Source organism: Electrona antarctica (genome assembly GCF_951216825.1).
Source record: "Electrona antarctica genome assembly, chromosome: 16".
NCBI lineage: Eukaryota > Metazoa > Chordata > Actinopteri > Myctophiformes > Myctophidae > Electrona > Electrona antarctica.
In genome coordinates, this window is record NC_136797.1 from 26,169,965 (window position 1) to 26,242,053 (window position 72,089).

Genomic DNA, 72,089 nt, shown 5'->3' on the forward strand with positions numbered 1-72,089 from the left:
CCGTCGGGATCGGGAGTCGAACCCGCGGCACACTGCCAGACTGGATCACCAGCCAAGGTGCCTGGACCACTGAGCCATGGCCCAGGCCTTAGGTGATGGTTTAGCTAGAACAGTACTTCTAGATGGGGAGTGCCCATAGAGTTATAAAGGATAGAGGGCGGACCGGGAGCGACAGCCCCGCCTGCTATTCATTTCAATGGCAGTTGCTCAGTGGCGTTTTGAAGCAACCGGAAGAACGCTCTACTTACGCATTTCTTCAAGGAAGGAAGTGCTCAAACGAGCGCTCAACGTTAAACCCCAGCTGCACAGGGTTTACTCAAGCCCCCAGAACGACTAGGGAAACATTGAAGCCACCGACGGTAGTGTTCAAAACTAATTTACGTCATATTTAGCGGAATTATCAGCTCTTATCATCATACGTACATCATCAGCCTGTGATTGGTTAGCTGATTTGCTCGTTTACATATGACGTACATTTTCCCTTCAATGTCAATGGCGTTTAATGGCAAATATTGAGACGTGTGCAGGGGACAAGATTTAGCGGACATTTGACCTGAATTCCCCTTTCATTGTCAATGGCAAATCTTGAGACTTGTGGGGACAAAAGCTGTTTATAGAAGGGGCTAGCGCCCCTTAAAATAGAAATTTGCGCTAGAGTGACGGCACTCCTGTAAACAGTTGTCACTACTCACTAAAGACAGACAGACCGACAGCTATCTATGAAGCAAAAAAAATCACACCCGTGTGAACAGAGTGGTGCAGTGACGTCACACACTAACCATAGCAACCATGCTCACACGTACAGGTACCACACACGGGTACACGTACAGGTACACGGGTACAGACAAAGCTGGTTGTTGGAGTGGTTTGCACCACTCAACAAAGCTGGTTGTTGGAGTGGTTTGCACCACTCCAAAAAAGGAGGATTGTGGCGAAAAGAATGGTTGGTTGGCCTCACACCACAGACCAACCGATGGACATAATATCAGACTAAGAAGCTCATCTGAGACCATGTACTGTACATTGTGTACAACCCTATTTAAGCAATTTGTGTCACCAAGTACTGGTGTGGGCAGTGGGCCAAGTACTTATTATCAGACAGGTACAGTTTGTCCGTTTACTATAGAACTTACAGGGAGGGTTCTCTAACAACCAATCACACATTTGGGAGGAGGGCTAGCGGTAACTGTATATATATGGCATGTGATGAAACGTATAGCGTGTACAGGTTAAAGACCGTACAGGTTGTCTGGGCCAGCCAACATGACGACGTTGGGGAGTCTAATCGTTCTTGCCCTGTTTGTGGGCACAGCCTCTGCAACATCTGTGAGTCTACAGTAATATGTGCTGACTGTACCTTTTATTAATACATGTCACGTGTGTATGAAGTATATAACCCTCTTTTAATGTGATACACATGGAGTTTACTTTGGATGAAATGTACAAGTCAATAAAATAGTATAGAATTGACTGTGTGACAGTTGACAGCTGTGTAAGCGTAGAAGATAGCTGTCTGCCCGAAGATACCATGTTTTAGACATACTGTACAGTACATCAGTGAGAGCGGAACATTTACAAAGCAATGCTATTCTAGACATCATGATAAATAACATATTGAGGAAACGTTAGACATACTTGAAGTGGAGCATTCAGAATGTGTAGAAAGGCTTTTATAATAACATGTTAATTGAATGTGTAGCTAGGGACGGTGTACACAGAATCAGGTGCCGTGAGAGGGGATAACATTTTCCTTGGAATTGGTCGTCGTATGGACGTCTTCAAGGGAATTCCCTTCGCTGACATCCCTGGGAGGTTTGAGAAGCCTAGGCGTCACCCTGGCTGGGATGGTGAGAAACCAACATGAATGTCATGTCATTCCACACCATTTGTGGCTGCATTCTTTTATTATTCTATTATTTTATTTACCTCAAAGTGAAATCCCATATAGAAGATCTGATCCACAGTGACATGATGAAAGTGAAAGATAAGCGGCAGAATTCATTAGGAGTTTTGAAAGATTGTATGATTCCGTGTTGGTTGTTTGCCGTCACAGAATTAGATTTACTTGAGTTGGTAAAACATGTTTGTCTCCTGACCTCAGGCGTGATGAGGGCCATGGACTACAAGCCCAGATGTATGCAGTTGAATATGTTTCAGAGTGATACCCGTGGCAGCGAAGACTGTCTTTACCTGAACATCTGGGTTCCTCATGGCCGTAAAGGTATAACCTCTGTGGTTTTAACCCATTTTGACATGAGGACGAATGCCTTCTATTCTAATTCCTGACAGTTTTCTGAAAAACCCATGTTTCTGTGTCAGTCGTTTTCAAACATTTTCATGTCAAAGACCCCCAAAACTAGATGTATTTGGCCGTCGACCCCCATCTGAAAATATGTTGTTCCAGAGACCCCTCAGAAGCAAAGATTTGAGTTAAAACTCGCTCTGAAAGAATATATATTCAAAGATTTCAGGCACATTTTCACGAATTTTCAAAAATAGCAGACCTACAAGCTCGTAAGTGGCGCGCTATGAGCTTGTAGATCTGCTATTTTTCAATAGCTAAATTATAACATAATGTTTAAAACACCAAAAAAAAGGGGGGATAAAATTAAAAAACAGATAAAATAACAGATTATTATCGACAAACGATGCAGTCATACGATAAAGTTTAAGTTAAGGTTTTAGCAGTATAAATATAAACTCTACCTGAGTTCCCCTGACGTGCATCGCTCAAACACACATTCTCCTTCAGTTAGAATGTTCCCATTTGAATTGTCACTCCATGTGGAAATATTGCATTCCCTCTCTAAATGTTTTGTTCAAATGCTTTTGTCTTTAGTGTCCATTAACCTTCCAGTCATGGTCTGGATCTTTGGAGGAGGTTTTCTGGTTGGAGGTTCAATGGGGGCCAACATCCTGGACAACTATCTGTATGATGGAAAGGAGCTTGCAGACCGGGGAGAAGTTATCGTTGTGACCCTGGGATACCGTGTCGGAGCCCTGGGTTTCCTCAGCACCGGAGATGCAAGCATGCCAGGCAAGTATAATTAGCAAAGACATTATTGGCTGTAAAGGGTAAAAGGACTGCATTTATATAAAATATAAAGCATCTCTCCTCTTTCTAACTACTTCACAATGTATTTTACATTAACGCATTCACGCATTCACGCACCAACAGTGGGGGGGGGGGGGGGGGGGGGAATCCAAGCAAGGCAAAAGCCTGCTCATAGGGAGCAATTAGTGTCTTGCTCAAGGACACTTTGACACTCAGCCAGGGATCGAACCAAGAACCCTCAGATTCCAAGAGGGCCGCTCTACCTCTGCCATCACTGTATGTAAAAAAAAAAAATAGGTTATTATTGGTAACCAATTAAGTTGCGTTCTTGACAGGAAACTATGGTCTTTGGGACCAGCATGCTGCCATCTCCTGGGTAAAACGGAACATCCGCACCTTTGGTGGAAACCCTGACAACATCACCATTTTTGGAGAGTCTGCTGGAGGAGCGAGTGTGAGCTTCCAGGTACTGTAAGTGGCCGGTAATGTTGGCTTAACCACATGAACCCTCCTAGCCAGTGGTGGACAAAGCACTCAACCCCAGTACTTGAGTCAAAGTATAGACTTCCTCAGCACTCCTGACGATTGGGCTACAGAGGCCGAAACGTTGGGTATTTAATAAATAAATATTATGCCTGACTGTGTGTGTGTGTGTGTGTGTGTGTGTGTGTGTGTGTGTGTGTGTGTGTGTGTGTGTGTGTGTGTGCGTGTGCGTGTGCGTGTGCGTGCGTGTGCGTGTGCGTGCGTGCGTGCGTGCGTGCGTGCGTGCGTGCAACAGACTCTCTCCCCCCACAACAAAGGGTTATTCAAGAGAGCCATCTCCCAGAGTGGGACTGCTCTGTGCCCCTGGGCGCTCAACAGGAACCCTCGGGAGCTAGCAGAGGAGGTAACGTGTTGGATGATGAAATATACTGTATATTTAAAAAATCACACCCGTGTGAAGTGAGGGGTGCTCTTATCATCGTACATCGTCTCATTCCGGCCAATGAGAATTTGCGTCCTCATAATGTTTGTGTTTACACGGACACTCAAAATTGTCCATTCATTGTCAATGGGATTTAATGTTTGTGTAGGACAAAGTTTGTGTTGGCTAATACACCATAATGTGGACACGGGAGGGGCTATCGCCCGTCAAAACATTTATTAACATTAAGCCTACCATTAACCCTGCTTTTTGTCGTAGACATTTAAGGGCTCCATTTTCGTCACCGCTAAACCCCTTATCACTAAACTTCTTTGCCTTTTTTTTACTATTTTGAAAAACATTTTTGAACAGTTCAACTAGCCAATCTACATTGACACGTTGTGAGCTTGTAGACTGGCCATTTTAACTATTCAAAAATGTTTTGAAAAATAGTAAAAAAGGGCAAAGAAGTTTAGGGATAAGGGGTTTAGCGGTGACGAAAGTGGAGCCCTTAGTAAGTAGTAAGTATATAGAAAATGTCTGCACCTCCTTTTACTTTAACTTCTTCAGTGCCACCTGGTGGACACCAGTTTTGGTCCTGGGTGCCACTGTTCCCATTATAAATAAAAGAAAGAAAATGGAATTCTATTGTGTATGTAATGTGCATGTCATCACCTGCACACCAGATTAGAGGAATTTTCAAAATATGGATAAAAAAAAAGAATAATAAAAAATAAAAATAAAAAATCTCGACTTCTCGTCCCTGGCAATCAGTGCATGATTAGATTAATCTCGTCTTCTCGTTCCTGGCACTTAAACACCTTCAACTTCACTCTCCAGGTTGCTAGGAAGGTCAAGTGCCCCACTGACGATCAAATGGTAGCCTGTCTGAAAATGACAGACCCTGCGCTGCTTACACTGGCCGGTTCCATAGAGATGACTGGATCTCCTCAGAGTGAGTATTCCATCAAATTGCATCACATCTCTTTGCTATATCTGTAGGGAATTAGGATTCTATGCTGACTAGAATCCCATTTAAAACCCATTCTGGGCGGGAACCCCTTTTGGGGTTTTAACTAAGCATTACGTTATACTTTAGCTATTGAAAAATAGCAGATCTACAAGCTCATAGCGCGCCACCGAGTGGCGCGCTACGAGCTTGTAGGCCTGCTATTTTTGAAAAATCGTGAAAATGCGGCACAAATCTTTAAATATATATTCTTTCAGAAGACTTCCCGATGTCAGGCCTAAATGGGTTAACACTATGGTTAAATGCTGCATGCACTTCTGTCTTCAAAACAAATATGGTTCAGTGTGGAGCAACGTTGTTTCGTGTTACCTTCGTTCATCCTAAACAACAACATTCAATACAACAATATCGTTGTTATATCGAATATTGACATTGTTTGAGTGGTTTTTATGCAGTGCATACCTGTTATGACAGATCGCTGATTAGCTGCCTTTGATGTGTGTGTGTGTGTGTGTGTGTGTGTGTGTGTGTGTGTGTGTGTGTGTGTTCACCTTGTATGTACCTTGGAGGTGATGACTATTGGCTATCATGAATACATTACTAACTTTTGGATAGAAAAGGTCCATAACTTGAGAACAGATGTCCAGACATTCATTGGACCTTGTGGGATCAATAGGCTATGGCTAAGATACTGTACATGTACTGTACATGAACTAAGTCTTCAGAAGAAGATCCAGTAGGAACAAAATGTTGAAGCAATAAACAAGTGGAGCTGAGAAATAACTAGAGTTGCGGACTTCCTTTTCTAATGATTAATAGTCCCTCAAAGAGATGATTACATCGTGGATCTAAAAGGACAATACACAATGTAGACTGTAGAGCGTAAAACAAGAGATGTTGGTGCAGGCAGGGTTTGCTCTCCGGGATTTGTTTAATTTTAGGATGTTAATTTTAAGGTGTAAAAACGGTCATGGTTGTATTTACCTCCTCCAGACCCCCTTGTTTATAATCTGAAATTGACTCCTGTGATTGATGGGGACTTCATTCCTGATGAGCCTGAGAATCTTTTCGCCAACGCTGCTGACATCGACTACATGGCTGGTGCCAACGACATGGACGGACACGTCTTTACCGGCATCGACATCCCCGACATTAACAGTCACTTGGTTGAGACCAAACTGTGAGTATCAATGGCAGTATCAAAGACAGTTTGGCTTAAAGCTGCAATCAATACATTTTCATTTCTTAGCTGGGACTCAAACCTTGCATGGTCCTCCGCGAGTGCCAAGATGTCAATATCAAATGGCAATTTCTGAGCAAGTTTCTGCCCTGCTTGCTCAGGGAGAAATAGAATTCGGACCTTCAGGCAGTACCACTTGAAGGATCTAAATGTCTCAATAGTGATCTTAAAGGATGGATTGATGTCATTCCACATTTTGGGAAACGGTGATGGGAATGGTCTAGGCTAGTTGGAGTGGTGGTCAGCATATAGCAACCCGCGAGTAGCCGATTACAGTGTGCTAAATTGGGTTGGATCATATCCTGCAGATGCCATGCCCTTTGGCTGCCTGTAAGTCATCAGGGGGACAATGCAATGGATGCAAGCAGCAAGCAACCCAGGGTCAATGATGTGAGCGAAGACGTGGGGCATAGCGTGTGTAGCATGGCATTCTGGATCAGTTGATGGGGTATGATGAGAGAGCATGTGACAATTGCAGGCAGACCCGACCAGCATGGATCTGCCTGCAATTGTCAAACCTGGATTAGATATAACTGAGGCCTGCACAAGGAGATGAGCAGACTCCTCCTTGAAGGGACTGATCCTTCAGATTTTGTACGGTTACGGTACGTTTTCTTTCTTTCTTTTATTTGTCACATTGCAGGGAGGATGTGCAAAATCTCATTGCTTCTTATACCAAACAAGGGGGTAGGGCCGCCCAAGATGCAGCTTTTAATCTCTATACTTCCGCCTGGGGATCAAATCCTTCTAAGGAGACAGTCAAGAAAACCGCTGTGGCCATTGGAACTGACTACATCTTCCTGGTTCCTACCCAGGCTGCACTCTACTTGCATGCTGCCAACGCCAAGTGAGAGATTTATTGTATACTTAAATAATGTCTGCGCAGTAAAGTGTGTGTTCATTTAATTCTGGGAGAGTACAACTGCAAGGTCTGTTTGTTTGCATGTGTACACTCTCTGAGTACAAATGGATGAATTGACACTAATAAATGTACTGTGTAGTTAAGATTTATGTGCATGCGTTGTAAATGTCTAACCTTTTAGGCATGTTATTGTGCATAATAAACGATTGATTAATTACTGTACCAACTGCAAACATAATGTCAGGTCCACCAAAGGATATTAACTTCAGTATTTAATTTCAATGGAAGTTGCTCAGTGGCGTTTGAAGGACCCGGAACAACGCTTTACTTTTGCATTTTCTACTTTTGCATTTTCTTCTTTCTTGCATTTCCCCCACCAAAGTTTGGTGTCCAAAAAATTTCAAAAAATGTCAATGGACATGCCACCTTCTGGAAACCTGGGACTACAGTTATGCAGAGCCTATTGACCAGAAGCGTTAAGATCTCCGGTATTTCCTCTCGTAATGGAATAGGAAAATATTATAGTACGATTATAAAAATAAATAAAAATGTTGGACCTCCCTGACACCCTGTCTATATGGCCTGGTAGTATGAAGTATAAACTAGCCTCTAGTGCCTCTAGAACTTGCCTAACCACATTATTTTTTTAGCATGTTTTTGGTAAAGTGATAACTATATCCTTATTTACTTCTTGTCCCATCAAAGACGCGGTCTTACCTACTCCTACCTGTTCTCTGAGCCTAACCGCCTGGGTGGTCTGATTAAGCCCTTCCCAAGCTGGATGGGTGCGGACCATGCTGATGACCTGCAGTATGTGTTTGGAAAGCCTTTTAGCAGTCCCCTGGGCTACCGGCCCAGCCACCGTGATGTCTCTGGATACATCATCGCTTACTGGACCAACTTCGCCAAAACTGGGTATATCTACGACCACAGACATACAGTAGCCTACACACACTTTATGATCATCATTATAAAAGACTGGCTAATGACAGGTAACATCAACATTTACCTCCGGGGATCAACACAAGTATCTTATCTTAAACCAGTATCGTCATTTAGAGATAACACATTTAAGCTAGACATTCTTAGATTATGATAAAATTGTTCATTTATGGATATTGCAATTGCCATTTTAGCTTTTGTTACATCACACCAAATCTGACCGGATTCACGTCATCGTACACTTGTTCTCTTTACAATTCCAAACAAAACAGATTTTGAATGTATATTGAGAAAGTAGAAATGTAATCCATCAAATCCGTAATGCATTTGATTCATACGGTAGTATCGGAGCAGAGACGTCCGCTCTCTGAGCAAGCATACACGCCACGGCGTCCGCTCCCGAGACTACTCCCCCACCCTGAGTCTTCCCCATCCAATACTCATCCTCCCCTTTTTGTTCAATAAAAAAACGTTAAACTTTGAGCAGAAGGTGTGGTCTCTTACTAGTGAAATGACAGCTATATTCTCATGGGGGTATTTCTTCTTTGTTTTAGGGAACCCAACCATGGAGGGTCCAAGGTTCCTATCAGCTGGCCTCCATTCGACAACACTTACCATCAGTATGTGGAAATCAACTCCAGGATGAACCATAACTCAGTGAAACAGCTGCAGAGACTTCCTTATGTGCAATTCTGGGCCGATGAATTTCCCGACATGACGTCAACCTCTGAATAAGGAACGTATCTGCCTCGTTAACCCATTTAGGCCTGACCTCAAAATTAAAAAAAATCTTCTAAATCCTCCAGTTTTCTTTTTTTTGTCTAGATATTTTTTTTGCGGCTTACGCCTTTTATTGGTTTTTGAAGGGACAGACAGTAGGCTGACAGGAAACGGGAGAGAGATGGGGGAAGACATGCAGTAAAGGCCGTGTCGGGCTCGGGAGTCGAACCCGCGGCACACTGCGACTGGATTACCAGTCGGGTGCCCAGACGGTTACGCCACCGCCTGGGCCAAATCCTCCAGTTTTCTAAAATAAATATTTTCACGATTTTTCAAAAATAGCAGACCTACAAGCTCGTAGCGCGCCACTCGGTGGCGCGCTACGAGCTTGTAGATCTGCTATTTTTCAATAGCTAAATTATAACATAATGTTTAAAACACCAAAAGGGGTTAAGTTTCTACTTTACAGTAGGCCTATAGTACGACGGTGTTGCTTACCGAAACAAGCAACAAAATGTATATTTACAACAAATCCCTTTTCCTTATACATGGAGAGCATAATGAATTGTACTCATCATTATTATCACTGAAACAATAAATCCAAACAAATTAAACACAAGTCACCTGCTTTGTTACTTATTATCTGCTATTAAGCTATACTTGTGTGTGTGTGTGTGTGTGTGTGTGTGTGTGTGTGTGTGTGTGTGTGTGTGTGTGTGTGTGTGTGTGTGTGTGTGTGTGTGTGTGTGTGTGTGTGTGTGTGTGTGTGTGTGTGTGTGTCTACCACTTTAGTGCATGACACTGTCGTGTAATGAAGTATAAATGAAGAATTTGACTGAGCGTGATCCTCTGTATGTTCCAGAATTGTAATTCTATGCCTGTGTATCCATGCAGAATGGCATTTAGTAAAACAATAACCCTTTTTGAAACATTTTGGTGTTAGAACTACAGAAAAGCCACCTACTGTATAGAACCCAGATTCGGCACTAAATTCTTTTCGCTCCTATGCCACCAAAATGTGGAACGCCCTACCAACAGTCATTAAGACATGCAAATCCCTTGACTCTTTCAAAACCGCTCTCAAAGGGCACCTACGGATGGCTGCAATTCGAAACTGGCCCCCGTAAAATCTGAATCCCCCCCACCGCCCACCCCTTTTTCCCCTCATTGTATATGTTTCTTTTCCCTTTTTACCTCCTTTATGATGAATTCCTGTTCTTTGACTATATAGAAGTGTCTATTTGTACGTCTCTAAATGTTTTGATGAATTGAACAAGGTGGACCCTCTTGTAAACAAGTGTAATGCTTAATTGGGTCGTCCACTCACAGTTAACAGTCTTTGTATTGAGTTTGTGCTTGAAATGTACTGCTAATAAATATTTCAATCAATCAATCAGATAAAAGGTGGTTAAATGGCAAACAATTAAAGCCAATTGATGCACAGTACTGGTCAGATGTATTGGGGAGGGGCCTCCTGTAGGCACCTTACTCTTAGCCTGGCCCAGCCAGCGTGAAACCATAACACACACTCACACACACACACACACACACAACGCTCCAAGACAGTTCAAAGGAATTATAACACAATGGTTAGTTAAATAAAGTACAAAAATAAAAATCCCTGGAAGGTAACAGATTTTGACACCGTTTGCCATGTTGCCACTCTGTAATGTATATAGTTTGGCGATTGAACCCTTTCTACACGGTGTGTAGTACTGTATGCAAAATAATACCTAATGCAAAAATAATGTTTTTATTTGCTTCTGGGCCTTTATCTTATCTCTAACTTGGTTTTGTTGGTTCTTTTGAGAATCAGACCACCTGTTTCCAGGTGGACAGAGTCGAGGTTAGTGTGCTTTGAAAACTAAACTGACCAGTAGGGCTGGTCAGTTTAGAGATCAGTGGTCATTTAGGACAGGCTCTACAACAGCAATGTGAAGGCTGTCCTGCTGTATATGAGAATGGTTGACGTCTGCTCATATAAAATCTGCAACATATTTTTGCCAAATAAGATCTAAAATGAGGAACTGTAAGAGGACAGTCAACTTGCATACCGGTATGTCCTTTGAGATAAGAAACGCATGCTTGCAGGGTAAGATGGCTGGGTCATGTGTTGAAGATGCCCAATGAAAGGTTACCCAAAGTTGCCTTGAGATGGACCCAAAGTGGAAAAAGAAAGAGGGTAAGTAAAGTAAATAAGTTAATTTACCTCCAAAGATATAACAAACAGATAAGAATTAGAATAGTCTCTTTCCATGGTTACTGAGGTAGGATATAAGGACAGCTGGGTCCTTGTTCAGAGCTCTGATAGCCTGAGGGAAAACCTCTGTCTGAGACATGCCATTGTAAATTGTTGCCTTCGGATGGAAACCTTGTATGTCCAAATCCGTTACTTTTCTGGAAATGGAAAAAATGGATCCAATGTCGTTCTTATTAAGTCACAAGCAAAACCGTAGACAGACTTTCAACCACTTTCAACCAGGTGTACCCATGTTGGGAATGTCATGATACATATTGATATACTTTTTAATGTAAAAAGTATATAAATAAATGTTTTTGCACCACTGTCATACGAGAAAATAATAAAATGGGTCATTTGTTTATGACAAAGGAAAAAGGATGACATAGACACAAAGGTTTCTGCCCGGCAGATATTTCGGACCCCACTTTGAGAACCCCTGGTGTAGATTGTGTCCACAGTGTATGTGGGAGACTATAACGGAGTTGAAAGAGTGGTGACAGATGTTTGTGGGAAGCCGTGATCTGTCGCTTTGTTAAACCTTTAAGATTTAAGATTGATATTATCCCACAAATATTTAGATTTTGGTAATATTCATATTTAATTCATACCAATTTTAAAATTAAGTCTGCTAATATATTAAAGTCTAACTCATGTTGATTAGGTGATGTAATGGTGATGTAAAACAAACTGCCAACATAAACGCCATTAACAGTAAAGAGACAATGTGACGTAATGAGGCACATTATGACGTACATTTTCCCTTCATTGTCAATGTTCCAAAACAAACATTGAACTAAAGACATTAAACATTAAACATGTGTATAAGAGGGGCTAGCGCCCCTCAAAAATGTGTGTACATTTGTGTAGCTGGGGAGGGTGGAGACAGAGGGGTCTGGGTTCAGTTCAGGATCAGAGTATTCGCCCCGCTCCTCCATGATGTTTTCAAGGGAATTCTCTTTGCTGCTCCACCCACAAAGGAGTTTTCAAAGATGGTGGGAAGATGTCTGCCTGTCTGTTGCGAGAGATTTTAGTGAACAGTTGATCTCTTTTGTATAGTGTACAGTAGATGTCATCCCACTCAAGCCTTTTTATAAGGGCATCCTTATGTTGCAGATTCTTTGGGATAGTGTTGACTATAGAGCATCGCAGTCCCGCCCCCTCGAGAGACCCGGAAAAGAATTCTCCATTAATTTTCCTCATAGACTTTTCAAAAAGTATTTATATAAAGATGTTTACGCCGCGGACAAAGCCAACTCGAGTTGTGATAAATCATGACAATAAACACAATGTTTTGGGTTGATCAAATAATAGGCCTATCTCACAGCCCGCTTTCCACGCCCACTTCCGGTAAATAGTGGTGTCTTTAACATTAGCATTTACACGTTTTTTTCTCTGGAGAATCTAAGTACATTTTCTAATGTAAAAATGTGACAGACCAATATTATTATGAAGCAAACAAGATGGTAAATCAGCTCGAACAGATAGAACAAACCTTACTTTGAGAAAACAAAAGTTGTAGACCTCTTAAATTACCTCTGTTAACATGTAGCGTCTATGGAGTGACGTCACGCTATCACCACTAACCCCGAAAGGGGGCGTATTAAGGGGGGCGGGGAAATTCTGTGAGATAGGCTTATTAGAAAGAAGGGGAAAAAAAGGCAAGATACAACTCTTTTTGTTTTGTTTCTCGTCTCTTGTCGTCATGAAAGGGGGCGGGACTGCGACGCTCTATAGGTTGGCGCCAAGTGTTTTACTGAAATGTTGTTTTGCGAGTTTTCTGGAAAAGAATATCACATTGTGATCAGAAAGACCTGTTAAAAATGGTCTTGGTGATTCTTTCCGTTTTGTTGGAGAATCAGCAAATGTTTTTGTTGCCGAGTGTGATTCTCGTACAGGCTGTTCTAATTGAGTGAGATTAAAGTGATCGGCAAGCTTTGAAAATTGATTTTAGCTGTTCATAAAACTCTACTTTGGCTGATGGTTGTTGGTAGCCTTGTTAACCACCAAATGTATTGAAATGAAATGTATTCAAGGGCGGAGTGGTTAACCAGGCTAGGTTGTCACGTCAGTATAAACAAGAGTGAAAGATATCTCGGTGGACACTAGAGAGTCCCACACATTCTGCCTGGATCTCATTTGGCCAAGTCTCCGTCAGACCCAAACAATCAACATTTGAGTGTACAAGTAGGTGTTCATTTTTTCAAGTGAAGACAGTCAGGAAAGAGGGAGAGAGATGGGGGAGACATAAAGGTCATCATGAACGGGACTCGAACACTCACCGCGCTGTCAGGCCAGAGCCTATATGTGGCATGCGCCTGGACCGCTAGGCCAGCGGGCGCCCCGACACAGTGTTTCTTTAACAAGAGGGTTTCCCAGTTCAGACCAAGGAAGTTTAGAGAAGGAAAGGTCATGGTCACGTGACTGTGCTGCACCATGACACTTTCATGGGAGCCAAATCTCGCACCGGAAGTCCCATGAATACATGGCAGTGAATGGAGCCGGCTGGACCAGCTCATAACAAACATTATTTCTGAACAATTGAGACCTGTGTCATATAATCGGTTCAGGAATATAAAAGAAGACATATCACAGGTTGTTTTCTAATCACTTGCTTTCATCATTTGCACAGAGTGCACAGTACATCATTTTATTTGAGGATCTAAACAGCACAACTATACAAAACCAACACATCACAACTACACAACACCAACATACGTAGCACTAGCTATACACAATTCCAATATCAGCACAACTTCACAAATCATCAACACAACTTCACAACATCAACACAACAAACACAATACTTTAAATGAGTCAATGACAAATACCTAAAATGACAAATCAAAAATGTATGTAAAATTAAATCCTCAGGTTGCCCGAAAGGTTGGCTGCCCCACCCCACTGACATGATGGCAGACTGTTTGAAATCAACTAATGAGACACTGGCCATGGCTGGTCCTGTCATCTCATCAGGCTCACCAGACAGTAGTGAGTATGATTGTGTCTGCGACAAAAACCCTACGCGCGTGTGTGTGTGTGTGTGTGTGTGTGTGTGTGTGTGTGTGTGTGTGTGCGCGTGCGCGCGTGTCTTTCTCTCTCTCTCTCTCTCTCTCTCTCTCTCTCTCTTTCTCTCCCTGTGTCTCACTGATCAATATTTGGTCTGATGTCACACACAACAGAAATAGTTGGCTTGGAATGACCTCCAAAAGTATTTATAAATCATTTGGTCAGTTATTTATTTTAATTGGCTTTTTAATGTTTTATGTTGTTGTTTTATGTTCTATGTTCTGTTTTATTTTGGAATTGTACTGATTCACGAATTCCTTTCCAATCTGTAATGGAAACTCACTCAACCATAAACAAACCCGATACTTCAGGCATGACGCTATGACTCAGAGACATAACCATAAACAAACCCGATACGGCTTTTATTGGGTAGGCCCTAAAATGATGATGCCCTTGATCACAGGGAATTGCTCGTAGGCATACTTCTTATTCCGGTTTGTGGTTTCCTGCCTGATGACTGCAAATCAGTGACTACAACAACGTAATTTACCATCCGCTTCTGACCGGATCATAAACCCGAAAAGGAATGCTTCCGAGGCTAGTACAGACAGACAGACACAGGCAGGCAGGCCAGGCAGGCAGACAGACAGACAGACAGACAGACAGACATACGATTTGTAAAGCTATATGTTTTGTCCAACACACAGGAAATTATAAAATCACACCCGTGTGAAGTAAGTGGTGCAACTCCGTGTGGCAGTCCCCGGGGGGTCCCCGGAACTTCCAGACGCACATGAACGTGCCCAGGTGGCCGGGCCGGTTCCGGTGGGCCGCCCCACCTCCGAAACAGTTGAGAAAAAATGACAGTTACAGTGTGGGGGTCCCCAGGGGGTCCCTCTACTGTACTGTACTGTACTGTACTGTACTGTACTGTACTGTACTGTACTGTACTGTACTGTACTGTACTGTACTGTACTGTCACACCCGAAATCATCATATATGCAGTTAATGTGTGTGTGTTAGGCTGTGCAACAGTGACACAAACCAAACACTATTTTCGTGCTCGGACAGACCCAGCCAGGTACCCAGGGACCCAGGGGCCCAGGCAGGGACAGGCACACATAGAGTATAGCTCCTTAATGAAGTGGTGGCACCACTTAAAAAAAGGTTGTGACAAGAAGAATGGTTGTTTGTTTGGTACAGGTACCTGCCTCACACCACAGACATCATATCAGCTATGACGCTCATCAGAGACCAGAGACCAGGTAAAACCCTCCAATCCCGGGCAACTAAAGGTCACTGGTATGGGCCAAGTCCTTATTATCAGTGTACAGTTTGTCCGTTTACTATAGAACGTATAGGGAGGGGTCTCTAACAACCAATCACACATATGGGAGGAGGGCTAGCGGTTACTGTATATAAGGCCTGTGATGAAACGTATAGATCGTACAGGTTGTCTGGGCCAGCCATCATGACGACGTTGGGGAGTCTAATCGTTCTTGCCCTGTTTGTGGGCACAGCCTCTGCAACATCTGTGAGTCTACAGTAATATGTGCTGACTGTACCTTTTATTAATACATGTAGCACACAGTTTACATTGATAGCAAAGACTTGGACAGACACACACGCACGTGCGCACGCATGCGCGTGCGCACACACATGCACGTGTGCGCACACACTCACTCACTCACTCACTCACACTCACTCACTCACTCACTCACTCACTCACTCACTCACACACTCACACACACACACACACACACACACACACACACACACACACACACACACACACACACACACACACACACGTATACAATTATCTTTTAATGTGAAACACATGTAGTTTACTGTCTTTGTATGTGCTACTCAATAATATTGTATGGATTTGACTCTGTGACTTTGAGTTCCGTAGACAGCTGTGTAAGCGTAGAAGATGGTGGTTGTCTGCCTGAAGATACCATGTTTAAACATACATCAGTGAGAGCGGAACATTTACAAAGCAGTTATTATCTAAAATGATGACATGATATCATAATGAGGAAACGTATAGACATACTTGAAGACAAGTTGAATGACGAATGAGTTGTTGAAAAGGTTTTATATTAACATGTTAATTTAATGTGTAGCTAGGGACGGTGTACACAGAATCAGGCGCCGTGAGAGGGGATAACATTTTCCTTGGAATTGGTCGTCGTATGGACGTCTTCAAGGGAATTCCCTTCGCTGACATCCCTGGGAGGTTTGAGAAGCCTAGACGTCACCCTGGCTGGGATGGTGAGAAATCAACGTGAATGTCATTTTTTTATGCATTTTATTGTATTCTATTTTTGAGGATTTGATTAAATCTGGCCTATACTCTCAAAGGGAAATCCCATAAAGAAGTTTTGTTCCAGAATGGCATGATGAAAGATAAGCAGCAGAATTCAGGAGGGGTTTTGAAAGATATGATTCTGTGGCAGGCGTTTTTGCTTTAGGTGTTAAAACAGTTTTATCTCCTGACCTCAGGCGTGATGAGGGCCATGGACTACAAGCCCAGATGTATGCAGTTGACTATGCAGCAGGATGATGTCCGTGGCAGCGAAGATTGTCTTTACCTGAACATCTGGGTTCCTCATGGCCGTAAAGGTATAATATCAGTGGTTTTAACCCATTTTGGGCGGGAACCCAATTATGTTATAATTTTGCTATTGAAAAAATAGCAGATCTACAAGCTCATAGCGCGCCACCGAGTGGCGCGCTACGAGCTTGTAGGTCTGCTATTTTTGAAAAATCGTGAAAATATTTATTTCAGAAAACTGGAGGATTTAGAAGATTTTTTTTTAATTTTGAGGTCAGGCCTGAATGGGTTAATAATACAATAAAAATAACAGATAAAATAACAGATTTAACCATTAACATTGGTTATTTTTCTGAATTTATTTTCAGCAAACAATGCAGTCATACGATAAATAAAGTATAACTTGTGGGTTCCCCTGACATGGATAACTCCAACACACATTGTCCTTCGATTAAAACATAGCTATTTGAATTGAATTAAATGTCACTCCATGTGGAAATGTAGTATTCCGTCTCTAAATCTTGTGTTCAAATGCTTTTATCTTTAGTGTCCACAAATCTACCGGTCATGATCTGGATCTTCGGAGGAGGGTTTCTGACTGGAGGTTCAATGGGGGCCAACTTCCTGGACAACTTTCTGTATGATGGCCAGGAGCTTGCAGACCGGGGAGACGTTATCGTTGTGACCCTGGGATACCGTGTGGGAAGCCTGGGTTTCCTCAGCACCGGAGATGCAAGAATACCAGGCAAGTATTAGCAACATTATTGGCTGTAAATGGTACTGTAAATTGACTGCATTTACAGTATAAATTAAGTGCCTTTATTGTCTTTCTGACCCTTCAAAGCACTTTACAATGTATTTCACATTAGCCCATTCGTGCGTGAGTGTGTCACTCGCTGCCCTCTGGAGACAGTTTTATCGCTTTAGCTGACTTTAGTACAGATGATACAGATCGGTGCAATGGGTACTCGTCACCGCTAAACCCCTTATACCTAAACTTCTTTGCCTTTTTTTACTATTTTGAAAAACATTTTTGAGCGGCCTGAAACTCTGGTGTATGCAAAAATAATTGGTTATTTGGTAATTTATTAGGTTGGTTTCTTGACAGGAAACTATGGTCTTTGGGACCAGCAGGCTGCCATCGCCTGGGTCCACAGGAACATCCGCGTCTTTGGAGGAAGCCCTAACAGCATCACCATTTTTGGAGAGTCTGCTGGAGGAGCGAGTGTGAACTTCCAGGTAAGTAAGTGGCTGGTGATGTTGGTTTAACCACATGAATCCTTCTAGCCAGTGGCGGACAAAGCACTCAACCCCAGTACTTGAGTATATTATATACTCCTGGTCAAATCTTTCTCAGTCAAAAGTGTATTTTGAGTATTCAAAAGTACAGTGTTTTCTTTTTAATATTTTTTCAAGTAATATCAATAATAGTAGCTAATAATATATAGCAAATTTACAATATAATAGCACATTTACAAATGCATAACCCGCTGTGAGCTTCCATATCTGTCTTTTCCAGCAAAAGGATTTGGTATAGAATAGAGGTTTAAAGAAGAATTCCAGACGTTTTATTACCGTAACATCTAATCCAAAAACCAGTGGTGGGGCAAATCAAATAATAATAATGTTAATAATGATTGACATTCAGAGGGGACCGCAGCTCAGAGCAAGCACGCTGGGTCTTAAGCCCAAACCACACCAAAGGGTCGTGTTAACTTGGGACAAAACGTTTTTTAAGGTAAACCACAATGCAACTCCTTGCAACTCAATGAGTTACATTGGTGCGGTTTACCTTAAAAAACGACCCGAGGCTTTAAGGCTTGTTCGCCTTGTTAGAGAAGCCCCTTTGGGACAAAACACTGTGCGCAACGACTTTGTTAGTTTATTATGAAAGACAAATGTGAAGGAAAAAATAAATAAATGTGTGTCTGTGTCTGTGTGTGTGTGTGTGTGTGTGTGTGTGTGTGTGTGTGTGTGTGTGTGTGTGTGTGTGTGCGTGTGCGCGTGTGTGTGTGTGCGCGCGTGTGCGTACAACAGATTCTCACACCCTACAACAAAGGTATAATCAAGGGTGCCATCTCCCAGAGTGGGACTGCTTTCTGCCCCTGGGCCATCAACAGAAACCCTCTGAAGCTAGCAGAGCAGGTGACGTGTTCAATATATAAAAAATGTATTAACATTAATCCTACATTAACCCTGCTTTTTGCCTCGTTTCCCTCCCAAAGTTCAGAAATAGCTATTTATAGACTTTAAGTAAAGGTGGCCTTACACTAGCCGATTTTTTTCAATCTGAAATCTGATAGCACCACACACTACAGGATAATCGGAGCGGGGCAGAGCAAATATCAAACATTCTTGATGTTGATCGGGCCGATCCCGATCACGCTTTGAGCGGTCGGCGATTATCGGCTAGTGTAAGGCCACCTTAAGCCTAGTTAAGAAAATGTCCACCCACGCCCCTCACTTTTACCTTCAACTTCACTCTCCAGGTTGCTCTGCAGGTCAACTGCCCCACTGATGATACAATGGTAGCTTGTCTGAAAACGGTAGATCCTTGGCAGCTTACACTGGCCGCTAAAATGGATCCAATGGCTGGATCTCCTCACAGTGAGTATTGCATCGCATCTCTATGTTTGCTAGGGAATTATTATTATTATTCTATGCTGACTAAAATTCAATTTTAACGCAGTAAGGTGAAGACGGTAGCCTACTGTCATGTCTTGTTGTACTAACACCTGAATAAAAGGCTTTTATTATATAACTATTCTGAGCTGCTCCAGTGTCCATTCCTGCAACAGTAGCCTACATATTGGAATACTTGTTCTGGTTCAGTGTGGTGCAGCCAATGTTTCATGTGAATTTTCTTCTTTTTTTTTTTTTATTCCTTTTATTGATAAGCACACTCATTCATACAGTTGTATAGAACTGGGAGGAGAGTGAACATAAACATTTACAGCATTATTGTCCTTTTGTTTTTCTTTCTCCATACATTGACTCTCCCCACTCAGTGTTCCATTTCAATTTTTATTCTTTTTTCACAGTAAATGTGCCATTTTGTTTTGGTTTCATGTGAATTTGAAGGTGTAACATACTGTAACACTGTGGATCATGCTTGTACCTATACCTCCTACAGCCCCCGTGGCATTAATGCTGGAATTTGCTCCTGTAATTGATGGAGACTTCCTTCCCGATGAGCCTGAAAAGCTTTTCGCCAACGCTGAAGACGTCGACTACATTGCTGGTGCCAACGACATGGACGGACACGTCTTTACTATGTTCGACGTCTCCAACCTTAACAATCCCTTCGAAGAGACCTCAGTGTGAGTATCAATGGCAGTATAAAAGACAGTTGGGCTTAAAGCGGCAATCCTTTGGTTTAATTTCCCAGCCGACACTCAAACCCTGGTCCTCCGCGTGAGTGCCGCAATTTCTTCAACTGAGCCATTATCCGGGGCATGTTTTTGTCTTGCTTGCTCTGGGGAGCAATAGATTTCTGACCTTCAGGCAATACCACTTGTTAACCAGTATCGGTCCTACCAGGATACAGGATCTAAATGTCTCAATAGAAGAGTGATCTAAACTAAAGGATGGATGAATGTCATTCCACATTTTTTGGAAACAGGGAGGAGAAATGTTTAGGCTGGTTGGAGTGGTAGTCAGACTCAGCTTGTCATTGAGAAGGGAGGGAGGTTGGATCATATTCTGCAGATCGGGTGTGCCATATACAGTACCTTTGGCTGCTATAGTAGGACATCAGCAGGACATTGAAGTAAGTGGATGCAAGCAGCAACCGAGAGTCAATGATGTGAGCGAAGAAGTGGGGCATAGCATTTGGATCAGTTCAGTTGATGGGGTATGATGATGAGAGACCATGCAGGCAGACCAGCAAGGGGGAGTTGCAGTTGTCAAACCTGGATATTACTGAGGCCTGCATAAGGAGCTGAGTCTGTCACCTTCACCTTGAAGAAGGTGTTAAAGGTGTTGCATATTGCATAAGGAGCTGAGTAGACTCCTTGGTGAGAAAGGGACGGATCCTTCCGATTTTGTACGGTGCAAACCTAAAAGACAACTGCTTTATCTTTTCAAATCTGTTTTCTTTCTTTCTTTTTTTTGTCACATTGCAGGGAGGATTTGAAAGCTCTCCTTGGTGCTTATACCAAAGAAAAAGGTAGTGTCGCCCAAGATGCAGCTTTTAATCTCTATTCTTCCAACTGGGAACCAGAACCTACCTGGGAGTCAGTCAAGAGGGCGGTTGTGGACGTTGGAACTGACTACATCTTTATGATGCCTACCCAGATTGCACTCTTCATGCATGCTGCCCACGCCAAGTGAGACTTTTATTGTATACTTAATGTCTGCACATTGAAGTTTGTTCATTTAACCTTGAGAGAGTACAAATGCAAGGTCTGTTAATTTGCATTTTTGTACACTCTCTGAGTCTGAGTACAAATGGATGAATTAACATTGAGGAATTTACTGTGTAGTGAAGTATGTATGTGCATGAGTTGTAAACGTCTAACCTTATTAGGCATGTTATTGTGCGTAATAAAATATTGATTATTTACCGTACCAACTGCAAACATAATGTGTCAGGTCCACTGAAGGATATTATCTTCTGGCGTACCCATAACCTGAGAGTGCGCTGTACCAATTGAGCTGTACGCAATATTATGATATCATCTGTCAGGGAAAGCGTTTCCATTTTAGCAATTTACAATTTAGGCATTTAGCAGACGCTCTTAATCCAGAGCGATTTACATTAAGCAATAACAAAAAGCATGACATACATCACATATATAAAAAGTAGTTATCATGAAACATGCGTAAGCTAAGAACGTAACAGTGGAGTATCTATATCATAACTATATATATAAACTAACCCTAACCCTAACCCATACTATACTATATTATACTATACATATGTACTATAAAGTGCTATGACTACATAAAATGCAATTCTAGTGATGTCTACATAACATGCTATAAGTCTGTTTAAAATGCTATCTAAGTCTACATAAAGTGCTATCTAAGGGGCTATAGGGCAAGTGCTACGGGCCATATGATGGAGTCTGAAAAGGTGCATGGTTTTCAGACTACGGCGGAAGATTTTGAGTGAGGCTGCAGTTCTGATTGTGATGGGAAGTGCATTCCATAGTTTTGGAGCCAGCAGGGAGAAGAGTTTGGGACGTGTGGAGCGTTGTCCCGGCGTTTTTAGTGAAGGTACTTCCAGCTTCCCTGCGTTGGCTGATCTGAGTGCCAATGGAGGGAGCGGAGAAGGAGGGGGGAGACGTGTGAGAATTTGGCTGGTTGAAGACCAAAATTCTCACACGTCTCCGCCCTTCTAGCAAGCAATGGTAAAAGCGACAGTATACCTATGGAATTACAATGATGGGCAATGCCCTTACGCCTTATCCCTAACTGGGAGGTCGGGGTTCGATCCCCGGCCGGGTCATACCAAAGACTCTAAAAATGTGACCCAGTGCCTCCCTGCTTGACACTCAGCATCAAGGGTTGGACTGGGGGTAAGTCCCTGCGACATATAGCGTCATGTCCAGGGGGTGTACTTGTACATCAAGCTGCCTCACGCTACAGAAACAGGAGATAGGCTCCTGCCCTATGGGCCCCATGGCTCGGCAAGGCTACTTACTTACTTACTTATCCCTAAACTTATTTGCCGTTTTTTACTATTAAGAAAAACCTTTTAAAATATTTCAAATAGCCGATCAACAAGCTCACAACGTGTCAATGTAGATTGGCTAGTTGAACTATTTTTTTTAAATAGTCAAAAATGCCACATACGTTTAGGGATAAGGGGTAAGGGGTGCAAGATAGATAGGGCCCGATATGTTAAATCAAATATGTTAACAATAGAATCTGTGCATAACTGTATAGTCTCAGGTTTTCAGACGGTGGCATAACCATTTCCTGGTAAAATACTTGACCTTTCGTTTTTGAAATGTACCCAATGTTCAATCAATCAAACAAGTATAAACTAGCCTCTAGTCTAGTGCCTCTAGGACTTGCCTAACCACATTTATTTTTTTTATTTTTTTTCAACAATGTATTTATTTTCCTTTTTTACACACAAATGACAATACAAATATACAAAAATAAATGAACATTACAAGACAATTACTGATATAAAGAAAGCAAAACAACAATAACCAAAAAACAAAACAAAACAACAGCACTACTCCTCTTCAGCTCCATCCATTAAATGTGACAAATCATTGTTCTTTATGTATCTTATAAAACGGCCCCACACCTCCTGAAACATTTCTTGTTTACCACATTTCTTTTTAGCACGTTTTTGGTAAAGTGATAACTATATCTTTATTTACTTCTTGTCCCATCAAAGGAACGGTCGTACCTACTCGTACCTGCTCTCCGAGCCTAACCGGGCTGGTGGTGTGGGGAAGCCCTACCCAACGTGGATGGGTGCTGACCATATGGATGACCTGCAGTATGTGTTTGGAAAGCCTTTTTCCTCACCCATCGGCTACTGGCCGAGCCAACGTGATCTCTCCGGATACTTCATCGCCTACTGGACCAACTTCGCCAACTCTGGGTACATCTACAACTACAGACATACAACACGCACACACGTCCACACACTTTATGATCATTATTATTAAAGACTGGGTAGTGACAGGTAAGCTACAATGACGTCAACATTTGGATCAATAAAATCAAATCTTAAACCAGTATCATCATATCATCATGTGGTAATTTAGATAAGATAATTGTATGTTCATTCATGGCAATAATGTCAGATGTATATTATATATATTTTTCCCCCTTTCACAACAATTCCAAACAAAACTGATTTTGAATGTATTTTATCGAGAAAGTAGAAATGTAATCCATCAAGTCCATAATGCATTTGATTCATCATATGGTATTATGAGAGACAGCGAGCCCTCCTGGAGCTTATACTGTATGTTTCTTCTCTGTTGTATAGGGACCCCAACCAAGGAGGGCACCGGATTCCTGTCATCTGGCCAGCATTCAACAGAGATGCAGGCGAGTATCTGGATCTCAACGGCAGGATGAGCCCCAGTAACGCGGTGAAACATGCACTGAGACTTCCCTTTGTGAAATTCTGGACCAGTGAATTTCCCAACATGAACTCAACCTCTGAAGACGAATAACGTGTCTGCCTCACTAAGTTTATACTTTACAGTAGTAGTTATGTTATGCTGTAGCCTACTATGACGGTGTTGCTTACCAAAAAATGAGTTCTTAATTAATTGTACTTCACTGAAACAATAAACCCAAACAGATAAGTCACCTGCTTGCTTTGTTATTATTATTGACTCTATGCGTGTGTGCGTGCGTGTATGCTGTGACATGGATCTGTGTAAGCCCAATTTATACTTCAGTGTACATCAGTGTAGCACGCTAAAACTAGCCATCTACAAGCTCACAACACTTTCAGCGCGTGACACTGTTCTACAGTGTTCTAGTACGATGAAGTATAAATGAAGAACTCGACTGAACGTGATCCTATGCAATCTGCATGGACCAGAATTGTAATCCTGTGTGTCCAGGCTGAATGTTATATGAAACATATGGAATTAATTCTGTACTGGCCATATATGGAGTATATGGAGTCAGTCATTGTTAACAAAGTTGCGTATTCTAAGCAGACATGGCAACACTGGTAAGAATCAACATATGGAATGTCAGGTCAGCTCCATGTATGGAGATCTAAGGGTTTGAGGGCAGATATAGAGTTGCTGGTCGGCTTCATACATGCAGATCTAGGTGAGTCTTCTCAATGTATGGTTATCCAGGGTTAGATGAGGTCAGTGTTGTGATCTTCATATATGGAGATTGCCATATATGGTGGCATGACGTGTCACAAGGCGTGATGTCACGAGGCGTGACCATAAACTGTATGTAGGCGTGATCTCATGAGGCATGACCATATATGGAGGCATGATGTCACAAGGCGTGACCTTATACATGTATATGACCTATGTCACAAGGCGTGACCATATATGGAGGCGTGACTAACACACAGATAAGCAGGTTTTTATAGTAAATGCGACCTATGGTCGCAAAAAAGGCATAGGAGCTAAAAGGACTTATTCTTGGCTCTTCTCCAGGCCGGTGCCATTTCCCTTTCCTTCTACTTCTTTCAATATCTGGTCACTTCCACCCATATAGAGTATATATATAGCTTCCACCCTAGTAGGCTCAGCTGCAGGTGTAATGCATGCAGGTAATCAGCAGTGTTGCCAAATTTTGAAAGATAAGTAATGTAAGCGACCAGGTCTATGAAAACAAGCTCAAAAAAAGTTTTACCACTTTTTTCGGCTACCATGTTTTGCCTTAGATCATTCTCTTTTGTAGATCTCAAAAAATATATATATTGGGGAAGAAAAGGGATTTTTTAATTGTTAAAAAGCAACTAGACTTTAAGAACAAAGTTGCGTATTCTAAACAGACATGGCAACGCTGGTAAACAGGAAACAGCTTGATATGTTTGGAAAGCCATTTACTGGCCCAGCACTGTGATGTCTTCACCAAAACTGAGTATAACATAATACTCCCTCATCATGATCATCATTATTATGGCTTCAATTGTTACATCCCATGGCAGATCTAAGCAGAAGCACATTGGTAAGACTAGACTAATATATATTTTCCTAAAACATAATTGCTCTAATTTAGCTGCTGTTTGACTTGTCATCTATACAGGGACCCCAACAAAGCAGTGCTAAATATGCCTGTTACCTGGCCTGCATTCACCAGCCCAGTTAAATAATTATTAATAAACAACTTGTGGCATCACTTGTTGTCAAACTGCACAACTACCAAACAATGTCAAAATGTAATGTACTTTAATGGACAAAATAAACTCATGGAGAATGCATTATCAATTGTTCTTGTTTTCAACTACCATACTATTCCATACGAATAGAATTCAAATGAAATGGATAGATGTGATAAGACATTAATAATTCATATAGATATTACGGCTCTCCCTTTCTACACAGTGTAAAATATGACCTAATATTACTTAATATGACCTAATATTACCTATAAGTAGGTCTGAGTGGCTTATTGTCGGTATCGGGCAGCCAGAGCAAGGGAGTCTCAGTCTATCCCCGTTTCACAATGCAATAGACTTAAAACTAGTAAATACCAAATGAAAAATAAAGGTTTTATTTGTTTCTGGGCCTTCATCTTATCTCTAACTTCAGGTCTTTGTTGGTTCTTTTGAGAATCAGACCACCTGTTTCCAGGTGGACAGGGTCGAGGTCAGTGTGCTTTATCTCTAAACTGACAGCCAGAATGAGGCGCACAGTAACTCCTCAGTGATCATTTACTGTACATCCAAAGAGTACAAACGGAAGTTCCATTGGAACTCTCTTGTGAGTTAAATTAACCCATTTACAAGGCCTGACCTCAAAATTTAAAAAAAATTAAAAAGGTTTTCTGAAATAAATATTTTCACAATTTTTCAAAAATAGCAGACCTACAAGTTCATAGCGCACCACTCGGTGGCGCGCTATGAGCTTGTAGATCTGCTATTTTTCAATAGCTAAATTATAACATGCTTGAAACACCAAAAGGGGTTCCCGCCCAAAATAGGTTAACAGAGGACTTTACTGCAGCATCAAGAAGAACGCTCGATTCAAGACTAAACATTCAAATATCGTATCTGTCAAGTGTGCATTCATACATGTATATATGCACAGTGAAATATTGTTGTGGCAGAGAGCTCTAACTATAGTCATGTCAACCAACATACTGTATATAATACAAGAAATTGTAAAGCACTTACACAAACCTAGAGCAAAACAACACAATGATGTTAAGAATGCCCATGGGCATAATATAATATAATATATCTATTGTAGTCCGTGGGTTACTGACGTAGGATATACCGGTATATCGATATTTTGCAGTCAAAGGAAAATATACAGAATATAAAATACACAATAAAAATGGCTGAATAGCAACTGAAGAGATTCAGAATATACATTAATGCAGAAGAATAGTGCAAATGGCATTAAATATGTGGTGAACTGTAACAATTCTGAGCTAGATGCAATTAAATAAATGTACAATATAGCGTGTGTTCTCTGTTGTTGGTGGTGAGCAGCAGGTAATTACAGGTAAAACGAAAAGACAGTTGGGTTTTTGTTCAGAGCTCTGATAGCCTGATTCTCTCTGTCTAGAGACATGCCATATTGTAAATTGCCCACGGATGGAAACCTTGTATGTCCAAAACTGTTAATTTGCAGGAAATGGAAAAAATGATCTGTGTTCAAATGGATCCAATGTACTCCTTATTAAGTCACAACAAGCTCTTGTTAACACTTTTCATGTGCGCTTGCGTGCGTGTGTGCGTAAGTGTCTTCGTGCTTGTGTGTGCATGTGTGTTTATGCGTGTGTGCATGCTTATGAGTGCAGTGACTAGAAAAGGCCTTTAGTCTCATGAGCTACTGGGGAAGATCTTGTGATGATGATGATGATGATGATGATGATTAGTTATTTGTGTTTTGATTTATTGATTATATATTTCCATATGAATTACTTTATTTTTCATTGGTTGTATACAAAAACACAGGCAGACTCAACCACTTTCAGCCTGGTTTTAAAAAAAGCAGATCTAATCAGTGCCACATTTGTGCACGACTGTCATACAACAAAGTATAAAATAGGACATTCGTTTATGAAAGAATCATAAAAGGATGAAATAGGCACAAGATTTCAGACCGAAACGCGACAATAGAGATTGATATTCCATGATTAACCCCTGGGGGTCTCCGGACCCCACTTTGAGAACCACTGGTGTAGATTGTGTCCACAGTGTATGTGGAACAGGTCACAGATATATATATAACGGATTTGGAAGAGTGGTGACAGATGTTTGTGGGAAGCCGACAAGCCGTGATGAGAACATTATGGATTTTGATCGTTATTGTCCTCTTTGTAGAGACAACCTCAGCTGCCTCTGTGAGTGTCTATATTCTAGATTGTTTTACTCTGGGACAATGAATAAAGTAGAAGCATGTGATATCTGTCGCTTTGTTAAGCTTTTAAGATTGATTTATGTTGATCCGATTTTTTTGAATTCAGATATCCCATAGCCAGGCCTATATATTTTATTCCGATTTGAAGATACAATTGTGACTTAAAGTTTGTCAGTAATCATTCTCTTTTACAATATTGAAGATCTATAAAGTTATGTACAATCTTTTTTTTAAACAATTTTTTCAATACACTTTGAAAGTATATTTATATTCATATTTAATATACCATTTTAAAGTTGTGGATACCTCACTTTTATATTTTTTGTTTTTTCCATTAACACTGATGATTTGTGTGTTTAGCTGGAGAGAGTGGTGACAGAGGGCGGCTGGGTTCAGGGTCAGAGTATTCGCCTGGGACTGTTCCGGTCCATGGATGTTTTCAAGGGAATTCCCTTTGCTGCTCCACCCAGGAAATTTGAAAAACCCAAACCTCATCCTGGCTGGAACGGTGAGTTCAAACCCAAGGTTTTCATTATGTAATATAGAACAATTACATTTTTTTTTTTTTTTTTTTTTTTTTTTTACAACTACCCCCAAGCCAGCAAGATCAGAATGACATTTGAGTATCAGATCACATGTTTATGGGTGTGAAGAAAGTCAGAAGTGGGTGAAATTGTTGTTTTCATTGCTCCATAATTTGCAGTTTTCCTAATCTGGCTCCCTCATAATTTCTAACATGGTTAAAATTGTGTTTGCAGTACAATTGGCCTACTACGAGGATGTTTGTCTTAAAATGTGTCAGTTTATTGTCATAAAATGAATATCTTATACATTAAATTGAGCCCACTTGCATCGGAAATGGACAGAGAATATAAACTACAATTGCATGATGGCTTTTAATAACATTTAGTAGAACAGTGTAAAATACGGAAAAAGAGAGCAATATGAAAGCCATACTTTACTACTGCTCGCTGTTTCTGTATTTTAAGAGTAGTTGACAAAATGCAATATATTCATTCAACACTAAATTGCCATGTGTTTTTTTTTTATTATCTCTAAAACATGTTTCATTACACATTTCATATTTCATTTCTCTTCAGGCATTCTGAAAGCTACCAAATTTGCAAAGAGGTGTCTCCAGAGTTTTCCTGGAATTCCAGCCTTTGGTAGTGAGGACTGTCTTCACCTCAACATATGGGTGCCTCATGGCCTGTATTGTACGTTTACAATTCTTTTTTTGCTTTCCCATAAGATAATGTATGGGGTGATTTTCATAATGCCCTATTTTATACTGACGTGATTAATTGGGTGATGTGATTAATTGAAAAATGACTATTCTTTCTGTTTCTCTTTGAGTGTCTACCAATCTCCCGGTCATGGTGTGGTTTTATGGAGGAGGGTTCCAAGTTGGTGGTTCTATGGGGCCCAACTTCCTGGACAACTACATGTACAGCGGACAGGAGATTGCAGACAGGGGAGATGTTATTGTAGTGACAGTGGGCTATCGCGTGGGAACCCTGGGCTTCCTCAGCACTGGAGATTCTAGTTTACCTGGTAGGTTTAACCACTTTAAGGGGAATTGAAAACCAGGGCTGATTTTGTTTTCCAGTTAATGTATACTACAGCAGATTAAAAACACGGCAGGCTAGTACAAAGCAACCAGCTGCAGCTAATCAACTTAAGTGTTAGATTTTTTGAAATATACAGAGCCTTCATGGGTGTGTGGCAAGCATATAGTTCAGTTCAGTTCAGTTTTATTTTTGGTCATAAATACAAAAACAAAAAAACATTACATTACATGTATTCAATTCATCGTGTTTTTTACACTTAGACCAAAAGGGTTTAGGCTGAAGCCAATGGCTTATTGTGCCTATCCCAGGGGGGGAGTGGGGGGGGGGACATAAAACTGACAGAGAAACAGAGAAGAAACAAAAAACAAAAAAACAAAAACAAAAAAACGGACAAAAAAATAAATAAAAAAATAAATAAAAATAAAACAAAGACACACAGGAGAAGACAGATTTGATCACACAGAATCCAGAGTCGCACATGAGAAGAAGTTATTTATATGGTTATTATATAGTTATTATATTGCTTTATCATAATAATTGTGTACTAATATGATTAAGATATGATTAGTAAATATACTAGGTTATAATAATGTTCTATACTTATCTATTATTTTAGATTTGTACATTCTTTTAAATGTATAAATTGAGCTACACTTTTTCAGTTCATTGTCTAAGCCGTTCCACAGTTTCACACCTCTTACGCTTATACATCTCGCTTTTTTGTTGGTTCTAGCCTTAGTCCCCCTGAATATGCCGAATCCCCTAAGATTGTACCTGCTCTCTCGAGCCTCGAACAACTCCTGGACACAGGGCGGAAGCAGTCTGTTATGTGCTTTATACATTATAACTGCTGTTGAGAGGTCTACCAGATCATGCAATTTTAGGGTGTGTGACTGAATAAAAAGTGGATTTGTTGGTGCGTAATAATCGGCGTGATTTATAATTCGGATTGCTTTCTTTTGGAGAAGAAATATGGGGTTGATGTTTGATTTATAGTTGCTCCCCCATACTTCCACACAATAACTGATGTGCGGAAGTACGAGGGAGCAATACAGTAAGTACAGTGATTTCTGGTCCAAAATGGGTTTCATCTTATACAGTATTCCGATAGTTTTAGAGATTTTGGTTCTTAAATTGTTTATGTGTGTATGCCAGTTAAGTTTGTTGTCAATTATAATTCCTAAGAATTTACTGTCTTGTACTTGTTCGATTTCAACATCAGCGAACTTGATTTTGATCTGTTTGTCTATTTTCCTATTTCCAAAGATGATGAATTTAGTTTTGCTTAAGTTTAGTGACAGTTTATTAATATCAAACCATTTTTTCAGAGTTATAAGCTCTTTTTCTACTGTGTCCAGGAGCTGCTCGAGGCTCCCCCCTGTGCAGTACAGACTTGTGTCATCCGCGAACAATACGCAATTTAAGTTTTCCAATATTTCGCATATATCATTTATGTACATTATGAACAGTTTGGGCCCAAGTACAGAGCCTTGTGGGACTCCATATGAGATGTTTTGTTTTTCCGACTCAACATTATTCATGCTTACATACTGTTGTCTGTTGCTGAGGTAGCTCTCTAGCCATGAATTTGCAGTTCCTCGAATACCGTATCTTTCCATTTTTTTTAGGAGCAGGCCATGATGTATAGTGTCAAATGCCTTGCTCAGATCAATAAAAACCCCTACAGTATATTCATTATTATCAATTGCTGTAGATATATGTTCTACCAATTTCGTGACTGCCATAGAGGTGGACCTGTTTGATCTAAAACCATACTGGTGACTGCTTAATAAATTGTGTTTTTCTATGAAGTTATCAAGCCTTTGCACAAACAGTTTTTCTAGAATTTTTGAGAATTGTGACAGCAGAGAGATAGGTCGGTAGTTTGTGAAGTTATATTTGTCTCCATTTTTGAATATAGGAACTACTTTAGCAGTCTTCATACTGTTTGGGAAGACCCCAGTTAAAAATGATTGATTGCAGATGTATGTGAATGGTGCTACTATACAATATATGATGTCTTTAATTAGTGCCATATCTATGTCTGTACAGTCTGTTGACTTCTTATTTTTTAGCTTCTTAGTCTATAATTCTACACCTGTTTTTAATTGTACTTGTACAAATTGGACTGTATTTGGCTCCCTCTTTTTTCTTCTAATTTTGGCAAAAATATCAATCTACAAGGTCTACAAGGCTATTTTCACCAAATGATCCTATATTTTCACCCAATTTTCGCCTACAGTATGTGGTTCATGTGGTCAGGTTCAGCTTAATCTACTGTGTGTTTCATCGTTGAACAAAGACCAGTCAAAGTAATCTACTACTTGAAGCAATGGTGGTCAAATTTGGAATAGGAGGCAACATTTGTCAGTGTTGCTTGTTTTATCTTATATTATCCAGTCACAATGGAACATAGTAAAATGCTTGTGACTCACAGTGGTCTTTATTCATGACAGGAAACTATGGTCTGTGGGACCAGCATGCTGCCATTGCCTGGGTCCACAGGAACATCCAGTCATTTGGAGGTGACCCTGACAACATCACTCTCTTTGGCGAGTCTGCTGGTGGATCAAGTGTGAGCTACCAGGTGAGGATGGTGCTGTAATAATAATATGTAATAATTGCAACGCAAATGACTATAAAAACCTGCGAAACCTGTCGGTCAGTCAGTTAGTCTGTCCATCACGCCACCATACAGTATATGGCCGTCAGTTCGTCATGCCTCGTGAGTCGTGACACGTTATGCCACTATATGGCTGTCAGTCTGTCACACCTCGTGACATGCTCCATATATGGCTGTCTCCATATTATGATTAACACTACAATGACCTCATCAAACCCTGGATAGCCATACATGGAGAAGACTGGTAATAATAGGTAATATACTACTAACAACAACAACAACAACAACAGTTCTTCACCAAGATTACAAGCAGCTAGTCGCTGCTTGTAATCTTGGTGAAGAACTGATTTTTATTTTTTATTTTAAACAATTTATCATACTTCCACAGACTCTGACTCCCTACAACAAGGGACTGGTGAAGAGAGCCATCTCCCAGAGTGGGGTTGCTTTCTGTCCCTGGGCTATCAACAAGAACCCCCGTCAGTTGGCAGAGAAGGTATAGGCTACTGCATGCTTCACTGTAGAACTGAATTCAACCAAGAATAATGATGCAAAACTAGTAACTACACATTTATGTGTACATGTGTCCTTCTGAAATATATTTTAAAGATATATGTAATAATGTTAAATTAAGTGGTATTATCTAACCATAAATGCACACGTCTCATGTACGCATGTCTGTGTATCTTTCGCGTATCTTGAGAACCGTCCGTCCGATCAATCAACTTCAAAGTCGTTTTTTTTGTGTACAGCAAACAGCCTAACACAACATCAACATGACTTCACATCACAACACGGCTACACAACACTTAAAATGAAAATACTTAAAATGACACATTTATGTGAAACAAAACCCTCAGGTTGCCCTGAAGGTTGGTTGCCCCACCGATGACAAGATGGCAGACTGTTTGAAATCGACTGATTCTAAGACACTGGCCATGGCTGCTCCTCTCTCCACTCCATCAGGCCCAGAGAGTGAGTATGATTTTGTCTACTAATGGAAGGATTTCAATCAAAAGCGCTACAGTACATGTACCCAGTAGGGTAACAAGTAGGGATTAGGTAGGTAGTAGGTATTACCTACAAGTTACAACCTACTGGCACAATAGATCCGTATCACGATACGATATGTATCGCAATAAGCGTTGATTTTGAATAATGACCGTGTCCGATGTCCTAAGATTGAATCAATGCAAATGAAATATTTTCTTTACAATTACAATTCACAATTTAGGCATTTAGCAGACAGTCCAGACAATCCAGAGCGATTTACAGTAAGCAAGAACAACACATGGTAATACATCAAATGGAAATAGTCATCAAGAATCATAAGCAAGCAAGCAAGCTAAGAATCTAACATCTGTCTAACGAATATCTATACAATGAAACTATCTATGAGTATACACTATAGAGTGCTATGTCTACATAATATGCTATCTAAATTACATAAGTTTAGACTTTACATACGCCTGTGACTCACAGGCTGTGAGGTTACAGAGGCTAGTGCAAGTGCAGTTTGTTTTTACTGCAACTCGAGTCTCAAACACACACAAACACACCATATCAGATTTCTTTTAAAGTCGCGTCACACAGCATTTCCTGCCATATCGATATGGTTGCCACTGTATCGAAAATGATTATCGGCAAGGAATATGATATGATAATTGCCGTATCGATTAAGTGAGCACATTCATAGTCCTCTTCTCAGCTCTTCTGAACATGGATACTACATGACACTTAATTATGACTCATGTTTACAGACCCTGCTATGATATTTGACCCATTTCTGGCTCCCGTCGTTGATGGAGACTTCCTCCCAGATGAACCTCAGAACCTGTTCCATAATGCTGCTGATATTGACTATGTTTCTGGGGTCAATAACATGGATGGCCACATGTTCACTGTTCCTGACATCCCTTCCATTGACAGCAGTGAGGAGTTGCCAATGTAAAGCTACTAGTTTTTTGTTTTTACAGTGGTTATCACAAAGTAAAGCATCTGTGATTTAAATAGCTATAACCTGATTGTAATCAGTAATCATTGCTATAGAGTGTTTGTTCAGTAACACGGGTCTCCCTACCTCCACAGCTCTTTAGTAAACATAATATACATTTCAGGTTGGGATACCAATTTCATCTAATCAGAGAGGACTCATACTAACAGGATACTGAATAAAGAGATGAAACAAATCAATTAACAGATACAAATTAATTGGAACACAAGCTGATGCATTTTTCTGTTTACTAAAGAGTTGGAGAGATGGGGAGACCTCTGTTACTGTACAAACACTCTATAACAATGATTGCTATTGGAATATACCTTCAACCTTTTAACAACAAACATTGTATTGAAACAAATACATGTCACTTACATCTCACTTAAATAATTGTATAGATCACTATGGTTTTAGAGTTGACGGGATTATTTACATAACGTATCCACATCAAGTGAATTATTAGATACATTGACCTTCTGTATCATTAATGTCGCACATTGAAGAACTTCAATGTGTGACAAATTATCTTTAATTTTGAAGATGTTTGACTGTGATTCCAGAGAAGATGTGAAGAGCTTACTACGAGCTTACACAAAGGAGAAGGGCCAGGCTGCTTTTGATGTTGCTCTTGCTGAGTACTCATCGAATTGGGGACCAACACCCAGTCAGACTGCCCTCAAGATCACTGCTGTGGACATCGGAACTGATTACATGTTCCTGGTAGCTAGCCAGGTTGCCCTCTACCTACATGCTGCCAATGCCAAGTGAGAGCACGTCTACATATAACTCTCAGTAAAAGTTAAACCCATGGATGTAGTGTTGGGGGCAGAGACTCGTGGAAAAAACAAAAGTTTCGAGAAAAACACTTGGATATGTTAAAAAAAAAAATACCAGTGAAATATTATATCAAAACTAACTTTTGTTTAATTGAAAACGTTATACAGTATGACTTTAACTTTAAATGTCTGAACTTGAAATCAATTTATACAAACTCAGATACTAAATTGGTTTGAACTTATTACACCAGTGGCGTTTCCAGGAATTACATTTTGGGCAGGCAAGAATTACTTTTTGGACAGGCAAGATGTGTTAATTGTCGTCTCCCCGCGCACAATCGTAGCACTATAGGTTTTCAAAGAGATATACCTGCCAGACGAGTAGTATACAAAGGCTTGCATTTGCATTCCAATGGGTGATTGAGGGTTGCGCTATACCGCAACGGCCAATAAGCTGTACACTAATAGTTCTCATTTCTTGTTTTTGTCCTCTTTTTTTTCTCATTGTATGGATTTTGGCCAGGCCAGAAATGGATTTGGACAGAAGGACGCCTGCCCTCGCCTTATTGTAGATACGCCTCTGACTTAAACATATGATGCTTCCCCAGGTCTGGTCGTACCTACTCCTACCTGTTCACTGAGCCCAGCTTCATGAACTTACTTACACATATGATGCTTCCCCAGGTCTGGTCGTACCTACTCCTACCTGTTCACTGAGCCCAGCTTCATGAACTTACTTACACATATGATGCTTCCCCAGGTCTGGTCGTACCTACTCCTACCTGTTCACTGAGCCCAGCTTCATGGCCGGTCTTACTTACACATATGATGCTTCCCCAGGTCTGGTCGTACCTACTCCTACCTGTTCACTGAGCCCAGCTTCATGAACTTACTTACACATATGATGCTTCCCCAGGTCTGGTCGTACCTACTCCTACCTGTTCACTGAGCCCAGCTTCATGAACTGACTTACACATATGATGCTTCCCCAGGTCTGGTCGTACCTACTCCTACCTGTTCACTGAGCCCAGCTTCATGGCCGGTCAAGGCAGACCTTACCCCCACTGGGTGGGCGCTGACCATGCAGATGAGATGCAGTATATGTTTGGTAAACCTTTCACTACGCCTACGGCTTATGGGGACAGCCAGCGAGACCTGTCTGCCTACATGATCGCTTACTGGACCAACTTCGCCAGGACTGGGTAAAAAAAAGAAATAACAGGGGACACTTTTAAACAAAATCATTCACTTGCACTGCCCTCTCTGTCCACTTGCTTCTGATGTGCAGAGATTTCATTTGGGCTCCATTTGGTTCCATTTATCATGCATTCTTTGGGTATTAATTAACAGTGGGGATTTTTACTGTTTGTACTTTGTACAATATTATGCACACTTGCACATCATTGCTGTTCTTAAACTGTTACTCTTCATGAAATGTACAAAAACGTACTTAGTCACTTAGTCAACTCTTGTTGTCCATAGTTCAACCTGGTGTCTCTATTTGGGCATGTCTTTATAAATGATAGGCTACAAGCTGTGTGTGTGTTGCATATCGTAACACATTGGTAGCAATATGAAACAGTATTACATTATATGTTATTACATTATGAGTTGCTATACACATCATACTGTCATACGACAAAGTGTACTTTTGTAAATTGGGCATTAAAAAAATCACACCCGTGGGGCACTCTTATCACCGTACATCATCATCACTATGACGTAAAATTCTCCATTCATTGTCAATGGGAATTTAATGTTCGTGTAGGACAAAGGTTACACACTAAAAGTTGGATATAGGAGGGGCTAGCACCCCTCAAAAACAGAAAAACTGATCATATTTGTTTCTCAACAGCTCTCAACAGCTCTCAACACTCAACAATGTGATTGTGCATACATGTGTTCCCCCCACAGAGATCCCAACAAAGGACCACATAGTGTTCCTACTACATGGCCTGAATTCACAGGCACTGGACACAGATTCCTGGAGATCAATGCCATGATGGATGAGACCTATACAAGGCAGGGATTGAGGACACGCTTTGTCCGTTTCTGGGCCAGTACTTTCCCTGGCTTCCCATTGCCATAGCGGTGCATGACACTTCATCACAATAATGTTTTGAGTAAAATTAACAATGAAAATCTGAAAATTGTCTTGATCTACCTCAACCATTTTTCTCATACAGTAGAATTGTGAAAAAGAGTAATACATATATTATATTTTGCATGTAGGCATCCTTATCATTTCTTTTAAAGTGAGAGGGTACATTGACACAAGCTGACCCATGAAAAGGGTGCTCCACGCAAGTACATGCACATAGATGACAACGCCAGGCGCAGCTGCCACAGAGAATGTCTGTCTGGAGATAAGCTGGAGATAGCCCTGTCACACACTGGCGAAGACCTGTCAGTCACCACATGCAGTTGCTTTGTACATTGTTTATTTAATGAATTCAAATAAAATGGATACATATGACGCAGTAATAATTCATGTAGATATTGAAACACACCCATGCTACATACAAAAATGTATAATACCAAACACAAAATGTGTTTCAGGGCCTTCATCTTATCTCTAACTTGTATTTAATCCTCTTGAGAATCCGACCACCTGTTTCCATGTGGACAGAGTCAAGGTCAGTGTAGTTTGAATTCTAAACTGACAGCTAGAATGAGAGATCTGGACAACATAATAAAGAAGGAACCTAGATTCAAGATTCAACTTACGGTACAAATATATTTTTTCAGAAGATCACATGCATGTGCTGTTAATTAATATTGTTTTGGCAGACTGTGCTAAGAATGTCAAATACAAAATATATCATATGATACGAATAAGGCAGTACGAGTAAAATATTTAAGCAAACCTAGTGCAAAAAGCAACAACATAATATATATATATTATACCGACATTAGATAATGACATTTTCTTCTGCAAGGAAATTGCACTCAGACAAGACAACCATCCTCGCAATCATTAAAATATTTGCATTTTCACTACAATATCTGATGTAGTGCTGCATCATGGTTCAGTAGCCTACTATTATATTTCACCCATGCAACAACACCCAACATACCAGCCTTATACCATGTCATGGCATGTTTCACTTCAATGTTACAAGTATTATTATTATTATTATTATTATCATTATAATCATTATAATCATTATTATTATTATTGTTGCATAAATGGGTGCTATTGAACACCCTTTACATCTGTGTGTTTCGAAAATATTGAACAAATGGAAAGTGGTAAAAAACGCTTTGGACAAAACCTCTTAACTACATTGACAATATTGACAATATATAGTCACAACACCAACTTTGATGAGGCAGTATTGCTTTGTTTTAAAAAATATATGGTTTTCTGAATTTCCTGAAAAATGTCTATTTTTCCATTTCCTGAAAAATTAACATTTTGGAGTTAGGTGGTTTCTTCCTGACAGCAGAGATATAGTCTTTGTCAGCAAATGTATAATGTGTATAGGCTAATATATAAACTGCTTTTATATGTACTAAAATCAATATGCAGAGGGTACAGTTGCAATTTGTTTTTATTGCATAGCCTATGTACAATTCCTTTAGCCTGCATAGATCATGCCTCTTAAGTCAAGACATGTTCTTTTCCCTCTTTGTTGACAGTCTGCTGACAGATACTATTGGGTAGAACTAAAAGAGGCACACAATGTCCCAGATATTTGTTTTTCATGCTAGAACCCTTTACCTATAGCTATACGGTAGCAGAGAGCAGCCTATAGGTTCATGACATCAGTGATGATGCGACATAATTCCTTTATATACAACCCGGCTTAAGAAAGAAAACTAACGTGAAGTGCTTTGCATGCGTATGGCAGGGGTGTGTGGTGATATAGTGCCATCTACTGTTCAGGTCAGATACATCAGAGCCATAGACTGGCTCTGAGATACATACATCATGTGACCGTAATGACAGTGACATTGAAATCAGCTGTTGGGTTTGAGTATGTGAGAAGAACAAACGGAGGTCGAAGGAGCTTTTTCAAAAAAGGTGTCTCTATAAAACAACATTTATACAAAATTTGAAAGTAAACGTAATAACTCCTAAATATTCTGGGCAGAAGGCACGCATGGTATGTCACCTGTTGCTTTGTTTATTCTGTACAAGTTGTATTTTCATCGTGTTATTTGTGTGTTTATGAGTGAACAATAATAATTCATTTAAAAAAAGATGACAGCAATGTTGCTCAGTGATGTCAATAGGTTTTCAATGTAATGTATGTGACGTCCTCCAGCTCCTCAGAATTTAATTAGCTGACTAGCACTGGTTAAAGACATTAAAGTAAAGTTTCCTGACTTTCTATTTAAGGGTCATTCAAGCTCATAGGCCTACTATATGTTAGAGTAGGCTAAATTACAACTAGGCCTACATGAAACATTGGATTAAGGGACACATCATTCGTCAGAAATGAACTTGCGAATGCAATGAGCGATTACTATGTAACCCAGGCAGAACTGTCTGTCTCTGTGTGTCACGTTTTTGATTTTGATTCCAATACTTGTGTACTTTTACTTGAGTAGCCCATTACATTGCAGTATTGATACTTAAGTAAAAACAATGTGTACTTTTTCCACCACTGCATTTGACAGCCAACTGCCAGCCACCATCTGCTCCTGGACAACCCTGCTGACCGTGGCATCGCTGGGACGGCACCGAAGTGGTTCTCCTCCACCTACCAAGACGCCTGGTAGGCCTCCCACACCATCCTAACCGGGGTACCGCAGGGATCTGTACTTGGCCCCCTCTTTTTCTCCCTGTTGTACACTCAATCTCTTGGCTCTGTCAACCGATGACACTCAAATGTTTCTCTCCTTCTCCCCCTCTGCCACTCGGGTAGAAGAGCACGTCGCTGCATGCAAGTCTGGCTGACATCTCACAGTGGATGGATGTCTTCTCACCATCTCAAGCTGAATCCTGAGCTTCTGAGCTGAACTGAGCTTCTCTTTTACCCAGGTAAGTCCCTGCCCCACGTCCGATCTAACGATTCCCATAGACGACGCCCTGGTGACTTCGGTTCCAACATCCAAGAACCTTGGTGTTGTCCCGGACAGTCGGCTCTCATTCAAGGTACACACTGCAGTGGTCACTCGATATTGTAGGTTTACTACAGAGTGAGAGTCAGCGCAGCTTCGTATCCCTACCTAAGTCATATCAAAGCTCGACTACTGTAACTACCTCCTTAGTATGTCCCGGCATGTGCACTTAACACCTCTACCATTGATCGGGAATGCTCTTGAACCAGCCAAAATGTCCACATGTCAACCCCTTTTCTGCTCCCTCCATTACGCTCCCAGTTACAAAACACTGATGCTGGCCTACAAAGCAACCCAAGGCTCGGACTCTTCTCCCTCCCCATTGCAGTTATAGAACTGCAAACTCGCTCGATGTTCCACCATAACCTGAAGAGTCTCCTCGTCAGACTCCACCTCAGCCCGTTGCACTTAACTCTCCTCTTCCTGTCACATTTTGTTTCATTGATGCTACTACGACCATGTAGAGTCGACAGACCGTGGTAATTTGTTCTCAGTTTTTTGAGGGGAGCATCCCCGACCGTTGATGATCTAAGAGCCGTTCGCTGTACGTCCCCCTCCAAAGAAGTTTGTAAAACGTTCCATGCGTTCCATTGTTATCGCCCATCGCAGATGTAATGCAGGTGGACAGGGAAAATACTCTTTAACTGGGAGTGGACAGGAGCTGTGTTTGTGCGACCACATGATTTCCTGGTCTCTGGCCTCAATGAGACTCAAACTGTGAATCATAGGTTACCGAAGAGTGCCATCTAGTGTAAAAAATAAATAAATAGAGAAACGTCAAGTTTTCGTTGGCAGTGAATGAGTTGAGAACATATGTGTAGACTTTATTGTCCACCACGTTCTCTCTCTCTCTCTCTCTCTTCCCTCCCCCCCCCCCCCACAGGTGGTGGAGGAGACGGATGATCTCTATCATGCTTATCGTGGTGAAGTGGAAGGTGTCCTCTCTGCCTGACTGATTGCTGGTTCACACTGTGATTCTCACTGAAGGTGTGGAGGTAGTGATGACACTCGGTTGGTGGTGCTGCGCCTATGTTTGGCCTTCTTTAGACTATATGCCCTTAAATGAGCTCTTCAGGAGAGTTATGCCCTTAAAAATTGAGCTCTTCGGGAAGACATGTCCAACCCATGAATGTTTGGCGTTCTTGTCCTTAACTACAGAGTCACTTCACCCAAAAAGATGAATTATTTTCTATCAATTACACACCCCATGAAGCCTTGAATTCATGAGATTTTAGTTTTAGTTTTTGTCTTATTCCTGAGCCAATGTTTTGACGGGTACGGTAGGAGACCCCTTACCAGAGACTAGCTCTGCTGGCGAATTATTGGCTTATAGGAATGTGACAAAAAACCCCTCGGGGTTCTAGTCTAGATACTAGTGAATTTCCTGTGACAAGCTTTTACCCACCAATATGGACAATGGATTTTAACAGTGGTTAACACTCGCATGACTGAGATCATTATGACCTATTTTTTTAGATTTTGAAGTTGATTATCTTTGCCCATGAAGCTTTCAGAAGGTCCCCCTTCCATGACCACCATCATTCCATCATCTCTGATTTCTTTTTTACATCTGAAACATTTTCTAAATATGAATTTAAGCACATGATACTTCTGTCACATTTTACTTCAGTCATGCGAGCGGTTGAGCTCTTCAGAAGAGCTTAACTCGGCGGCCAAATACAATTTCGAGGGTCCTTGACATGAAAACGTTTCAGCATTACTGAAATGTCGGTTTTTCACAAAATTGTTTTATTGATTTAGAAGACGAGTGTAGAATCGGCCTCAGGTCTTAATGGGTTAAAGGTGCTTTGTTCCTTTGCTGTTAGGTCTAATTGATAGTTTTTATCGTGCATGTGTCCGAGCTGTTAGGCCCAATTGATTATTTGGGAGAACTTAAGTGTGCGTGGCTTCCAAAATGGGTCTGTAGAAAGTTAACCAACAGCTGACATCACTGTGCCGTCTACACTGGGGACTGAATTGGCTCCGCAACAGTACGCTACCACTATAATCAATGGAACCCGGCTGCGGTGCACAAGTTGTGCGTAAGCGCCGCGTGAATCTCTTTTGTTACGCAAGTGCGCTATTTTTCCGTGTGTCCGCAGTAGGGATGGGAATTATCGATTAATCCATAATAGTTAATACGTTTTGATTAGTTAGTTGATAAGCAGCGTTTAAATCTTTTTGGAGAATCTTAATTTTTCTCAACGTCTAACTCTACCCTTTGCTGATATACAGAAAGAATACAAAAGGCATGTTATATTTCTTAATCAAATAGTTATTTGACTATTTGCGATGCAGGGCCAGGCAATGGCATCTTTGTATGAGAAATAGAATCAAATGAAAAGTGCACTGTCTTGTCTGTGGCATCACATCACCTGCAAAAGCAGAGACGTTTCGATTAGTTATTAACTGTTAAGTTTAACCGACTCATTTCTTAACGGCGATTCATCGATTAACTATTAACATCCCTAGTCTGCGGGCGTTACGCAGCCCCTCTCCTTCAGAGGAGAAAAAAAACCAGTAAATGCGGAACTCCCTGTGGGACGGGCGAATTGTTGGTGCAGCCACTAACTTTATACGGTTCCGTTCCCAGTGAAGCCCCCCCTGTTAGTCCATATCGTCTCTCGCCCGGCGGAAACCTCATTATGTCCAAAAACGTACTTACTTTTCAGGATTCAAATAAAAATCACACCTGTGTGAACTGAGCGGTGCCACTGTGCATACTGTACTGTTTTACTCTTGCTACTCGTACTGTACTACTCATACTGTGCACTACTACTCATACTGTACTGTACTACACTGTTCTACGATGCTGTTCTTTGGAGTGACTAGAATCCCCGCACAAACAGTAATCTGTACTTTACTCGTGCCTTACTGTACTTGTACTGTACTACTCATACTGTACTAGTCGTACTGTACTACTCATACTGTGTTGTACTGTACTACTAGTACTGTACTACTCATACTGTACTGTACTAAGCATACTGTACTGCACTCCTCATACTGTACTGTAGTGTATTACCCATACTCTACTGTAATATACTGTACTACTCATACTGTACATGCCCTCCTCCCTGGCCTGTGTGTGACGCTGCTCAACAGTGCCATCCAGTGGTATTGCTGAGATGTTGCAGCTGTCCGTGCTCAGACATAGAGACAGACATGCATACATAGAGATACACATGGCTGTGTATAGGAGCGGTTAGATACCGTACCACTCACAAAATGGCAAAAGTAGCAGATCTACGAGATCAAAAACGTGTCGCTTTTTGCAGAGGTCCCACGCCACCTCCCTGAGGTCAAAGGTATATGTACTATAATAATGTACAATTATAATAAGAATCGCGCATTTCCTAACGGTGTGTCACGCCTCCATATATGGTCACGTCTTGTGACATCACACCTCCATATATGGTCACACATCGTGACATCATGCCTTCATATATGGTCACGCCTTGTGACATCACACCTCAATTTATGGTCACACCTGTCATCTGAACATCACAACACTGACCATCTAACCATACCATGGAGAAGACTGGATCATCACCTAGATCTGCATATATGGAGCCAGCCAGCAACTCTACATCTGACCTCAAACCCTTATATCTCCGAGTTGACCTGTTTTTTTTTTGTTTTTTTTTATCCCACGATTTTGCAACCCAGTTTTTTCACCCAGTGCCAATTATCTAATGTAATCCTGGGCGCTACACTTCCTCTGCCAACCTGGGGGGGCAGCGGACTGACCTCATGCCTCCTTCTATGCATGAGGAGTCCAAGCTGCTTCTTTTCACCTGACGGGGGAATTTCCCCGGCTGGACATAGCGCGTGGGGGAATTTTGGATCGCCTCGCGATGCAGCTGAAATGGCACGCAGACACACACCCGCCACAAAACGCTCATAATAATAATAATACAAAATAAGAACACAACACTAATAACTATAATATCAACAGTACAGAGTACAGTACATCAGAATATGAATCCATGTAATAATAATAATAATAATAAATAAATAAGAACACAACACTAATAACAACTATAATATCAACAGTACAGTACAGTACATCAGAATATGAATCCATGTAATAATAATAATAATAAAAAATAAGAACACAACACTAATAACAACTATAATATCAACAGTACAGAGTACAGTACATCTGAATATTAATCCATGTAATAATAATAATAATACAAAATAAGAACAACACTGTCCTGCGCCTTGCCATGCTCTCTTTCATACGCAAATACACAAAAACAAACAAGGCCACTCAGCCAGCTTGCCAACTTTGCGCTTTCCAAGCAAATGCATAAATGAAAACATCATGGGTTGCCATTGCCTTCTTCCCATTTGCGTATCGCATGGCGCTAGGATGAGCGGGCCGAAGGCCCGCGAAATTCTAGTATACTACATACCAATTGTGAGTGACTGGAAACTGGAAACAGTACAGAGGCCTTTTGTCTGGTGTAACCATATGGTACATTTATTCAACACAGTAACGCATATAAGCACAACACCTGATTCTCCACTCACAGCCACCAAACCTCTAGCCTCTTGTCTGAATTTTCATTTCGTTTCACTTCATTATTCAGACTGAAAGCCCTCCCCACGGCAGCAGTTTATGGGATGGGTGTTGTCAAAGCGGCAGTCTTCGGTGATTGGTTCATTCCTGCTTCTCGTGTTCTTTTGCCACAACACCCACTGGTTCACATTCTTCTTCCCCAGACGAGTGGTGTGTTTAATGAACCTCTGGGTCCGGTGGACAGTCTTCCTGTTGGGCATCACCGCTTTGAGTGCAAATGCTGTAAAGCTGCATGGAGTCTGTTGCACCTCAATATGTGTATCAATATATTACTGTGTTTAGTTGTTCTGGATATAGAGCTGACCACCCAAGTTTCTCCAGTAAAAGATTCACTGATTTATTTATCATTTCCATTCACCATGGTTTCTGATAAAGCAAACAAAATGGTACAATTTATTAATGTAGTGTATTTTACACAGCATGATCGTTCTACCAAAACCAGAGGAGAATAACAAGCTGTTAAACGATGTAACCAAGTTAGATATTGTAAATCAGAAATGTACCTCAGAATAATCAACACATGGCAAAGAAAGTACAAACAGACTACTGTAAGTGAGGGCTGTGAACTGGGTGAGGGTTTGGGACACACCCAGACTGTCATTGGTTAATGTGTAAGTGGTGATGACAAGCAACTGTCATTGAAGTAGTGAGCTGTCCATCAGAGGCTGCCAGTGAGACAGCATGGTGAAAATTCACAATATGGGGATGTGAGGGTGCCTGCACTAACAATGATGGCCAGATGATCATATTTGAATAACCTAGTTGTGAGGTAGTGGTCTATACCGTATGGGGAGATGCGTCATGAGCCAAGGAATCCAGGGAAAAATAGATTTTTATTTTACAACCTACGGTTCAAGAGTTATAGGGCCACCATGAGGCCGGCTGATGTAATTCTATTGTAATTCATTTTTGAAATGATTATGAACCACCCCTCCAAGTGTTGTAACTTTAGCCCTTAAAGTTTCAGAGAGAAAAAAATACTTGAATGTGAGTTTTTGCATTTTGCAAGTCAATGGGAAAATGTGCCTAAAATAGAAGTTTCATTAATGTGCACAAATTAAAGCTGGAAACATTTGTTACAGTACTTATGAGGATTTTATCTGTCTACTGTGAAAAAATAACGCAGTTCCGAGGTGGGGTCCTATGAAAGTCACGATAACAGCCTATGGCCCACGGCCTATAGGTATCACCTTGCTGGCAAGATGGCTGCGGTCTGAATATGGCCTATTGTGTCTGGTCAATATTCATTAGAACAATGTGAAGTTATAAACCTGCATTCTGTCGGTTCACTTCTTCACTTGCAGCCAGCCGGGCTTCCATGGCTGTCCGATTAGCTGAAAACAGAACAAACAGAACATTAACTTCAGTCAATCATAAATACTAAATAGTTTCATTTAAAAACGCAGCATTAAGTTGAGTGTTTATTAACCCTAGAAGAACACTAGACCCAACCTTTGTCACACCATCACTAAACCCGGCTATATTTAATCAGATGTAATATATTCCATGACAAAATATTTCTCATCAACATATACTAAAGTTCACTAAAGTACAATTCATGACAATTTGAAGTACTCTTCTTTTTAATTTTTCAATTTCTTCATGACATTTCACAAGAAAATAAGAATAGATAGATAATAGATAGCTTTGACTGGAAATCCACCACTACATCTGTTTCTTCTCCTCCTTCAGCTGTTTTCCGCGTTTGTTTGTGAGTTAAATCTCTTAATTTAGCGCGCTCAATCAACCCACAGATGGGAACTCGCGCAGAAAGTTTCAAAAACCCAGTTCTCTTTTCTCATTGGACAATATTTCCCTAGCGATGGGATCCAAGCAAGACGTTAACGTCACCAAAGGCCAGCTAGCTGGCCCTGGCGCATGAAAGAAAACGCCCAGCAGGGCAAACTCGAAATCTGATTGGCTAAGGAACCTGTCAATCTCTGTATTGCTCCCATTCATTTCAACAGCAAGGGGATTCACTGGATTTTCTGCAGGCCTCACAGTAGAGAATTTTACCCGGAGACAACACAAGGAAATAATCTCATTGGTTAAAAAAAAACAAGGGCTGTTGTACCTGCACAGAATGGAAGCAGAGCATCCAGCCTGAGTGAGAAACAGTGCAGTGGCAGCGAAATAAATACAAGATATAATATTTGTTAAAAATAAAAACGTATTATAAAATGTAAATTTCTGCATCAGGCAAGTGGGCCAGCAGAGAAGGCCTTGCTGGCCCTGACGGCCCACCACTGCCGCTTTCTGCTGACTGCTACTGTATCTGCCTTCCTGTTGGGCATCACCGCTTTCTGCTGACTGCTACTGTATCTGCCTTCCTGTTGGGCATCACCGCTTTCTGCTGACTGCTACTGTATCTGCCTTCCTGTTGGGCATCACCGCTTTCTGCTGACTGCTACTGTATCTGCCTTCCTGTTGGGCATCACCGCTTTCTGCTACTGTATCTGCCTTCCTGTTGGGCATCACCGCTTTCTGCTGACTGCTACTGTATCTGCCTTCCTGTTGGGCATCACCGCTTTCTGCTGACTGCTACTGTATCTGGCTTCCTGTTGGGCATCACCACTTTCTGCTGACTGCTACTGCGACTGCTACCAAACAAACACAGCCAACGAGCACTACTAGCATGTAAACAAAAGCGGTGAAATATGTCGGATGATGTTTATAAAATCTCTCGTTTCTGTAAAGAAACTTTTTATCATACGTCGATTTAATAGCCAGATTGATACGGTCGTGAGTCACCGCAGTGGGGGCAGCCATGTTTGTTGTCTGACGCTGTCGAGTGACGGGGCTGATGGCCAATCATCCTCTATGGATTGAATTGCATCAGAAATGGTTGCTATGTCTCTGTTCAGACCGTCAATCTTCTTTCACCAACTCTGTCTTCTGCCGTCCTTCCTGCCTCGGTGACTATGGGGTTGGGCTGGGTCTTCAATTCTTTGAGGAGCCTGATCCTGTCTTTCTTGAGGTGAGCGACCTTCAGGTCGAGAAGAAGCATCTTTGCAGATCTGCATCTTTCCGTTTCCGCTGCCCGGGGAAACTAAAGTCCTACCTTTTGAGGGTTCCTGGTCTCCGTCCTGGGTCTTCCGGTGCGTCAGTAGCTGCATGTTTAGGGTGAGGGGGTGCGGTGACCACAGATCACCCCCGCATAAGCATACAATAGAGCGTCGCAGTCCCGCCTCCTACCCTGGACCAGGAAATGAAACCCAATGCATTATTCTCATAGACATTTCTTAAACTATTTATTTAAAGACGGTTACGCCGCGGACAAAGCCAACTCGAGTCGTGACAACTCATGACAACACAAACAATATTTTGGACCAAACAAATAATTAGAAAGAAGAAAAAAACGGCAGGTTACAACACTTTTTTTGTTGTTTTTCTTCTTTCTAATTATTTGTTTGGTCCAAAATATTGTTTGTGTTGTCATGAGTTGTCACGACTCGAGTTGGCTTTGTCCGCGGCGTAACCGTCTTTAAATAAATACTTTAAGAAATGTCTATGAGAATAATGCATTGGGTTTCATTTCCTGGTCCAGGGTAGGAGGCGGGACTGCGACGCTCTATACACGGGACATATAGCAATTCCTGAAATCCTAAATACCAAATGTATTCCTAGGCTGCATCCACATGAGCTGAAGAACACTTACAGTGTTGGGCCTATAGGCCCATATATAAGCTCATCCTCGATTCAGTTTATATCCAAAAGATTTAGTGTACCTTACTGTGTGTCTCAAATGGGATCCGATGGTAATTCCGACGGAGCATTAGTCTGACATGCGGGAACAACGGTTGGACTAGTGCTCGAACATGCGCTGCTCCTGTGCTTGCGGTTATGGTTCGGTTAGGGTTTGAGGTAGGTTGTCGTTGTCTGTCTAATGACTGTCGGCCAATAGTAGTGTGTACTAGGGCATTCACTTCTAGTAATTTTTACTAGTTGACTAGTTGCCTAGTTTACCAGTCGACTAGTTGTTTAACTACCTATTATGTAATTATATTGTTTTGCTTTTTGCTCTTTTTTTTTTTAAATAAATATTTGTACATTTAAAAACGGTGTACATTGGTGACTATAACTATAATCTATAATAATAATAATAATAATGGATTTTATTTATAATGCACTTTACATTCCTCGGAATCTCAAAGTGCTACAGTAGGCATTAGGCAAAATTTATGAAACGATAGGTAAAAGCAGAAAAAAAAAGAACATTACATGATTAAAAGCACACAGTTTAGCATCAGGAAACAAAAAACAACAGTTATTGAACATCAGGTCAGGGAATAAAATCAGTGGGTTTGGGGGAAGGCCTTATTAAAAAGGTAGGTCTTTAGTCCTCTCTTGAAGCAGTCGATTGACTGTGGCACTCAAGTGTGCGGGGAGAGCATTCCACAGTTCAGAGGCAGCTGTGCAGAAGGCCCTGTCACCCATGTTGCGCAGGTTGGCCGTGACGGGGTTGAGGCAGTATGTGTTTGATGAGCGGAGGGTGCGGGTCGAGGGTTTCAGGGAGACTAATTCTTTGAGGTAGTGGGGGGCGTTTCCGTGGACGCATTGGTGGGTGAGCAGGGATATTTTGTATTGTGTTCGGAACGCGACGCGGAGCCAGTGAAGTGAGCGGAGGATGGGTGTGATGTGTTCTCGTTTGCGCACTCTCATCAGGATCCTAGCAGTGCTGTTTTGGATGTATTGGAGCCTTTGAAGGCTCTTGCTAGGGATCCTGATGAGATCTACCTGATCTACCTTGAGGCCTACAAAATCGAAAAAAATAAAATAAAAAAACATTTTCCCTTATCAACTAGTCAACTAGTATACCAACAATGAACAAGGTCGACTAGTAGATTTACTAGTTGCATTTATTTTGAAAAACAAGTCAGTGTAAATTAAATAAAGTTAATGGGTTAGGGTTAGGGTTAGGGCTAACCCTAACCCTAACCCTAAAATATTGATTACCCAATGGTCGCAAAGTCCTCTATATGAATTAAACCATTCTTTCAACATCCGCCAAAATAATCTAATTGAACTGGGGACCCCCCCCAAAATAATTAAATTTGAACTGGAGACCCCCAAAAAATTATCAAACTGAACTGGGGACCCCCCAAAATAATCAAATTGAACGTGGGACCTCCCAACATAATCACATTGAACTGGGGACCTCCCAATATAATCACATTTAAACTGTGCACCCCAAAATAATCAAATTGAACTTTGGACCAAAAACAGGTGTGTGTGTGTACTGTTGAATGAGAACACAATGTTGCACCCCCGGGGGGTCCTGACCCACAACCAGTGCATTACACTACTATTAAAGTATAACCAATCTACAGACTGACAGAGGGCTCTGTAGTAACATCAACAAGATAACAGGGAATATACTGTAGAATGATTGATCTGCAAAGAAATGCATTGAGCGGAACACAATCAATTGATCCATTGATCATGATGGTGACACATCATTCTAACACACGCTTCATCTAGAAGGGAGAGTCTAGAATCAAATGAAGAAAACTCACTTTTCAACTGAATATCGTCATCAGTGTTCTTAACCATGTCTACCATGTCTTACACAGCTCTGCTGTATCTCCATTGTACCAAACCCCTATCCCTGGATAGAGAGGTTGTGTGAACGTGGTTTGAACTGTGTGGAGGAGGGTCATTGTGTCAGAAACACTGTAGAAGGACAGAGTACCTGCCTTGTGATTCAGGTACACCCCCACTCTGGAGGAGACGGGCCCTGACACTTTAGTCTGAACTCTGTTGTGTCTGAATGTGTAGTCTTTATCAGAGCAATGTAAACACCAGGATTTATCATTGGCTCCAAAGTAGGTTTGTCTGTTGGTGTCTTTATAACAGACTGCTATACGAGCCCTTCTACCACTCGTCTCTACTTCCCAGTAACGACGTTCAGACAGACCCTCTGTACACAACACCTGACGGACAGTAAATCTCTCTACATGATCAGGGTAAGGTTGTTGTTGTGGTGTTGCAGTCACCTTCCTCTTCTCCTCTGACAGGGAGAGATGTTTGCTTATTGTGTTGATGTCCAGAGACAGAGGAGAGGAATCTGTGAGAACACGACAAGAGAAAATCCAAACCTCATGAACCTCATTGTGTTTAGACTAGTTAGTCTCTCAGATCAAACTCATTAGAGCTTTAACCCATTTTGGGCTGGGAACCCCTTTTGGTGTTTTAAACTAAAGCATGATGTTATACTTTAGCTATTGAAAAAAAATAATATATATATATATATATATATATATATATATATATATATATATATATATATCAAAAAGGGAAAAACCTTCCAAGGAAGGGACTGCACACTCCAGGGAACAAAGACGGACAACTTACTGCATCAACTTATTTATTAGCACGACGAGTTTCGCCGTGAGCTTCGTCAGGTGCTATACAGAGGTGTGAATGTGTCAAGTGTATATATAGGGACATTCATTATACAGATCCACCCCCCCCGGGTGTGGCATCAATGATTCAATTAATTTTCATATATGGGAGGGGCAGACTAGACTCATGAACAAACAGATCAAAATGAAACCTCATTTGAAAAATAAATACATCTCTTTCCATAAACAAAAATATGACAATATAAATATATATAGCAGATGTATAAAACAACAATAAAAACCCACCACAACAGTGCCAATACACAATATAAAGATTTAAAACAGATAAAATGTCATGGGCCTCATCCTAGGGAAAATATGGAATAGGTCAGGTAAAATAATCACAATTAGGGCAACCACATCAATAATAAAGGCTTAATAAATAGGGCAGAGTGGTAATAGCACATTTATGACCATTGGGTTTATAGAAATGAGGTCTAAACTCTCATTCAAGCCATTTGGTTCCATTGTGTTCAGGGTAAAAATCCAGTGTGCCTCTTTCTGTAAAATAAGTTTTACCATGTCACCGCCTCTAGGTGGCAGGTCAACCTTCTCTATGCCAATAAATTTGAGGGTGGCTGCTGACCCATGTCCCCTTTCTTTATAATGTCGGGCAATAGCATAGTCCATATTCCCATTTCGGATTGCAGCTTTATGTTCGGCTATTCTTATTTTCAGATTGCGTTTAGTTTGACCAACGTATACCATCCCGCACGGGCATTTTAACAAATGTACAACATGAGTTGTGTTACAATTAATGAAGCCCTTTATTTTATGTTCCTGACCAGTTTGTGGATGATAAAAGACCTTGGTGGTACTAGTGTTTGAACAGTGGGTACATCTACCACAAGGGTGGTTGCCACATAATTCAGTATTTAACCAATTGGTGGCCTTGGGTGGCTTGTACATGGAAGTGACAACAAAATCCTTCACATTTTTTCCTCCTCTTAAAACAAAACCTGGGTGGCACTGTTGAAATATTTTTTTAATTGCATTTCAGTATGTTCCAATGTTTGTGGATAATATTTTTAATTGCATGAGATGAGGTGCTAAATTCCGAAACAAATGTGACTATTGTCTGAAGTATCTCTGTTAACAGGTGTGTGTATGTATATATATATATATATATATATATATATATATATATATATATATAATGTTGAGACCGCCGTCTGTTCTGATGTGTTCAGCCACAGCCAGTGCAGCGGTCACTTGGTGGACGGTGCTCTTTGCAGCGGTCACTTGGTGGACGGTGCTCTTTGTTCTGATGTGTTCAGCCACAGCCAGTGCAGCGGTCACTTGGTGGACGGTGCTCTTTGCCACCACCAGAGAGGACAGCTTTCCAATGCGGTGTTCCAGGTCACTAAACTCAAACTCCAAGATTAGAAATAGCTGCTCCTCTTCAAATAAATCTGGTCTGTCGTTCAGTCCAGTTTTATCTCCAGAATTTGGACATGCATACATAGAATCATGTAAGTGTCACTGTTCAAAAGGCTTGTCCAAATGTTCTGGAAAAGGGCTAGGGAGAAGCACTAGGCTTGTCTTCTTCTCTTTCTTCATCTTATTCATTATCTCTTTCTTCTTCTTCTTCTTATGGCTCTGTCCATGCCAGGACTGCTGCTCACAAGAACTTCCACAAAGAGCTCCCGACAGCATTTGGAGTCGAGGCGGGCGTCTGCTTTCTCAGCGGGGGTTCAGGGGCTCCTCGCTGTGACTTTGGCGAGAAAGATTGCCATGTTGCCATTTTCAGAGCTTCCTTCTGTCTGGACCGTGGTTTCTTCTTGTCTGCTTTCTGAACAGATTTCTTCCCCCACCTCAACATCTCCAGCTGCCCAACTGGGAGAGTTGGGCAGAACTAATGTGTCCTGCATTAGTAGACCGCTAAATTGGCAGACCGACGCAGTGCCCACCTCCATCACACACTCCTCCTGATCTTCATCCACTTCCTCCTCCTTGTCTTCCTTCAAGGCAGCTGGAGTCTTCCTCCTCATCCTCAAGGCAGCTGGAGTCTTCCTCCTCATCCTCAAGGCAGCTGGAGTCTTCCTCCAGGGAGCTGGTGCTCTCCCAGGCGATGGTGTCCCTGTGCTTTTTGTCGAGCCCGATTGTTACGAAACCCTTATTTTAGCAAAGTCTAGAGGCTAGAGTAACACAACATAAATATGAAAATGGGATACCAAGCATTAAAGGTGCAAATAAACTGAGGCCACACAGGTTTAGAGGCAAAAAGCCTGTGTTTTTAGTAAGTTAAAGCAGGAAATATTTACAGTGTATACAGAATATATTTACAATGTATACAAGTTCCAAAACAAAAGTATGCCACTGCCAGGGGACACGGATGTTGCCAAAATAACAAACTAAGCAGCTAAGGTGAACACAATACTGTAACTGACTGACATGAAAACAAAAAGCCTGACTGCCTAGCTACACTGTCCAATGAGGATAAATACAAAAGTGGCAACCATCCCTTACCTAGTGTGGTTTAACATAGATTCTGCCTACGTGCTGTCTATGTATAGGGGCCCCCGTCTTACCTGTCCCAAGGCAGGGCATACACACTAGATATAGCGTAGGAGAACAACAACAGCAATGTTTCTTGGTCTCTAGTTAATATACAACTGGTGTTGGTGAAGAGAGCGCCTGCACTGAGCCAAACACAGCCCTTTTATAGGGCACAGGTGGGTATGATTGGTTGAAGGCGGAGCCAGGGAATCAGAGGCTAGCCAATGAGGGCTGCTGGAGTCAGCCACCCTGGTGGTCATGGACCTCAGACCTGTAGAGGATGGAAGAGGGGAGAGGGGAGGAATACAGAGAAACCTACCCACGTGGCACGTAACACCGATGAAGTCTGTGCATTGGTGAGGTTACTGCTCTCTGTGAACGCCCGGCCCTCGATACTGTTTAACATCACCGCCAGAGACCTGGGCAGCAGACCTGGATCATTCTCTGGATCTACAAAGGTCCAGATAATAATACAACTTTTCATAGTGTTCTCTGAGGAGCCAAATACCATTTATGCTAACGGTCTCAGAACTGTCACTCTCAGATTCTTGATCTGCCAGAAAGGCCTCCATTTTCTTAATTCTAGTCTCGAGTTCTTGACTGGGAATGATTTGAAACGCTTTTTTGTAGCCCTCCAGGCCTTTTAGTATGTTTCCCCCTTTGGCAGCAGCTTTGGCGTCCTTGATGTGACGGTGGTAGGCCTACGTGCCCATTTTCTCATCGAAATCCAGAGACAGACTTGTCCAGTTTGGTTGTAATGGCCTCGATGTCTGGATAAATCTTGTCCTCCGTCTTCTTTCTTGGAACAACCGAGGAAGAGAGGTAGGTAGGTCTTGCAGTAGTTGGTCACTCCGTAGGCGGTCCTATCCCTTAGGACCGAATGACCCATGTTCAACTGCTGTTCACATGGAACCTTCTCCACTTCGGCCTTCAAAGTTCTCGTTCCCCTTGTCTCATTCACTGCCAGTAGGTGGTGCAATAGGACCTTTTATTTCTCACAAAGATGTACAGGTACAATGTGCATATTGCTTGGATTAGTTCTGTCAAAATGTATTCACACCATAGCGGTAGTCATGTACAACAGATTATATATATATATATACATACACACTAGACTAGAATGCGTACTAATGGGGCTTGCAAACCTCCCACCTTTAGTATGCAAATTTGGGGGCGGTTGCCATTTTGAAGGTGTCGGACAGGTATAGCAGACAGCAATAGCAACAACAGTGCATCAGAACTCCAATTAATTCATTTTAACAAAGTTAAAATACAGCTTCAAAATCTAGCCTACTTGGAAATGGACGGTGGACACAAAATGTAGAACACTGTAATCTCCCAAGAGTGGACCAGTATACTCCACCATTTTAATTTAAGAGGACCAATTCAGTTTCATATGCATTAGGCTGCGTGGAGCCCCATTTGATATGTTTTTTATTTTATTTTTTTCTGGTTCTACACCCAGGATCATTTGTACACTCTCAGAGTTGCCCTCGGATCGCAGGTTGGGGACAAATTTACCTATTCATGAGGAACCAGTGGTCATTGTCCATGTCAAGCTGCCACAGAGAATCCTTTCAGTGAGTTTGACTGGTCGCCCTCCAATCACGGTGGCTGTATGATGGTCAGTCAAACACATGCCATGTCTCCAGCGTGCTGCTGATGGACACACTGATAGACAGTCTGCGCCCACAAGGTTTTCCTTCAGACAGCTGCTGGCTGTTCTCACACTTTTCATTTCCAGTTTTCTTGGACCTTGTGTGTGTGTGTGTGTGTGTGTGTGTGTGTGTGTGTGTGTGTGTGTGTGTGTGTGTGTGTGTGTGTGTGTGTGTGTGTGTGTGTGTGTGTGTGTGTGTGTGTGTGTGTGTGTGTGTGTGTGTGTGTGTGTGTGTGTGTGTGTGTGTGTGTGTGTGTGTGTGTGTGTGTGTGTGTGTGTGTGTGTGTGTGTGTGTGTGTGTGTGTGTGTGTGTGTGTGTGTGTGTGTGTGTGTGTGTGTGTGTGTGTGTGTGTGTGAACAGACTTCATTATTTTTCTGGCCTTTATTTTCTCACTCAACTGTAAACAAACTAACATGCAGTATATGTGTGGCAGTCATTTACATGTCAAAGAGAAATATTGCACTTTTGACTCCACTAATACATTTCTAGGAAGGTAAAAAAAAAAAGGTGCATACTATAGATGAGAGAGAGATGTTATTTGTGCCATGCACCAGAGGTGCCCAGCCCACATTTATAGGACACACAACATATAAATCATTACATCAGTATTGCAAGCGAACAGAACATTCAGTATTTTTCCTGAGCCTTGCATAAGAAATCTTTATCTAAAACGAAAATAAGTAAGTAGCCTTGCCGAGCCATGAGCAGAGTTGGGGTCCGTTACTCAAAAAAGTAATACACTACATATTACACATTACTTTTGAAAAAAGTAATGCCTTACATTACTTGATTACTCCCTGGAGAAAGTATCTAGTTACACTACTCGTTACATTACTTTTGCGTTACTCCATAAAATCGCCTGAGATGCATTGTCACATAATTTACCACCACTTAACAAATCTTTAAAATCCAAATAAGGAGGACATACACAAGATCTTTCTTTATGCTCTTTACCAGGTTGTGGAGGAATAAAACAAAATGGGCCTTTCCAAAACGGTCTAGTGCAGTGGTTCTTTTGACCTTGTAAAACTTTTTCTATGCAAACTTCTAATTAATTCTTTAAGTACATTGTACATGTTATGTAACAGTGACAGCAGTGGCTTTCAATCAGTGGTCCGTGGACCACCAGACACCAGTGAGCCTTGAGGGTGTTCCAGGTGGTCCCCAGCTAAATGATGGAGAGTTGGTAACCAAATGGACACTCATTAGATATTTAACCCTTATATCTTTAACTCTTGATAGTGTAAAATTAAACCAATTCCATTTGGTATATATGGTATGATATGAAAATGGTTGAAAACCACTGTACCACAGGTTCTCTAGGCAAATATTAACCCAAAATATATTCAAATAAAATAATGAGACGGAGAGAAATCAGTAGCCTATATGTTCACAGTGCTTTAGGATCCCTTTCTTTATGATGTCGAGTTCCCTGCTCCATTGCTCATTAAATGTAGTTTTTCATTTCGGCATATTTGGTTTATTCATCTCTGCATTAACTAACTAGCGAGTGATTGTGAGAGCACACATTCTACAACAAACAAACCGACCCTCCCACTGGCAGTGTTGCCAAACTTGCCAGGTTTTGGGAGAGAAACAAGCAGCCATGTCTATGAAAACAAGCCCAAAAGAAGCCTGACTGGGCTATTTTATAAAACAAGCCCAAAGTCGCTTATATAATAAGCGGACATGGCAACACCCCAACGTCTGCTCTGTCTCTGTTTATGACAGTGGGAGTGAGTGACTGGCCGGCTCGATGTGGAGCTGAGCAGCGCTGCGGAGATTTTAATCCCGAGACGACGTAAATGACAGTTATGACACAAGCACTGTATATCACAAAAAACGGACAATGATGTGTCCAGCCAGAGGTTGAGGTGGGAGGGAGGACGACAGGTGGGTCTAAAACCGGACGTCTGGCCACCCTACGAGTCCATGACAGTAACAAAAAGTGCTGTGCTGCTGCTGATCTGACACCGGTTTGAAATGTTCTAGTCCGCGACTCCGCTAGTGCGTTGACAGCACACCATTAGTGTTCATGTTCAACTCATCTCCGTTGTGTGCATTATTCTCCAAAGCAACACTGCTGAAAGCAGCCACATGACGCAAGTAACGAGTAACTGCAGCGCTACAGCGACCAGTAACTGTAATGTGATTATCAATTTGGAGGAGGAGTGTCGTTATATTACTCGTTACCGACCAAAGTAGTGTGATTACAGTAACGAAATATTCCGTTACTCGTTACACCCAACTCTGGCCATGAGGCCCATAGGGCAGTAGCCTATCTCCTGTTTCTGTAGCGTGAGGCAGCTTGATGTACAAGTACACCCTCTGGACATGACGCTAGTATGTCGCTTGGACTTACCCCCAATCCAACCCTTGATGCTGTGTGTCAAGTAGGGAGGCACTGGGTCCCATCTTTGGTATGACCCGGCCGGGGATCGAACACCGACCTCCCAGTCTCAGGGCGGACACTCTAACCACAAGGCCACTGAGCTGGTAAAAACGAAAATACCTTTACTGAAACGTAACACATTTGGTGCCAACGCTCCTATGACTGGCCGTGTGTGTCCCTATGTGTATGTCTGTGTACGAGGCCTTCATACTGAGCACGAACTACAACAATACATGTATAGTTTTGAGTACAGTACATGACTAACTTTGCCAATGACTAACTTTGTGTGCATGTCTCTATGTATGAGTACGAGGCCTTCACACTGAGCACTGTAACAATAAACGTATGTACAGTACATAGTACAGTATGCATACTGTACAGTAAGAGTGCAGTACAAGTACAGTACATCACAGTATGAGCACATATTCGTACAGAACTGTACAGTATGAGTACATACTCGTACAATGCAGTACGGGTGCAGTACTTAGTTCAGACTAGTCATTGGTCCGACAAACGACAACCTACCTCAAACCCTAACCTAACCATAACCGCAAGCACGGGAGCAGCACATGTTCGAGCGGTTCCCGCATGTCGGACTAATGCTCCGTCGGAATTATGCGTGGATCCCGTACAGTACAGTATGAGTACATACTCGTACTACAGAGTACAGTAGGCCTACATTACGAGTACTACAGTAAGAGTAGTACAGGATTTCAGTACAGTAACTATAACAATAACCGTATAGTTGCACCGCTCACACAGGTGTGATTTTCCTTTTTTGGCTATCATCTAGCCAAAAAAAAGTTAACACATTGACATTTTTTTAAATAACAAATGTCTTAATTCATCATAGTGGACAGTAAAACAAAACAATGTGTTCATAGTTTTGGTTTGTACCATAAGTCAAGAGCCCAACTCTTTATTTTTAAGGAACATGAATGATACATTATAGATTTTACTTCACTGGTAACCATTAGAAATGTCTCAGTTAAAAATAGTTTTGGTTACTCTGAAGTAGTGGTTAATATGAATTAACCACTTAAGCCCTATTTCAAATATAGTGAGAATAGTCGATCTACAAGCTCACAATGTGTCACTCACAATGCAATACCTTTACAACTTGTAGATATATATTTTCACTATTTTCTTTTTCCTTTTTTTTAGGGGGGGTGGTCTCAAAATGACATTGTAGCAATTGATCCATTTTTTGATCCATTTTTCATTTTTTATCCATAATTACATTACATACATTGATACATTGATATTAAAAAAGAAAATGTATATTTGTACTTTTGGATACTTTTATTTTGTTTTATGTGTATTGTCTTTTACATGAAACTCTTCCCGTGTGTAATCTATTAATATTTTCACAACTTTAATATCAATATTCCACAAGTTGTGAAAATATGAATATTAAAACATTTGTGTTGTGTTTAATGCTTTGCTATGACAACCTGAACTTCCACCACACGCATCAACCAAAGTTAATCTTTAATATGCTTCAGAAATGTGTTATTTGTGTTTTATTTAAAATAATTGTCATGTCCTGTGTATATGTAACTATTAAATGAAAAAATGTAAGGATAAACATTGACAATTTAACTGTATTCGTTTTTATTTATATAAGGTATTTACAGATTTATTTTTAGGAAGTCATTTTTTCTCTCCAAAACATCAAGGAACTAAAGTATAATTTACATTAAATGCATTGTGTATAGTAAGGGCATTTTATCAGATTGACCAATCTGGGAACTAAATCGTTACCAAGAAATTTCTTCACCAATGTGTTTCTAAAGGTATCTAATACCATGTACTAAAATATTGAAATTCAACTCCCAGGGGAAATTTGAGTTATTAGCATAATATGTGACCATACCCTTAACATCCTGGCAAAAAAGTCCAAATTTCATCATTCTTTAAGTAGCATGTGACTAGGGCGTTTTCATGATTCTGAATCCATTCCAAACATTAGTTTTGCACAAAAAACACTCCTTGGGCTCATCACATTCTTGATGACGGCTATGGCTGTTTTCCTCCCAAGGAGTGTTTTTGTGCAAAACGAATGCTTGGAATGGATTCAGATTCATGAAAACCCCCTAGTTTCATATGTCACATGATACTTCCAGATTTTCACAAGTTTCTCTTACTAGTAACAGAAAAACCCCAACATCCCCTATTATTCGGGGGAAGAATAAAGAAATTCATAAGAGGTTCATCGTTGGCATCTAGGGAGTGTGTGTGCAAAGTTTGGCATCGGCCGGGTTAACGGTGCTGGAGATTTAGCTGGTAACGGACGGACGGACACACACAGGCGGAGTGCAAAACATACTCTCCCCATGCCTTCGGCCTGGTGGAGACAATAAGGCAATTCAATGTGCTTTAATCGACATCATATGGCATTAGGATGAAATGAAAGTTACAAAAATATAGTATATATTATATATATATTGCAGTGCAGAAGTGTAAGTAAAAAACATGAAAGGCATGTGGCAAACAAAGGTCTCTAGTTGTGTTTTAAAAGAAACTAGAAAAAGTGCCCTTCTGGGCACAGGTCTCCACCAGGAGGATTGGAGTGTGTGTGATGTTTGGCAAAATCTTTAGGAGTAATATAAACATTTTGGTTTTTTTTTTGCAAAAACATGTCCATTTTGTTGAGGAAATGCAGAGCAAGATCACTCATACAGTAGCATCTCTGAGGATAGAATTCTGGATGAGCAGAACATGTGCAGCATTTTGTACAAAACGGGCCACTCCTGTAAATAGCCACTAGTGCTTTCTAGGGTATGATTTGGGGCCCTAAAAATGAATGCAAAATCAATATCAACATATTAATACTGTCCAATCTTTAGATAGGGAGGGGGGTGAAATTATGACATATGTCAAACACTTTGTGTTTGAGATAGACACTCATGCTTTCTAATGTGGTAACAGCCCACATAGTTTTTGCATTGAAGGTTTTTAAAACATTTTTGAAATGTTTTAAATGTATTAAACGAAAATGTTTGTGTGGTCAGCAATGGCATGGGACATGTCATTAATGTTGTATGAATGATGGAGGCGTTGGTTAGGGTGATGGTGTAGTGTTACTTGCTGCTAGGGTTACTCGTCAGTGGAAACCGTGTGTGTGTGTGTGTGTGTGTGTGTGTGTCACACTGATGCTTGCTGTGAACTCCCCAGAGTCTCCAGCAGTTCACACTGGGGAACGGTAGGAAGGAATAAGTGATTATGGAGGTAAAGTCTTATTGCTTTGTTGCTAATGTGTAATTGAGTGTGCCTGGCTTTGGTTTTCAGTAATTAGTCGTTAGTACATTGGCTATTTTCTTATTTAATGTTGCCTTTTTTTCTTTTTCTTTTTACCAAATGTTTGCCTATTTATGCTGAATTTTAACCTATTACTTTCTGACAATGCCCAGGATAGGGTTGCTAGTGTTCATGTGTTCAGAGTTGGATTTATATTTGTATTTTTTCATCAGCCTACATGTAATTTCCTATTATCCTCTTTTTGCCCCTCTGGTTTTCCAGTTCTCTCTGTGCCGGCTGCGTACCCACCAATGGTGTTTTCTGCTTTTCAATGTTCTACTTTTCCACGCCCTGTTGTTTGGGGCCGATTTTGTCGAGGAGTACCTGCTCCAGCCGACGCCAGGTGTGTACACGGACGGTTCGGTCCTAGATGTACGGGAGAGGGCCAGGAAGCTAGATCTGAGCCTCGAAAAGGAGAACGTGTCGCAGGCCTACCCCATCACCAACCCCGACGCCTGTCGGAACCCTGACTTGTTCCTCCTGACTCTAGTATTTAGCTCCCCAGGCAACATCACCCAGAGGGACGCAGTGAGGAGCTCCTGGGCCAATCAGACACACGTCCAGAGTTACCCAGCACAGGCTCTCTTCTTCTTAGGGTCACCCACGACGTCTGCAGCACAAGACGCCATCGATAAGGAGTCCCGTCAATACGCTGACATAGTCCAGGGTCACACCACGGCGGACTCCTCCCTCCACGGGCGGATGTTAAAGACGGTGATGGCGCTTCGTTGGGTGATCACTTTCTGCCCTGCGGCCCGCTTCGTCATGCTGACAGAAGACTCTGTGTTTGTGAATCTGCCTGCCCTGGTAGGCTACCTGCTGGGGCTGCATAGGCACCCTGAGGATCTCTATCTGGGGAGGGTGATCCATAGAGATTCCCCCAACCGTGACCCTAACAGCCCTGGTTACCTTCCCTTAACCCTCTACCCTGATAAGTACCTCCCTGACTACTGTGCGGGTACAGCGTACGTGCTGTCCCAGGATGTTGTCCGTAAGGTATACGTGGCCTCCTCAGTCATCCGCGCCCCTGTGCCTGCTGACGTCTTTGTGGGCCTCTGTGCTCAGAGAGCAGGTGTGGTGCCCACACATAGTGCCAGGTTCTCGGGGGAGAAGCACATCCGCTACAATGATTGCTGCTACCGCTATCTGTTCAGTTCGGCGGGAATGGGGAGTCAGGAGCTGGGCACGGTGTGGGTAGACCTGCGGCAAGAGGATGGCAAGTGTTCACTGTTGAAGACGTATTATGGTCTGGTGAAATGCAAGGCTCTAACCTACCTGGATAAACTGTCCTTCAGCTCCCAGGCGCAAGCTGACACCAAGACATAATGGACATGGAGAGTGTTATGATGGTATTCGGCGTGTGTGTGTGTGTGTGCGCACGCTCATTTGTCAGTGTGACAGATAATTAGTGTGTTCAACACATTGAATTCACAACTTGCAAACGGTACTCGACTCAAAGGAATCTAAATGAAGCCATGTGAATTTCCATTGTATCTTCTCACAATAGCACAACCTCTTCCTCCTAAACAATGCCGTAAACTCAATGATGCATAATGTCAAACAAGATTGCCCTGACAGTTATGTGCAACGATTTCGCATAGTTGCATTGTTTCTTAACAAAATTGTAATTCTTCTCTTCAAATATAAAATTATAATTATATAATATATATATTTTTTATTTTTTAACAATATAGGCCTACTGATAATATGTGAACAGTGTCATTTGGAGAACAAGGTTGTATCACTGTTCATTTGTTTAAGTTTAGATTTGTTTAAGGCCAGATTTCTACTGGCGTCTGTCCTGTTCATGTGCGGGGTGTGGTACTTTAACACTATAGAGAGGAACAATAGTAAACATATTTGACCCATGAAAGACTTCTGCACCCTTTTTATCAGTATTCCCTTGATTGGCATTATATTAGCCTGGGCAGCATTCCTTTTGGGGTTTATGATCCGGTCGGGAGCGGATGATATCACTACGTCATGTTGTAGTATTGTTTTGTAGTCAACAATCATCCGGAACTTCCTTTTCCCTCAAACTGATTTTTCTCAATAAAAGCTGCAGGCTACGAGAGCTTTTATTGTTATTCTTCTGGTTTGAGGGAAAAGGAAGTTCCGGATGATTCTTCCTGCCTGATGACTACAAAACAATACTACAACATGACGTAACGATATCATCCGCTCCAGACCGGTTCAGGGTTCACACGACACTTTTGTAACACAGACCAGGCTTTCCGCCGACGTGGAAAGCAGGTTTTGGAAAGAGGTTTTGGAACCACTAGTGGTGTTTTAAACAATATAACTAGTACATCTGGAGAGGTGGTCCTCCTTACTCTTCCATCGAGTCATTTTGACCCCATGGTGTCAGGTATTATAGTACTGGACGGTTGTCAAGTAGTTCTAGTACAGGAAATCTATGGAAAATACAGCATCAACCTCAATCTAATTGCAAAAAACCCAAACTCAGCTGATTTTGCATCTTCAATATATCCTGAATAACAGAAAAAGAAGTTGCCTGGAATTGTCTGAGGGGAAAGTGTTGAAAATGGCCTGTACAGTATGGCCACCATTGACATCCTATTATAAGGCAATATTTTCTAAATTTCCTTATGCTTTAAGTAGCATGTGACATGTCAAACTAGGGGGGTTTCATGATGCTGAATCCATTCCAAGCATTAGTTTTGCAACTTGCCCAATTGGGCAAGTTGCTATGGCCAAACTTAGCCCAATGAGAATGTTTTGTGCAAAACTAATGCCCCTAGTTAAAACCCCTAGTTTGACATGTCACATGCTACTTAAAGCATAAGGAAATTTAGAAAATATTGCCATATAATAGGATGTCAATGGTGGCCATACTGTACAGGCCATTTTCAACACTTTCCCCTCAGACAATTCCAGGCAACTTCTTTTTCTGTTATTCAGGATATATTGAAGATGCAAAATCAGCTGAGTTTGTTTTTTGCAATTAGATTGAGGTCAAATTACATTATTACTGGACTATACTGCCTGAAGACCATAAGCCCAGTATTTCCACCCAGTACTTGTACCATACTACGTGTGGCGCATCTGACTCTTCCTGTTGAGATGTGTATTTATTTTTGTATATTTGTATATAACAAGGCATTTGTTTATGTATTCATGCATGCACATGTGCCATGTTTACCTGTGATTCGGCATGCATGTTACTGTATGTCCAAGGGAGATGCACACAGTTAATGTGACATGCTCTCAGGGCTATGGATTTTATGGCTGATTTTTGAGGGCCCCTCCTATGTCCAGCTTTTGGTGGGTGTTCACAAACTTTGTCCTACAAAAACATTAAATTCCCATTGATAATGAATGGAGAATTTGATGTCATAGTGTAAGGTGAGGACGCAAATTGTGATTGGCTGGAATGAGATGTTGTGTATGATAATGTACAATGATAAGAGCGCCCCTCACTTCACACGGGTGTGATTTTTATCTATACATTTTGTTTTGTGTTTTGGCTTTGGTTTTGTGTTCAGTGGTGTGTCTCCAATACTGTTAAAGTTTGCCTGCTTCCTGATTAATATTATTTTGACAATGTAATTGGCCTTAGCACAATGGAATGAATTTGGAGGGAACATTTAGCTCTTAGAAATGTAATTAAATTCTACATACTGTATACTTTGTAGTACGATGGGGCATTAATTAAATCCAGACACAATTGTGTGTGTATTGGTTTGTGTTTATGACAATAACATGTTCCTTATTCTGCTTATTGTTAGTTATTAAGCCTGCTAGATTAATATGCAAAACAGTACCTACCTTGTCATTTTAGTTTGAGTTCTGACTAACTATCTAATTAATCTCTCAAGAACAGATTCCGAGCTGCGCTACTGAATCTGTCAGCAGGGGCATTCAGAATGTGTATTGTTAGTGGGAATGACAACATGGGCGCTAGTGTTGCGTGGGTCAGGGTTTTTTATGACCCGCGGGGGGTCCCGCATCATATGTATTAATAATTTGACTCACCCCCAGCCCACCCCGCACCACTGCATCCATTTTCACAACCTGCCCCGACCCGCAACCTGCTGACATTAAATACACGTTGAATAGCCTACGGCATTTATCCCGTCAAAAACGTACAGAACCGGCCCAGACGGTTAGCTCAACCGTCTAGGCAAAAACAAAAAAAAGTACAGAATGCATGAATGCAGTTCATGAATGCAATTCTATGATGTTTTTAGGCCCCAAAATGGGCAGAACCCACCACTTTTCCAACCCGGAAGAAGGGGTGAAGAGGGAGTATGCGCTGAGTGAGCAACTCCATGCAAGTGGATGAGAGGGGAATTCCGGTGCCATCCCATCTCTGTAATATTTATAACTAGGGTGGCACCCCCAGAGGCAAATTCAAGGAAACGAACAGCAGAGGGCACTGTCTTTTCCATTATTTTCCATTTTTTGCCAATGGGTTCCTAATTGACCAATGCATCAATCTACAATCCAACTAGGCTACAGTACAATGTAGTCAAAAACACTACCTCAATTAAAGACATTAATTACATTACTGGTTCAACTAAAGATATTTGTAATAATAGAATTACCCTCGCGTCCACTACAAGAGAAGAAATGGTACATTTGACATTGTAGGAGACTAGAGGGAGCCAATATGGGTGTTTTGATTTCTTTTGAATATATGGTTACATGGTGGTGTTATTGCACCGCCAAGCCACAAGAGGGCAGTTGACGCATTGGTGGACAATTAAGTGACCGCCTCGGTACCCAAATGGAACATGTTGTAGGCCTAGAACTTGCCGTTGTGTTTACTTTGGACCACACTAGACACACAGTTCACTTCTTACAGAAGCACGCACGCACGTAACATAGAAGTAGAACAGGGAATTTAAAAACACATTAGGAATTGGGAAATAAAATAGGTTAGACACATTACACAAACAAGGGTGAATTTGGGGTTCATGCAAATGAGTGCTGCTGGAGCCTGGAGGCAAAGGAACCCGGCTGGAGTGAGCGCATCAAGACATTTGGTGAGTCCAAACTCCAAACCATAGGTCCAAACCTATCCAAACCTGGCATTGGCCAAATTTAGTTTAGCCACAGGATAGAAACCTTACTTTTGTACCTTATAGGCAGTTATTAACAGGATATATAGGAATAGTTATAAGGGTTTAACTAGTCTGGGGGTTGCTGCTGCCTGCTATGTAACATTTTGACAGCAGTGACTGTACAATGTACATAGGCCTACTTTCCGTTTCGGGGGACATCTGGTGTTGAGCAACAGTTATAGCACTGCAATGCTCTATAGACGTTTTGTTCTGCTTCTGACCATGGGGAGGCGCTAGAGGGACCACACCGAGTCTGTTTGTTCCCAATCCCAATATTTCAAAAAGTCTTTAAACCACATTCAACCTGACATCCTTTTTTTGCTCACGTGTTGCATCCCTTTCATTACAACAGCAATATTTTGAAGGGGCCTTTAAGGTTTATTTTTTATATTACTAAACAATAGAACATGCAATTTCCTATTTCAGATTGAAACCATTAATTAATACTTGTTAATTCCACAAATGAAAGAGAGAACTTGAGTGCACTTCACACTAGTGATAGCAAGTGTGTTCTTTCAACCACCTACCAACAGAGGGGGCTATAGACTGCAGCTCCTACAGGCATTATGATTTATCATTTTTGCACACAGCCAGTGTACAACAATTCAAAAAAAGTATTCAAGTCTAACCTTCTACAGGATAATGCATACCTTGGCTGTCCTTTTATAGTGACTAGTGCTGCCCAAATAACCGTGTGGCCTACAAAATATTTGCATCAAAATATTTCACAGGCTGCATATTGCATTACAGCTTTGTATGCCTACATCATGAGACGGTGGTGTTCATGGAAAGTGCTACAACAAGTTCCAGTGTGTAGTAGCGTCGCAGTCCCGCCCCCTTTCATGACGACGCCAGGCCCAGGAAATGAATCCCAATGCATTTTTCCCATAGACATTTCAAAAAGTATTTATTTAAAGACCTTTTAAGCGTTGTACGAAGCCAACTCGAGTCGTGACAAATCATGACAATATTTTGGACCAAACAAATAATTACAAAGAAGAAAAACAACAAAAAAAGTGTTGTAACCTTTTCTACTTTCTAATTCTTTGTTTGGCCCAAAACATTGTGTTTGTTGTCATGATTTGTCACGACAAGAGTTGGCGTTTGTCCGCGGCGTAAACGTCTTTAAATAAATACTTTTTGAAAAGTCTATGAGGAAAATGAACAAGGATTTCATTTTCCGGGACTGCGACACTCTATACACCTGAACAATAGGCTGAACTGGATGAATATCGAGGCCCTCTAAGAAGGGCAAGAAGAAACTGGACCTCCCGAGTGTCTGTAACAGGATGCTGCAAGCGTTGTACTAGCCATGGTACAGTACATGGCGCTCATACTTGATATTCATGACAGTCATGTTCCAGGACTAGCGTTGTACCAGTCTGGTTGTGGCCACTGGCCAGCCATGCCAGCGTCCTCTTGTCTGCAAGTGGCTATATGCAGACAGAATAACTCTTCTTACTTCAGGGCCGCTTCCCTACTTCCTTCACAGGTGTTACCGATGATACTAATAAAGGCTCTGTTCCATTTAGTGTGCGGTGGTTCTCAAACCTTTTTTAACTTCAAGGACCCCTACAACTCTGAGAGTTACACACCCATACAGGGCCATTTCGAACTCACTCAAGGGACACTTTGAGACCCACTGGTGTATATAGAGTGTTTCCAGCGAGCCAACATGCACAATAGCAGCACCCTGCTCTGTTTGACCAGAATGGAACGGAGCCTTCATTTAGTATCATCGGGAAAACGGCTACCTGTGAAGGAAGTAGGGAAGTTCTTTCCAAAATGGTGTGCATGCATATTGCCCATATTGCATGCTCGGTTGGTCACAGTAACAAAAAGGACAGTAACGGGCTGAACAAGCTAGTGAAAAAGGCTGGCAAACAGGATGGTTTGGACATGGTGGTGGTGGAGGTGAGCCCAATGAGGAAGCTGGTGTCCTCCCACCTCACCAACATGGCATCATCCCATCCCCTATAATAGTAGGTGCAACACAGATTCATTCTTCGAGAACTTTGCGCCTGCATGGCTGCTGCCATGAAGTTGTCCAGTGGCGCTAATGCACGACCCACAAACAGACCTGGCCTGTCCTGGCCTCTGGTCGTGATTGAATGACTAATATGATTGTGGTTCTTGCGACTCTTGTCCCCGTGCACTAAGGACTAGTGACAATGTGACTCTTGTGGTGTCTCTGTACCATTCTGTGTTGCATTCTCATCATCTGTTTTCTTTTTGTCTTTTGTTTGATGGCTCTTATCTAGCTATAGGTGACTACATTTCCCCTGTGTGATCAATAAGGCTATCTGCAGTGGTTGGATGCGGTCTGTTCTGCCTACTATTACATTGAGAAATGTAGGCCCATGTGTCAGGTATAGGACACAATGGGCAGTATTATGCGTGTTTTAAGTACCAGGTCTTATTACTTAACTTAAGACCTGGAGGTGTGATCAATGCCATTTTGCTATTCTGAGTGGCCAAACAGCAAGGTTACATCCAAAAAGTCTCTCTCTCACACGCACACATGCACTCTCTCACACACACACACACACACACACACACACACACACACACACACACACACACACACACACACACACACACACACACACACACACACACACACAGTGCCTGCTGGGATTGTTAATGTGAGGTGGTCAGCTGCATGTGGGTGGCGCAGCGCTCTGATGAATGCCTGCACTCAGAGCGTTGCATCTCTGCAGAGCAACACTCATCAAACCAGAGAGACAAGGTTGCATATCAACAAGAGTCGGGGGCTCCTCCGTTACACTGGAAATCAGTTGCTGAAAAAGTCTGATCTACAAGTTTGTAGATCAGCTATTTGTGGCGTGTAGACAGAAAGAAAAACTCAAGTCTGTTTCTCAAAGAAGGGTTTAAGTGGTGAACAATAACCTTGACGTACCCGTTTTGGCCTTGTCGTTTCAGAATTATTCTTATTTTAAATGGCAGACCGACAAGCTCACAACACGTCACATCACAACACGTTTTGAGTTTTGTCGGCTATTTTTGGATAGGTAAAGTATAAAATAGGGCCTTGCGGGATTTCTTTTTTGCATATGGGTGCGTGCATGCGTGGGCACGCGTGCAATTCCGTGCATATCCTATACGTGAGTTTAGTTCACAGCACATTATTTCCACGGTGGTTTTCCCTCGGAGCACAGCCTCTGTATTCATGTGGCTCCTCCGGCCCACTTTCGCTGACGTATAAGAGCAGCAACCTCAGGGATGAACCCCTCGTCTTCTTGACATGTGGTTTCCCTCCTTTTCCCTTTTTGCAAACATCTTTCACTTGAGGTTTGGGGAACCTCAGGAAGCCTGTTCCCAGGCAGTTCCCCCTAGAACCCAACTATACGTACTGCTGCTTTTGACTTTCCCCCCTCTTTTTATTATTTCCCCACGTTTGGGCTTCCAGTAATTAACCCATTTTGACCTGGGAACGATTCTATAAATGTCTTCTAAATCCTGACAGTTTTCTGAAAAAGCTATGTTTCTATGTCAGTCGTTCTTTGATTTTTCAAAAATAGCAGACCTACAAGCTCGTAGCGCGCCACTCGGTGGCGCGCTATGAGCTTGTAGATCTGCTATTTTTCAATAGCTAAAGCATAACATAATGCTAACACCAAAAGGGGTTCCCGCCCAAAATGTCTGCTGGAAGTGACCTATGAAACATCAGCGTAGGTTTTCTCACAATGCAATACACAGCATTATGAGCACTGAGCGCATACGTGTATAAGATCAACTATTTTCACCTACTGTGAGAGGCTCAGAATAGGGAAGGGAGGCTAGGGTTGAAGTGGTTAAAAAAAAAAAAAAAAAAAAAAAGTAGTTTTGCGCTCATCTTATGAGCTCATCATCTCATCCAAGAGCTCATCTTATGCTGATAGTGTGTATATACCATACAGTATCTGGTAGCGTGTGTTTGTGCGCGTGTGCGCGAGTGCGTGTGTGCGTTGTTTGTGTTGGCTTTGCCATTGCAGATGTACTGTAGTACATTGAATACATAAATCTTATACAACGCATTCTCTCTGCCAAGCAAACATGTGGCTGGCCCATTTACAAGTGTTTGTTTATAGGGAGTCAATTTAAACATGACAGAGTCATGCGAGGACTCATCAGTCAGCACTGTCACGAATGGCGATGGATGGATGGGTGGAGACCTGCTCTGTAATAGAGTGTAACCAGATCACAGGTTATTAGAGGGTTACATTGGCTGACGGTTTCTGGTATGGTATTGGCAGGGCTATATATATATATATATATATATATATATATATATATATATATATATAGAGGGTATGCGCATGCTTAAAGTGAATGGCACATCGAGTGGCAAATCGAGTGGCAAAGCAACATGCAAAGTGAGTTTAACATTGTTTAATGCAATCTGATAGGACTTTTCTGTGTGGATGTATGGGCTGTCAAGGCCAGAAAGTAGTTTTTTGCCACTCAGTAGGTGTTCCTGCATAACTTCCTGGTTTGGTGATGATGTCACACGCATACCCTCTATATACACACACACACACACACACATGTACTGTATACACTATGTAGACTGTATCGTGTGTTGAATGTCGTCGTTGCTGTACAGTATGAGTATGTCACTACTTATCGTTAGTTGACTATAGGGTTTATGTGCCATTCATTTCATTCTGATTATGCAGTTGCTCTGGATAAGGGCGTATATGCTAAATGCCTACATTTTAATTGTAATTTTCTCCACCAAGCCGAAGGCATGGGGAGAGTATGTTTTGCACGTCTGTGTACAGCTAATCTCCGGCACCGTTGGCCCGCTCGATGCCAAACTTTTCCACAACGGCCTGTTATAGCGCCACCATGAGGCCGATATTTGCAAAAAAAACATTTCTTTATATTACTCGTACACATGTTATCCATACATCACGCAAATCACACTAACTCTATAGTCATGTGATCAACACATACCTGTCAACTTCCCCATTATCCCAGATTACCTTCCAAAGTTTGCAGGGTTGTTCCGTTTTGCACAAAAAGCCTCAAATCATGAATGCAGAGTGCAATTTGAGGGAAATTGTGCATCCACATTCCCACTATACTAGGCAGAGGAAGAAATGCCACTTGAAATTTTCCACATCAGCCTCATGGTGGCGCTATAACTGGCCCATTCATGTTCTTACCTATAACTGCACCGATCTGTATAAAAAGTAAAAACCCTAGAGGCCAAGGAAAAAAACCTTTGACCTGCATTTTTCACATCTGCTCTTTATAGTGCCACCAGGATTTTATCTAAATCTCACGCAAATCGGTACACATGAGGTCTCTTTGCTTTCTCATATTCCATCCTGATTGGCTAAGATTGTTTTTCAGGAGTGGCCCGTTTTGTACAAAATGCCGCAAATCACACACAGTGCCCCGATTGTGGTGAAACTGTACACGCATATTCCCACTAGGCTGAGGAAGAAATGACACTTGACATTTTTACAAAACGCTCTTATCCTGGAGATCTGTGCCCCGAGGTGCACTTTTTCTAGTTTGCTACAAAAGCAGCCACACATTGATACACCTAGTAATGCAGATGTCCCTGAGAAAAGTTATATTTCCCATAGAGTATTGAATTGTCATGACACACAGTCACAGTGAAGTGCTGTCCTGTAATCACCCCAGTCAAATGGTTTAGGGAAGGGTGTGGAGCTCTGAAGGGGCCCAAATTGGAATATAGTGGAGATTGAGGAAAAGACCAGTAATACCAGAAATTACAAAGCTGGGTTTCCCAATGAAACAACCTCATCATGCAACACATCTCATTAAAACTTCCTCTTAAGAGCTCCAGGGTGAAGTGCTACGGAACCTTCAGCTATGTTCACAATGGCAATACACATTGGTTTTATCATGTCTGAAATGCAAGAACCTCTTTCTTTCTTTCTTTCCTTCTTTTCTTCCCACATTTTTCAACAGTCCTACGATCCTAGTTTAATCTACTATATAATGAAGAAAACGGTCATTGTCTCCACCAGGCCGAAGGCATGGGGAGAGAGTATGTTTTGCACTCCGTCCGTGTGTGTGTGTGTGTCCGTCCTTCCTTCCGTCCGTCTGTTACCAGCTAATCTCCGGCACCGTTAACCCGGTCGATGCCAAACTTTGCACACACACTCCCTGGATGCCAACGATGAACCTCTGCCCCACATTTTCCAGAACGGCCTGTTATAGCGCCACCATGAGGCAGCTTTTCACATTTTTTTACCTAACACTGCACCGATCTGCGTGAAACGTTGCATGCACACTCCCTAGAGGCCAAGGACAAACCGTTGACCTGCATTTTCCGCATCTGCCTTTAATAGCGCCACCAGGAGGCCGACTTTTGTAAAACACATTTGATATTACTCCTCCAGATTCTGTCCAAAAATCTCACAAATCGTTACACACCATCTCTATGGTCATGTGCTCAAGTCGGATCTGTCCGATATTTCATATTCCATCCTAATTGGCTATAATTAGCTTTCACAGTTTGCAAGATTGCCCCGTTTTGAACAAAAGCCTCAAATCATTAACGCAGCATGCAATTTACGTGAAATCTTTCACACATTTTCTTACTAGGCTGAGGAATATATCCCACCCTTTTCACATTGGCCTGTTATAGCGCCA

At 41.5% G+C, this 72,089-nt stretch overlaps 4 protein-coding genes and 1 long non-coding RNA gene across 5 annotated transcripts; all 5 read left to right on the forward strand.

Annotated features, from left to right (window-relative positions):
• Positions 1 to 1,263: 1,263 nt before the first annotated feature.
• LOC306939372 (bile salt-activated lipase-like) lies at positions 1,264 to 8,708 on the forward strand (the record flags this gene model as incomplete). The annotated part of the gene is made up of 11 exons (XM_079523959.1): positions 1,264 to 1,326; positions 1,700 to 1,847; positions 2,102 to 2,221; positions 2,840 to 3,037; positions 3,391 to 3,521; positions 3,834 to 3,941; positions 4,800 to 4,914; positions 5,923 to 6,109; positions 6,813 to 7,016; positions 7,737 to 7,946; positions 8,528 to 8,708. The coding sequence occupies 11 exons, from the start codon at positions 1,264 to 1,266 to the stop codon at positions 8,706 to 8,708; spliced, it is 1,665 nt and encodes a 554-aa protein (XP_079380085.1).
• A 6,704-nt stretch (positions 8,709 to 15,412) lies between these two features.
• LOC306939373 (bile salt-activated lipase-like) lies at positions 15,413 to 23,652 on the forward strand (the record flags this gene model as incomplete). The annotated part of the gene is made up of 11 exons (XM_079523960.1): positions 15,413 to 15,475; positions 16,071 to 16,218; positions 16,450 to 16,569; positions 17,049 to 17,246; positions 17,610 to 17,740; positions 18,539 to 18,646; positions 18,991 to 19,108; positions 19,635 to 19,821; positions 20,626 to 20,829; positions 22,860 to 23,069; positions 23,463 to 23,652. The coding sequence occupies 11 exons, from the start codon at positions 15,413 to 15,415 to the stop codon at positions 23,650 to 23,652; spliced, it is 1,677 nt and encodes a 558-aa protein (XP_079380086.1).
• Positions 23,653 to 24,980: 1,328 nt separating this feature from the next.
• Positions 24,981 to 36,867, forward strand: LOC306939063 (bile salt-activated lipase-like). Its single transcript, XM_079523529.1, has 11 exons — positions 24,981 to 25,129; positions 27,853 to 28,000; positions 28,593 to 28,709; positions 28,849 to 29,046; positions 31,520 to 31,650; positions 32,075 to 32,182; positions 32,547 to 32,661; positions 33,447 to 33,633; positions 34,243 to 34,446; positions 35,451 to 35,660; positions 36,373 to 36,867. The coding sequence occupies exons 1-11, from the start codon at positions 25,103 to 25,105 to the stop codon at positions 36,545 to 36,547; spliced, it is 1,620 nt and encodes a 539-aa protein (XP_079379655.1). The 5' UTR covers positions 24,981 to 25,102; the 3' UTR covers positions 36,548 to 36,867.
• A 2,216-nt stretch (positions 36,868 to 39,083) lies between these two features.
• On the forward strand, positions 39,084 to 40,720 carry LOC306939962. The gene is made up of 3 exons (XR_013791954.1): positions 39,084 to 39,182; positions 39,333 to 39,448; positions 40,412 to 40,720. It is a non-coding gene; the product is annotated as an uncharacterized lncRNA (long non-coding RNA).
• A 19,571-nt stretch (positions 40,721 to 60,291) lies between these two features.
• On the forward strand, positions 60,292 to 61,692 carry b3galt9 (beta-1,3-galactosyltransferase 9; the record flags this gene model as incomplete). Its single annotated transcript, XM_079523961.1, has 2 exons — positions 60,292 to 60,297; positions 60,589 to 61,692. 2 exons carry the CDS (start codon positions 60,292 to 60,294, stop codon positions 61,690 to 61,692), a joined length of 1,110 nt encoding a protein of 369 aa, XP_079380087.1.
• Positions 61,693 to 72,089: the final 10,397 nt, after the last annotated feature.

What these genes read in the sequence shown, in the direction of transcription:
- LOC306939063 (XM_079523529.1), top strand. Translation starts at nt 25,103, where the DNA reads ATGGCAGATCTAAGCAGAAGCACATTG. An exon ending in ACCTCATCCTGGCTGGAACG is followed by an intron (nt 28,001 to 28,592) that starts GTGAGTTCAAAC and finishes ATTTCTCTTCAG; the next exon opens with GCATTCTGAAAGCTACCAAA. An exon ending in TGGAGATTCTAGTTTACCTG is followed by an intron (nt 29,047 to 31,519) that starts GTAGGTTTAACC and finishes TATTCATGACAG; the next exon opens with GAAACTATGGTCTGTGGGAC.